The 72089-nt window shown below is 43.2% G+C and overlaps 3 protein-coding genes across 4 annotated transcripts in view; 1 reads left to right on the top strand and 2 right to left on the bottom strand.

Annotated features, from left to right (window-relative positions):
• LOC311148647 (E3 ubiquitin/ISG15 ligase TRIM25-like) overlaps positions 1 to 9426 on the bottom strand; it is a gene marked incomplete at its 3' end in the record, with an annotated part of 10423 nt that extends 997 nt beyond the window's left edge. The window contains exons 1-2 of the mRNA XM_084185633.1: positions 8779 to 9426; positions 8265 to 8360 (exon numbers count right to left, since the gene is read on the bottom strand). Of these exons, the coding sequence (XP_084041759.1) occupies positions 8265 to 8360; positions 8779 to 9375 (693 nt within the window). The 5' untranslated portion in view covers positions 9376 to 9426. The remainder of the gene's footprint in view (positions 1 to 8264; positions 8361 to 8778) is intronic.
• Positions 9427 to 22298: 12872 nt separating this feature from the next.
• On the bottom strand, positions 22299 to 35105 carry LOC311148964 (tripartite motif-containing protein 16-like; the record flags this gene model as incomplete). The annotated part of the gene is made up of 6 exons (XM_084186012.1): positions 22299 to 23691; positions 23928 to 23987; positions 24113 to 24272; positions 24363 to 24596; positions 34003 to 34098; positions 34509 to 35105. The coding sequence occupies 6 exons, from the start codon at positions 35103 to 35105 to the stop codon at positions 23180 to 23182; spliced, it is 1659 nt and encodes a 552-aa protein (XP_084042138.1). The 3' UTR covers positions 22299 to 23179.
• Positions 35106 to 51108: 16003 nt separating this feature from the next.
• On the top strand, positions 51109 to 66922 carry LOC311148970 (stomatin-like protein 1). Of its 2 annotated transcripts, XM_084186021.1 has the most exons (7): positions 51109 to 51466; positions 52006 to 52112; positions 52967 to 53116; positions 54207 to 54410; positions 62834 to 63065; positions 65707 to 65934; positions 66348 to 66922. In XM_084186021.1, the coding sequence occupies exons 1-7, from the start codon at positions 51283 to 51285 to the stop codon at positions 66548 to 66550; spliced, it is 1308 nt and encodes a 435-aa protein (XP_084042147.1). In that variant the 5' UTR covers positions 51109 to 51282; the 3' UTR covers positions 66551 to 66922. The 2 variants fall into 2 exon arrangements, with proteins under 2 accessions (XP_084042147.1, XP_084042148.1); XM_084186022.1 differs by lacking the exon at positions 65707 to 65934 and having other exon boundaries at positions 51120 to 51466.
• The last annotated feature ends 5167 nt before the right edge of the window (positions 66923 to 72089 follow it).

The following is a 72089-nucleotide window of genomic DNA, read 5'->3' as shown; positions in this document are numbered from 1 at the left end:
AACCACCAGCCCTCCTCAACAGAGCACATGCTGGTTCCCTCCAGCCCACCTCCGTACGGTACAGTAGCCTCTGTGCTGCTGAGTCAGAACGCTGCCACCCTGACCAGAAAAAATTCACTAATTTGCGCTGCAGGTCCACAAGCAGACCACCGGGGGCGTTGAGAATGGCCAATTTAAGCCATAGAGAGGATGCCACCAAGTTGTTGATGATCAGCACCGCCCCTCTGTATGCCACTTGGGAGATGAGCCACCTCCACTTCGTCAGCCTCGACACCACCGCTTGTGACACTCCTTCCCAGTTCTTCCTATCCCAACCCTCCGAGCCCAGATACACCCCAAGCATCTTGAGCCACTCACAGCCCCACTGCAACCCCCCTGGAAGCTGCGGAGGTGCCCTGTCCCTCCATGCCCCACATAACAGAGCCTCACTCTTGCCCCAGTTTACCTAAGCAGAAGACGCCCCCTCGTACACCCTCAAACTATTCTCCAGGGCCTGTAGGTTCTGCTCATCCCTAACAAACACAGACGTCATCAGCGTATGCTGACCCTGCTATGCCTGTCCCCAACCCTATGCCTGGCTCCCACACTCCCTGTAGCCTCCTGCGTAGCAGGCCCAGAAAGGGCTCAATAACAAGAGTGTATAGCTGCCCTGACAGAGGGCATCCCTGGTGAATGCCCCTCCCTACCCAGACTGGCCTACTGAGCCCTCCCCACACCTTGACCATACATGAAGCCCCAGCATACGACCGCGACATTACGTGGTCCTCTGTAGCTCAGCTGGTAGAGCACGGCGCTTGTAACGCCAGGGTAGTGGGTTCGATCCCCGGGACCACACATACACAAAAAATGTATGCACGCATGACTGTATGTCGCTTTGGATAAAAGCGTCTGCTAAATGGCATATTATTTATATTTATTTATTTAACATTTGATCACAGGCCACAAAATTCTCCCCACAACCAAAACAACACATTGAACAGATATTCATGGTCCACCCTATCAAAGGCTTTCTCCTGATTATGAACAGATTGTCTGTGTTTGAGCGTCCTGGTACACAGTACGTTTGGTCCTTGTGTACAATAGAGTCCAGGTGGGACTTCAGTCTGTTAGCGAGGACCTTGGTAAAGTCCTTATAGTCCAAACAGAGCAATGCCACAGGCCTCCAGTTCTTTAAGTCGCTCAAATCCCTATTTTGGGCAGGAGAGTCAAAGCCTCCCGTCTACAGCTTAGCGACAGCTCCCCCACCCCGACGCACTCACACAACACACGTCCTGTCCAATAATTCCCCAGAGCTTTTTATAAAAATCCACAGGCAGACCGTCTGAGAGACAGCAGCTGAGAGTTTGTGAAAGGCCAGGGAAAGGTCTATTTGATTTCTCTGTGACAGAGAGAGTTTGGAAAGGTCTGTGAGCAGAACCTGAGAACACCCAGGATAATAATAATAATAATAATATGCCATTTAGCAGACGCTTTTATCCAAAGCGACTTACAGTCATGTGCATACATTTTTACATATGGGTGGTCCCGGGGATCGAACCCACTACCCTGGCATTACAAGGGCCATGCTCTACCAATTGAGCTACAGAGGACCACAGAGTTCTGCCCTCTATAAATCAGAGTACAACTCCACAGCCTCATCTCCCCACAACAGAAGTTACCCACCCATCAGGCTCCCTCATCTCCTCAAAACAGAAGTTACCCACCCATCAGGCTCCCTCATCTCCCCACAACAGAAGTTACCCACCCATCAGGCTCCCTCATCTCCCCCACAACAGAAGTTACCCACCCATCAGGCTCCCTCATCTCCCCACAACAGAAGTTACCCACCCATCAGGCTCCCTCATCTCCCCACAACAGAAGTTACCCGCCCATCAGGCTCCCTCATCTCCCCACAACAGAAGTTACCCACCCATCAGGCTCCCTCATCTCCCCACAACAGAAGTTACCCACCCATCAGGCTCCCTCATCTCCCCACAACAGAAGTTACCCACCCATCAGGCTCCCTCATCTCCCCACAACAGAAGTTACCCACCCATCAGACTCCCTCATCTCCCCACAACAGAAGTTACCCACCCATCAGGCTCCCTCATCTCCCCACAACAGAAGTTACCCGCCCATCAGACAAACGTAAAACAAGGGATTTTCTTGGTTTCCCCACTCTGTTTTTCCAACCCCTCTGGTGAAACAGAGAACTGAGCCCTGTACTATAATATAATATAATGTGCCATTTTGCAGACGCTTTTATCCAAAGCGACTTACAGTCATGCGTGCATATATATATATATATTTTTTTGTGTATGGGTGGTCCCGGGGATCGAACCCACTACCCTGGCGTTACAAGCGCCGTGCTCTACCAGCTGAGCTACAGAGGACCAGGTGCAGACACATTTATGAAAGCAAAGACAAGGTCATTATTTGGGCTCTAAACACTAACAACCTACCCTTACACACCTCTTTTGCTACCCCTGCACTAAGATTTCTGCCATGGCATTTAAATGTTTTTGTTTGACATATTCCCCCATTCTTTGCCGGCGTTCATGTTAAGGAAGTCTAACCGTGAAATCTCCATAAGAGGTGGGAGGGAAATCACCACAATCAGAAACCAGTAGAGAAGCCCATAAAGCCGCCATGCCAGAAAAAAACATCAATTTAAGCAGATTCTGAAGACATGCCCTTAAGAACCCATGACCCATTTTCTCAGCCTATACCGCTTCCTGGGTGAGAGGACACTAAACCCCTCATTCTTCATCAGGTGTTGTACTGACCTTACAAACCTTCCAGGATCAATCAAATAAGACTCCAGCAGAACCTTCTTTTTCCCCTTTAGTCTCCATCAGGAACCTAGAAAGTTCTCTCACCATATATACTGGGCCCTCAGCCTGACTGGCTGTCAGCTCTGGATCCAATGAGCCGTCTGAAAAGGAGACGCCTTGTCCTCCGCTCCCGCAGACTCACCTCCCCCCTCTTCCTCCTCCTCCATTGGCACGGTACCGTCCTCCTCCTCCCCAGTCTCTGCCCCCCTGCACTTCCCCCCTGATCAGAGCCTCTTCCCCAATGACAGGCAATATTTCCTGGGATGAGCCCACCAAGCCTTCGCCTACCGGAGTCTCTGTTACTACAGAAACCTGCCTCAGCTCATGTAGCCCAGCTGCAACCCTCCCCACCACCGCTTTCTCCACGGCCTGCGCACCACCACTTGGCCATGCACTACTACCGTGTAGCTCAGTTGGTAGAGCATGGCGCTTGCAACGCCAGGGTTGTGGGTTCGTTTCCCATGGGGGGGACAGTATGAAAATGTATGCACTCACTAACTGTAAGTCGCTCTGGATAAGAGCATCTGCTAAATGACTAAAATGTAAAAAATGTATTCTCCTCCCTCCTGGTACCCCTGCCATTTATTTGCAATTCTGAGTAATCACTATTTTAGTACGGATTAGTAAGGAAAAACACTTTATTCAGTACTACTGCAGTTGCTTAATAATTGCCGGCCATTCCCTCCCCTACCCTGGACGACGCTGGGCCAATTGTGCGCCGCCCATGAGTCTCCCGGTCACGGCCGGCTGCGACAGAGCCTGGATTCGAACCAGGATCTAGTGGCACAGTTAGCACTGCGATGCAGTGCCTTAGACCACTGCGCCACTCAGGAGTTCTCTCCCTGGATACACCACCACTCCACCTCACAGGGAAAACTCCTCCTGCCTGAGCTTTTTACTGTCCCTTTCCACACTGCTAACGCAAGAGGAAGGACTGAAAACACATTACTGTGAAGTACTATAATGATGAGTCATGTTTATTATTACCTGTTTTTATGGTCATGTTTTGAAATTATACTTCATTACTATAATGATTATCAATACGCCTAAACATTAATTCAGTCACCTCTGGTCGACAAAAACGTATTTTCCTAGTACATTAATTGTCAAATTCATCAACCAGCATCGAGCACTCTGCCTTCTCAGGCAAGCGAGGGGCATGTTGAGGTAAATATGCTAACCGCCAAGGTTGCATTATGTCATTTATTGGTGGGCTGGAAGATGCAGTGTTTTTTCTTTTCTATTCAGAGGCTATTTACTCCCAATATGAGATCATTTTATGTAGAAGGTTTTTATAATGCATGTTTACTAGGGTTGAGGTTAGCGCATCTGAGTAGGGATGATTTGGGTTCAATACCTGTCCTACCTATCAATCATATTGCTGCTTGTAGCCTATAACTGATGATCCCCACACTAGAAACACCCAAAACTATCTGTGCTAGCAAACCCTGTGTTCCACCCCTCCCCTGTGTAACCTTGAAGTTTGTTAAGAAACAAACACTTGTCTATGAAAAGAGACATGTTTAACGGATTCCGCTTGGCACCCAGCCGAGAGCACACGGAAACCACTTGCAAATTTACCAAAACTAACCAACTACTTGGGGTCTGTTCGGAAGCAATAAACGGAGGCAGATTAGCCACCACAACTCTTATCGAAAGAGGCGACATCTGCACCAACACACCCCTCACAACAAGACAAACCTTTTTCATTAACACAACCACCGCCTTGTTCATTCTGGATGCAGAATGCAGATGTTCCGCTCCAACCTGTTCGCCGACCATGAGCAAAACTTCCTCCACACCTTTCTCCGGAACGGACCCGAAGCGACAGCGTTTCTTCTCCACTCGGTTGAGGCCATCACGCCGCCCTAACAAACTACCCCTACTCCCCCCTCAACTCTAAACGATAAACAGTGGAAACCAATAAACAAACCCTCCACCATGAGAAAATAAATCCAGAAAATACACAAGAACCAAAAGAAAAAAGAATAGTAGCCCTCCTCAAGAAACACAAATCTCTTCTATGATATAATGGCGGTCCACAAACCAACGTTAAAGGTGCATGCCGCCACCTACTGTGCTGGAGTGTGTGGTCAATCACGGTTTCCAACATTTCTAAATCCTCCTACCTAACTCAGTACTTCTGAGAAAATAAAGAAGAGCCCTACTAACTTCTAATAGACCCTCCCCCATCCCCAAAATCCCTTCCAACCCCCCCAACCCCATCCAACCTCAATGACCCTACACATCTTTCCCTCTCTTCAACATACTTACAACAATATAACAACACATGCTCCACCGTTTTATCGACGTACCCTCCAGACACAAACCATTCACATGCTTGCCAACCAGATGTAATGACGAGTTCAATGTACAATGTTCTAAGCACAATCGAGTAAACACCACCTCTTCCTTCCTAATCTGACCTTTGAATCTTGGTCCATCTACCTTTCTGTAAAACTGTAATCTATTCATATAAATGCCGGCCCTTGTGCTCAGAGTACCATCTCTTCTGCCACACATCTATCAAAATGGCTCTGATCTTACATTTGGCCTCACCTCTACCCAGTGGAACATTAATATCAATTATATCTAGTTTCAAAGCTCTTTTAGCTAACTGGTCTACAATTTCATTCCCTTCCACACCCGAATGTGCTGGTACCCAGCAGAATCTCAATACTACACCCATTCTCTCAATTCTCCATAATAACATTAATACCTCCAATAGCAGGTCACTCCTATTAGATTTACCAGATGATAAACTATTCAATACAGACAGAGAATCTGACCATACTATAATTCTAACAGGTTGTACGTCCTCCACCCACTGGAGGGCAACTATTATCGCCAACAGTTCAACTGAGTATACTGACAGTTCATCTGTTAGTCTTCTACATATCTGCACATCAAATTCAGGAACGTAAACGCCTGCTCCTGTGAGCCCACTATCTGGGTCCTTGGATCCATCTGTAAAAAGCATAAAAACTTTTACCAATGTAATTGTCAACCAGTTTCACTATATCACTGACTTCTGACCAATCTTTCCTTTTCTCTACCAAGGTTAGATCAACAACAGGGTCTGGGAGTAACCATGGAGGAACATCCCCTATCACCACAGAAGGGCCAACCTCCAACTCCCTCAAACCACTCTCATCAGCAAGCTTTCCAACTGTCCAACCAAAACCACTGCCTTGTCTACTAGTATATTCCCAACAGTCATCTAGAACAGTAGCAGTGGGATGCTCAACCTCACAGCCTTTCAACCCAATAAGATAATGACCATTTTTTATGCCGTACATACAAAGGCATCTCACCTGCCTCCACCAGTAAGGCACATACAGATGTTGATTTAAATGCACCAATACATATCCTTAAAGCTATATACTGGATTCTGTCCAGAATCTGAAGCCAAGTTTTGCCTTGTTCGATAAACTGTACACCAGTAATCAATTGTCGTCCTGATCAGAGCTCTATAAATATCCATCAACAATTGTCTGTCAGCACCCTATTCATAACCAGAGACCCACACAACCAACTACCATGAAAGTTAATGAATGAGAGAGATATGAACATCGTTACAATACTGTACATAGACATAATGTAACGGTTCTTCTTCTTTGGAGTTTAACGGCGGTTGGCATCCAATATGTTGCATTACCGCCCCCAACTGGACTATAATATAAATCCATTATACTTTGTTATACAAAATGGGAAAAGGGGAAACTATAATAATACAAAAAACACCCTTCCAACTAACCCTACACTCATTAAATACCCACTACCCCATTCCACTACTTTGACCCTATCTGCTCCTGCACCATTCCTACGGCCTGGGAGGACGGGACACCACCACTCAACACACCCTGGAACTCTTCTGAAGTCTAATCTTGTATGCCCAAATACTTCTCTGCAGCTGCCACCACAACATCTATTTTCTGTGATTTACATTCAATTTCATTCAATTTCTGCTGTACAGTTGATAACCATTGCTATGAACTCTAAGAAGCTAACTTTACTGAAGCATATATCACTCGTTGGCCTATCCCTCTGTGCTGGCACAGATCTACTACTCACAGGGATCCTCTCAGGATCTCTCACCCTTGACCCATCCTCCTCTACTTCCTTCACTGCCTCAGCATACGACACCTTCTGCACTACTCTGACTCTAGCCACCTCAACCTGCCTCTCTCGCACCGGACACTTCCAATCCCCAGCAACATGGGCATCCCAACAGTTGACACACACAACTTTATCCACCGAAACTACACAATCCTCTATCCCATGCCCTCCTGCACACTTCCCACATCTTGGATCTCCCTCCTACAAACTGCTGACCATAAACGTTGCACCTGAAACAAAGCAGTGGATTCGCCACAAAAGCTCTAACAGGATAACTGATATATCCTACCATGACTTTATTGGGTAAAGACTCAAAACTCAAAAGGACTGACAGTGACTCCTCTGTTTCACCACGCTCACCACCGGGTCTGTGTTGCACCAAACGGCGGGAATCACAAACACCAGCAGTCTTCAACCTTAATTGCTCCACTTCTACACTTAACGCTACCCCAGAAATCACTCCTTTCAATGGTGCCCTGTTCCTAAGAGCAAAGCAAGAAACAGATCTTGACCCAAGTTGCGTGACACGGAGCGCCCACTCCCTCTGGTCAGAAGAAACACAAACAAATATCCCAAGTCCACTACAGGTTACCTTCACTGATTCAACTGCACCCAACTCTTTTCCCACCCACCCTGAAACCACAAATGGATCTACCAAAAGGTATGGATCCACTTTCTCCAACAATGTGTCTCCTACTGCACCAGATTCTTCTTTATCATGTCCATTGATGCCAGGCTCTGGTTCCGAGCTCTTCACCACACCTTCTACCTCACTTAACTCTCCCTCATTCATTTCCATTTCACCTCCAGAACTCAGTCTGGCGAATGGCTCACTCTGTTTGCACTTGAGTTATAACATTTGATTTTGATTTTTATTTATTTTTATGTCTCTATTCCTTTTAAACTTTTTTGAGTGTAACGTTTACTGTTCATTTCTGATTTGTTTATTATTTATTTAACCTGCTTTGGTAATGTAACATATGTTTCCAATGCCAATAAAGCCAATTTAATTGAATCGAGAGAGAGAGCTCCCTGTTAATGTATAGCAGACATGAGTCGCTCATGGTTACTCATGGTTATGTGAAGAGGTAGAGCCGCTTGCGACTTTAAATCAGTCAGAACAATAGGGAATGTCCTTTTGGTCAAGATGATGGTTTCTCTGGCAGTAGACCCGGGTTCATAACCAGTCAGTTACATTAAGCAGTCTATTCTCTGACAGGGGTCCAGACAGCCTGTTCCCAACAGTGGGATTGGATAGGGGCCCCTCTCTCTCTCTCTCTGACTGGAGGAGATAAGTGAAATGGTGTGTCTCCTCTGGTCAACAATACTCACCTTGAGAGACTCCACAGCCTGTTGGAGCTCCTTCAGGTCCTTCTCTCTCTCCTGGAATCTCTGCTGGACCTTCTGCTGACTCATCCCCAGCTGCCTCTGTGGAGAATCACTCTTCAATGAGCTATCAAGCTTTATTTGTCCAGTAGATCAATAGTATAGTAACGTGACATAGGGCCCATAGAGTTGAAGGTCTAAAATCCAGTCCCTTTACCATATGACATTTTCTATGTTGCTATGTTAATGATTATAGTGTTTATGGTAGGTGTACATGTATCAAGGGGTTGTTACTGAACTTTGAACTCTTAAAAGGGCATTCGGAATGATAATAGTGTTTGACTTCAGAAAATTGTGATACATTTGGATCAAACTCAATATACTCAAGGTTTGTGTTCATATTTGTTCTGCTGAGGATCAATTTCATTTGAATGATCTCATATTCAAACAGCCTTAGTTCCTACTGTATCTTTAATTATTTGTTTATCAGACAGTCACCAACAAGTAGTTCTGGTCTTACCTGTTTCTCAGTCCTCTCTGCTGCAGCTGACACTGTATCATGGCCTTTATGTTCATCCATCACACACAGCAGACAGATACACTGCTGATCGGTACGACAGAAAACCTCCAGCAGTTTGTCATGATGAGAGCAGATCTTCTCCTGTAGTTGTGCGGTGGCTTTGACCAGCTTGTGCTTCTTGAAAGCAGGATATTCATAGTGAGGTTGGAGGTGAGTCTCACAGTAAGAGGCCAGACACACGAGACAGGACATGAGGGCTTTCTGCTTTCTGGTCCCAGTGCAGAAATCACACGCCACATCTCCAGGTCCAGCATAGCACAGAGCAGGAGGGGGAGCAGCCTGGAGTCCTGTCTTCTTCAGTTTCTCCACCACTTCAGCCAACATGTTATTTTTCCTCAGATTAGGCCTTGGAGTGAAGGTCTCTCTGCACTGAGGACAGCTACAGACCCCTTTCAGAACATCCTGATCCCAGCAGTCCTCAATACAGCTTCTACAGTAACTGTGTCCACAGGGGATGGTGACCGGCTCCTTCAGTAGATCCAGACAGACAGAACAACAGAACTGGTCCTGGTCCAGCAGATCTCCGTGCTGAGCCATTTGGACGGTTGTTCACTCTCACACAGACAGACGACACAGAGACTCAGATCAGTTTCGTTTCCTCAGAAGAGAGTTTGTGGCAGGGGGATGGACTTCCTGGTTCTGCCAGAGGGGTGGGGTTAGAGGGAGGGAGGGGTTAGAGGGAGAGAGAGAGAGAGAGAGAGAGAGAGAGAGAGAGAGAGATAGAGAGAGAGAGAGAGAGAGAGAGAGAGAGAGAGAGAGAGAGAGAGAGAGAGAACTGTACGCAATGTTAATAGAGACAAAGATTTGTGTTCCTAGGTTAGGGCCCTTAATATGGAATAAATTAAATAGAGTGGTTAGAATATGTAAAGGGTAACAGTTTCTATGAAGTACATATGTATAATGCTTTTTATGAATTGTGTAATGCCTTAAACTCATGTGCTATGACACTAACTATAAGAAATGAATACTGTATGTATTGACTGATCATAGAGAATGATGTAACACTTTACATTACAGTGTGTTTATTGGTGTGTAATTATTCCTGTTAGTCCAGTGGTGTAAAAGTACTGTGATGCCTCATTCTTCCACTGTACTAGCAGCAGTAACCCTAGACAGTAATAAGGCTACTGGAATGGAAAGTGGTACAGGAAATATAAAGGAAGGATTTATACATGTCATCTATGATATACTGTATGTAATGATATGTCTATGTCTTCTATATGGTGTTCTATACTGTATGTAATGATATGTCTATGTCTTCTATATGGTGTTCTATACTGTGTGTAATGATATGTCTATGTCTTCTATATGGTGTTCTATACTGTATGTAACGATATGTCTATGTCTTCTAGATGGTGTTCTATACTGTATGTAATGATATGTCTATGTCTTCTATATGGTGTTCTATACTGTATGTAACGATATGTCTATGTCTTCTAGATGGTGTTCTATACTGTATGTAATGATATGTCTATGTCTTCTAGATGGTGTTCTGTACTGTATGTAATGATATGTCTATGTCTTCTAGATGGTGTTCTATACTGTATGTAATGATATGTCTATGTCTTCTAGATGGTGTTCTATACTGTATGTAATGATATGTCTATGTCTTCTATATGGTGTTCTATACTGTATGTAATGATATGTCTATGTCTTCTAGATGGTGTTCTATACTGTATGTAATGATATGTCTATGTCTTCTATATGGTGTTCTATACTGTATGTAATGATATGTCTATGTCTTCCATATGGTGTTCTATACTGTATGTAATGATATGTCTATGTCTTCTATATGGTGTTCTATACTGTATGTAATGATATGTCTATGTCTTCTATATGGTGTTCTATACTGTATGTAATGATATGTCTATGTCTTCTAGATGGTGTTCTATACTGTATGTAATGATATGTCTATGTCTTCTATATGGTGTTCTATACTGTATGTAATGATATGTCTATGTCTTCTATATGGTGTTCTATACTCTATGTAATGATATGTCTATGTCTTCTATATGGTGTTCTATACTGTATGTAATGATATGTCTATGTCTTCTATATGGTGTTCTATACTGTATGTAATGATATGTCTATGTCTTCTAGATGGTGTTCTATACTGTATGTAATGATATGTCTATGTCTTCTAGATGGTGTTCTATACTGTATGTAATGATATGTCTATGTCTTCTATATGGTGTTCTATACTGTATGTAATGATATGTCTATGTCTTCTATATGGTGTTCTATACTGTATGTAATGATATGTCTATGTCTTCTATATGGTGTTCTATACTGTATGTAATGATATGTCTATGTCTTCTATATGGTGTTCTATACTGTATGTAATGATATGTCTATGTCTTCTATATGGTGTTCTATACTCTATGTAATGATATGTCTATGTCTTCTATATGGTGTTCTATACTGTATGTAATGATATGTCTATGTCTTCTATATGGTGTTTTATACTGTATGTAATGATATGTCTATGTCTTCTAGATGGTGTTCTATACTGTATGTAATGATATGTCTATGTCTTCTATATGGTGTTCTATACTGTATGTAATGATATGTCTATGTCTTCTAGATGGTGTTCTATACTGTATGTAATGATATGTCTATGTCTTCTAGATGGTGTTCTATACTGTATGTAATGATATGTCTATGTCTTCTATATGGTGTTCTATACTCTATGTAATGATATGTCTATGTCTTCTATATGGTGTTCTATACTGTATGTAATGATATGTCTATGTCTTCTATATGGTGTTCTATACTGTATGTAATGATATGTCTATGTCTTCTAGATGGTGTTCTATACTGTATGTAATGATATGTCTATGTCTTCTAGATGGTGTTCTATACTGTATGTAATGATATGTATATGTCTTCTATATGGTGTTCTATACTGTATGTAATGATATGTCTATGTCTTCTAGATGGTGTTCTATACTGTATGTAATGATATGTCTATGTCTTCTATATGGCGTTCTATACTGTATGTAATGATATGTCTATGTCTTCTATATGGCGTTCTATACTGTATGTAATGATATGTCTATGTCTTCTATATGGTGTTCTATACTGTATGTAATGATATGTCTATGTCTTCTAGATGGTGTTCTATACTGTATGTAATGATATGTCTATGTCTTCTAGATGGTGTTCTATACTGTATGTAATGATATGTCTATGTCTTCTATATGGTGTTCTATACTGTATGTAATGATATGTCTATGTCTTCTATATGGTGTTCTTTACTGTATGTAATGATATGTCTATGTCTTCTATATGGTGTTCTATACTGTATGTAATGATATGTCTATGTCTTCTATATGGTGTTCTATACTGTATGTAATGATATGTCTATGTCTTCTATATGGTGTTCTATACTGTATGTAATGATATGTCTATGTCTTCTAGATGGTGTTCTATACTGTATGTAATGATATGTCTATGTCTTCTAGATGGTGTTCTATACTGTATGTAATGATATGTCTATGTCTTCTAGATGGTGTTCTATACTGTATGTAATGATATGTCTATGTCTTCTAGATGGTGTTCTATACTGTATGTAATGATATGTCTATGTCTTCTAGATCTTCTCCACCATCTCAGCCAACATGGTATTTTTCCTCAGATTAGGCCTTGGAGTGAAGGTCTCTCTGCACTGAGGACAGCTATAGACCCCTTTCAGAACATCCTGATCCCAGCAGCCCTCAATACAGCTTCTACAGTAACTGTGTCCACAGGCAGTAGTGACCGGCTCCTTCAGTAGATCCAGACAGACAGAACAACAGAACTGGTCCTGGTCCAGCAGAACTCCCTGCTGAGCCATTTGGATGGTTGTTCACTCTCACACAGACAGACGACACAGAGACTCAGATCAGTTTCGTTTCCACAGAAGTGAGTTTTTGGGAGGGCGAGGACTTTCTGGATCTGCCAGATAGGTGAGGTTAGAGGGAGGGAGGGAGGGATAGAGAGAGAACTGCGTTCAACGTGGAGAGGGAGACAAATATTTTAGTTTCTAGGTTAGGGCCCTTCATTTGGAATAAATCTAACAAATATGAGTTGTTAGAATATATAAAGGGTAACAGTTCCTATGAAGTACATATTATAATTATTATAATAAGCTTCATAATGCCTTATAATACACTTATGTGTTATAACACTGATTATAAGTGTCTATAATAATTAATAAGTGGTTGTAATGGGGGGGTTTGATATTGATAGAATATACTGTAGTTTAAATGAATACTGTATGTATTGACTGATCATTGAGAATGAGGTAATACTTTACATTACAGTGTGGGTATTACTGTTAGGCCTAGGGTCAGGGTTAGAGTTACTACATTCAGCAGTAACCCTAACCCTAGCCATATCTAGGACTAAAAAGAGAAGACGTTTTACAATCAGAGTTCTTTGTATCTCTTCTTAGTCAGACAGAAACCCCCCACATCTTATAGGTGGACGGGGTTATGAACATATCCAATGAATTGTTTTCTGCAACCAGATGAAATGAAACTGCCTTTCAGCAGGAAAAGCTTCTCTAATAATCCTAACCATTGCTGGGTGTCTTCAGAGACTGAGGTATAGAGACACACTGTCAATTCAAAACATCTGGCTGTGCTTTCATGTCAAAACATTTATTATTTTCTATTCATAAAATTATATTGTATTATATTCTTTGATAATATATTATATCCATAGGCTCCACTCTGTATAGTGTTAATGATGACTGTTTGTTCTGTACATTGATTGAATGGTTAGGACTATCTCACTGTATTCACTGTTTAAATCCCAAGAGACCAGGAGACCTAAAGGAAGCCTTCAACACTGTATCCCTTCATCCAGTCATAGTAAACAACCTCTGTCTGTCTGTCTGTACGTCTGTCTGTCTGTAAACACAGCCAACTTTTCTGCGGTGGTTGTTGTTGCTATCAGTGCTGCACAGCTATTTTCAGGTCTCTCCAGAGATGGTCGATCGGGTTCAACTCCAGGATCTGGCTGGACCACTCAAGGACATTCAGAGACTTGTCCCGAAGCCACTCCTGCGTCTTGGCTGTGTGCTTAGGGTTGTTGTCTTGTTGGAAGTTGAACCTTCGCCCCAGTCTGAGATCCTGAGCGCTCTGAAGCAGGTTTTCATCAAGGATCTCTCTGTACTTTGCTCTGTTAATTTTTCCCTCGATCCTGGCTATTCTCCCAGTCCGTGCCTCTGAAAAACATCCCCACAGCCTGATGCTGCCACCACCATGCTTCACCATAGGGATGGTGCCATGTTTTCTACAGACGTGACGCTTGGCATTCAGGCCAAAGAGTTCAATCTTGGTTTCATCAGACCAGAGAATCTTGTTTCTCATGGTCTGAGAGTACTTTAGGATCCTTTTGGCAAACTCCAAGCGGGCTGTCATGTGTCTTTTACTGAGGAGTGGCTTCCGTCTGGCCACTCTACCATAAAGGCCTAATTGGTGGAGTGCTGCTGAGGTGGTTGTCCTTCTGGAAGGTTCTCCCATCTCCACAGAGGAACTCTGGAGCTCTGTCAGAGTTACCATCGGGTTCTTGGTCACTTCCCTGACCAAGGCCCTTCTCCCCCGATGCTCAGTTTGGCCAGGTGGCCAGCTCTAGGAAGAGTCTTGGTGGTTACAAACTTCTTCCATTTAAGAATGATGGAGGCCATTGTGATCTTGGGGACCTTCAATGTTGCAGAAATGTTTTGGGACCCTTCCCCAGATCTGTGCCTCAACACAATCCTGTCTCAGGGCTCTACGGACAATTCCTTCACCCTCATGGCTTGGTTTTTGCTCTGACATGCACTGTCAACTGTGGGACCTTATATAGACAGCTGTGTGCCTTTACAAATCATGTCCAATCAATTGAATTTACTACAGGTGGACTCCAATCAAGTTGTAGAAACATCTCAAGGATGATCAATGGAAACAGGATGCACCTGAGCTCAATTTTGAGTCTCATAGCAAAGGGTCTGAATACTTATGTAAATAAGGTATTTCTGTCTTGTATTTTCAATAAGTGTGTAAAAATAAAAACCTGTTTTCGCTTTGTCATTATGTGGTATTGTGGGTAGAGTGATGAGGAAAATGTTTTATTTAATCAATTTTAGAATAAGGCTGTAACGTAATAAAATGTTGAAAAAGTCAAAGGGTCTGAATACTTTCCGAATGCACTGTATGGCAGCTAGAAATCAAAACTTGTCAGAACGCTGAGTGTGGATGTGGTGCAGGGAATCAAGCGCAGGCACAAAGGTGTTCGTCAACAGTCTTTAGTAGTCAAAAACAACTCCAAACAGGAGAAATAGCCAACCCAACCGGGAGGCAAGAGCGACAAAACGCACACACACAACAGTGCGTAAAATAAGAAAAGGCGCACGCAGTGCGAACTCGCAAAAACACACTAGGAGCGAAAACCCCATCAACAAGAACACAGCTGACAATAAACAATCACACATAACACCTGACCCAATTACGAAACTTAAATAGGGAACACAATCAAACACTAACAAGGGACAGGTGTACAAACAGACAAAACCAAACAAACATGAAACATCGAACGGTGGCAGCTAGTACTCCGGGGACGACGACCGCCGAAGCCTGCCCGAACAAGGAGGAGGGGCAGCCTCGGCCGAAACCGTGACAAAACTGGATGGTCTTCAGAGATAGATGGGAGGGGCTTCGGGTAGCTGAAGGCGGGGACTAAAAACAAACAAAAGATAACTAATGTAAAATTTAGTGTCTGGGAAATGTATGTAGTATGTACATTTATAAGCTGGAAGTGGAAGCCTAAGTATTGTTTGTCCATTAGTTTAGGAGGGGTGGTAGGGTTAGGGGGAAATAATAAAGAATTAAAATATATTTAAAATAATATTTACAAAACATATATATGGGGGATTGGAAATGATGCAGACAATTCCACAGATAGAAGCCCCAATATATCTGCAATGTTAAAGCTGGTCCTATAGCTGTACGGTGGCTTTGACCAGCTGGTGCTTCTTCAAAGCAGGAGATTCATAGTGAGGTTGGAGGTGAGTCTCACAGTAAGAGGCCAGACACACCAGACAGGACATGAGGGCTTTCTGCTTTCTGGTCCCAGTGCAGAAATCACACGCCACATCTCCAGGTCCAGCATAGCACAGAGCAGGAGGGGGAGCAGCCTGGAGTCCTGTCTTCTTCAGTTTCTCCACCACTTAGGCGAGCACAGCACTCCTGTTCAGAATAGGTCTTGGGGTGAAGGTATGTCTGCACTGCACTCAATCTGGTTTATTTAGTACCCCAGCGCAGGTTAAGTAGTGGAAAGAACATGTTGGGTTATTTTGACCCAGACAGTTTGGTTGCGTGAATAACCCAATATGTTGGGTTGTTAGTATTAACAGAACACGGGTTAATTTAACCATCAGTTTTTACTCTCATGCTTGGTTGACCTAGCAACTGGGTCTGTTTTAATGTCATGCTTGGTTGACCTAGCAACTGGGTCTGTTCTAATGTCATGCTCGGTTGACCTAGTAACTGGGTCTGTTTTAATGTCATGCTTGGTTGACCTAGCAACTGGGTCTGTTTTAATGTCATGCTTGGTTGACCTAGCAACTGGGTCTGTTTTAATGTCATGCTTGGTTGACCTAGCAACTGGGTCTGTTTTAATGTCATGCTTGGTTGACCTAGCAACTGGGTCTGTTTTAATGTCATGCTTGGTTGACCTAGCAACTGGGTCTGTTTTAATGTCATGCTTGGTTGACCTAGCAACTGGGTCTGTTTTAATGTCATGCTTGGTTGACCTAGTAACTGGGTCTGTTTTAATGTCATGCTTGGTTGACCTAGTAACTGGGTCTGTTTTAATGTCATGCTAGGTTGACCTAGCAACTGGGTCTGTTTTAATGTCATGCTTGGTTGACCTAGCAACTGGGTCTGTTTTAATGTCATGCTTGGTTGACCTAGCAACTGGGTCTGTTTTAATGTCATGCTTGGTTGACCTAGCAACTGGGTCTGTTTTAATGTCATGCTTGGTTGCCCTAGCAACTGGGTCTGTTTTAATGTCATCCTTACTGTAGGTTATTTTAAGGCGTTTACATACTGTAAACTAAATTTTTCCTTATTAAATTCTTCTATAATATGTAGAGTATTTATTACATATTATAATAAGGTATACCACTGTATTATAGCCCAACAATGAGACATACATGGACTTTTAGGAAACTCTATAAGCATCATTGAAGCTACAAAAATGTCAATGTTCAACCTTAACATGTGCTAACTACGCAACACACCAGATGAACAGGAATTATATTTACTCTCATGGGTGGCTAAAAATAACTATCTGAAAGCCACACCCCTACTAAACTATGCCTACAGTCTTCTGATCTGACCTGATGGGTCATATCTCAATAACCAAGCAACAATAACCCAACACCCAGCATCCATAACCCAGCAGTTTTTAAAGAAAACAACCCAACTAAGTGACCCAACGCCTGCAACCCAACATTTGGGTCAACCAAACAACCCAGTATTGTTTAGAGTGTGGGGACAGGTGTAGACCCCTTTCAGATCATCCTGATCCCAGCTTTCTTTAATATAGCCCATACAGTAGCTGTGTCCACAGGCAGTAGTCACCGGATCCTTCAGTGGATCCAGACAGACGGAGCAACAGAACAGTTCTAGATTGTCAGCCATTTTAGTGCTTTCACCTGAAGGTTGAGCAACAGGGTGTCAAAAATGACTTTCTGTTTCATGGAACTCTACACCAGAGGACAGGGAGTGGCTTCCTCTTGACTGTGTACTCTCTATCTACAGGTTTTTGGGGGATGGAAGTCAAGCTAAGAAGATGACGTTGCATACAGCTGTGTCCACAGGGAATAGTAACTGGATCCTTTGGTAGATCCAGACAGCAGAGTGGATATTTTAAAAGGGCCTCTGCAATGTCCATACAACAAACTGCACAGCAGAGTATCAGAGATAACTTTAATTTCTTTGAAAGTCTGAGTGGTGGGGGAGGCCTTTTAGATCTGTTTGGAGACGTTAGTCCTGGATGGATGCACTGAGGTATATAGGGATGGAAGCCATAGTGACGTGTAACCAAATATAAGGTTGTGGTAAAACATTACAACGTTTTAAAGGTTCCATAAATGTACAGTGACCTATTTAGAAGCCACAGTGGTGAATGATGAATATGTCAAATCAAAAGTTTTCTTTCATTTTCAGTCATGTAAAATGATCATAAATTGTAAAGAAACATGTGGATGCAGTGGGGTGCAAATACCTCTGTAGAATTAATCAAGCGAGAAATGGCGGTGGAAACGGCTTTATGCACAAATATTGATATAATAACCATCATATTGAAGTAAACTTGGAGTCACACGATGATATGTGGTGTGGTCCTCCCACTACGACTCGGGAAACCATGCAGTTTAATAAGCTACAGATGAAATAAGTTACGCTGAACTTCACAGGGTGGTGAAAGTGCACGGTGATGAGCTTGATGCTCCTTTCCAATAAATATCGAGGGTCTTTTTGTCCATAATAATGTCATCATGTAGGTAGCCTGTCCAGAGTGGGCACGTTCGCTATATAATGCCCCCAAAACATCTGACAAAACCATCGGTAGAGTTGAAAATGTGATGGAAACCCATTTAACAGAACGTTTTTAACCGGTACATGGGAATTTAACTGCAAAAATATATTAGTATTTTCTAAAATATATATTTGTATGTGCATTACGTCATCACGCACAGCCATTTATCTTCAACACGTCAATTTGATGGAAACATCTCTGCTGGTAAAATGACCATGTTTTTATGAAGATTTTACAATGTTCACATGAAAATCTGTCGCCAGTCGAATGGAAACAGATTTTCATGCGAATATTCAAAAATCTGCATAAAAACAAAATCCCAATAGAATTGAATGGTAAATTACATATCGAGTCATTTTGGAGTCACTTGTATTGTAAATAAGAACATAATATGTTTAAGTGACTCCAAAATGACACAATACATTATTTACCATTCAATTCTATTGGGCACAACATCATCTGAAACACAACCGAAACACACTGCAAATGCATCCAACAAGAGTCCCAAGCTTGATGTAGTCATAGCCTGCTAGGAATATGGGACCAAATACTAAACTTTTGAAAAAGTGTAATACACTATAAGTGAATTTGTCCAAATACTTATGAAACTTACATATGGAGGGCCTAGATAAATACAGTATATTCATTTCTAAACAGTAAAACAGACATTAATGAAAATACCCTCAAATAAAAGGTGACATTCTGTACTGTCGCCTCATATAAAACATTTAATATCAAATCTAAAATGCTGGAGTATAGAGCCAAATTCATAGTTGAATAAATTCAAAAACCAAGGGTGGGTCAAAATTATTCAATAAAACAACTTGGCCATGAAGAAGTTTCAGTAGATTAGGAACTGCTTCCTATAAAAGCTATGTGGTGTGTAATGTAGCTGGACATTGTAAAGTCTGCTTCCTATAAAGCTATGTGGAGTATAATGTAGCTGGACATTGTCAAGTCTGCTTCCTATAAAGCTATGTGGTGTATAATGTAGCTGGACATTGTAAAGTCTGCTTCCTATAAAGCTATGTGTAGTATAATGTAGCTGGACATTGTAAAGTCTGCTTCCTATAAAGCTATGTGGAGTATAATGTAGCTGGACATTGTAAAGTCTGCTTCCTATAAAGCTATGTGGAGTATAATGTAGCTGGACATTGTCAAGTCTGCTTCCTATAAAGCTATGTGGTGTATAATGTAGCTGGACATTGTAAAGTCTGCTTCCTATAAAGCTATGTGTAGTATAATGTAGCTGGACATTGTAAAGTCTGCTTCCTATAAAGTTATGTGTAGTATAATGTAGCTGGACATTGGAAAGTCTGCTTCCTATAAAGCTATGTGGAGTATAATGTAGCTGGACATTGTAAAGTCTGCTTCCTATAAAGCTATGTGGAGTATAATGTAGCTGGACATGGTAAAGTCTGCTTCCTATAAAGCTATGTGGTGTATAATGTAGCTGGACATTGTAAAGTCTGCTTCCTATAAAGCTATGTGGAGTATAATGTAGCTGGACATTGTAAAGTCTGCTTCCTATAAAGCTATGTGTAGTATAATGTGGCTGGACATTGTAAAGTATGCTTCCTATAAAGCTATGTGGAGTATAATGTAGCTGGACATTGTAAAGTCTGCTTCCTATAAAGCTATGTGGAGTATAATGTAGCTGGACATTGTAAAGTCTGCTTCCTATAAAGCTATGTGTAGTATAATGTGGCTGGACATTGTAAAGTCTGCTTCCTATAAAGCTATGTGGAGTATAATGTAGCTGGACATTGTCAAGTCTGCTTCCTATAAAGCTATGTGGTGTATAATGTAGCTGGACATTGTAAAGTCTGCTTCCTATAAAGTTATGTGGAGTATAATGTAGCTGGACATTGTAAAGTCATACACACAATTATATTACTTCTTATTGACATTCAACCTGGGAATGGAAATGTAAGAAATTAATGTACAAACATGTCTAAAACAAATCCTGCAACAAAGGACCAGGTGTGAATGTTCTGGGGGGTCTAAGTCTACCCCTAACCAGTTTGAATACACTGTTTGATTTCACCCCCAGACCCCAAAACACACCCCATTCAAAACAGTTTCAACAGCCCCCCACCCGATGCAACTCAATATTAAGAAGGCATACAGTCAGTGTACAGACCAATGCACTACCCCCAGGATCACAACAAGCCCCTCACACATTGGACCACACACACACAATGTGAATGGAAATATATTATTATATTTTTTATATATTACAATCACAAGAAAGGGTGTTGGTTATTTTAGTTTCTTGGACATGTCCTAACTTTAAAAAGAAGCATTACATTTTTTGTCATTTAGCAGACGCTCTTATCCAGAGCGACTTACAGTTAGTGAATACATTTATTTTTTTTATACTGGCCCCCCGTGGGAATCAAACCCACAACCCTGGCGTTGCAAACGCCATGCTCTATCAACTGAGCTACATCCCTGCCGGCCATTCCCTCCCCTACCCTAGACGACGCTGGGCCAATTGTGCGCCGCCCCATGGGTCTCCGGGTCGCGGCCGGCTACGACAGAGCCTGGATTCGAACCAGGATCTCTAGTGGCAGAGTTAGCACTGCGATGCAGTGCCTTAGACCACTGCGCCACTCAGGAGACAATGCATGTTTGGTCTTGTTTGAATCAGCCCAATTCTCTGGTTATAAATAAAATAACCATGATTGGCAGAATGTTTAATTCACATCTCTGGCTATTAATAGATTGTGGAACTCTGAAAAATAGGGAATAATGTTCCCAACACACCCACCTCACAGTTCCTACACAGACCCTGAGGCACCATGCAGGTCTGACACCAGAGGAGGCTGGTGGGAGGAGCTATAGGAGGACGGGCTCATTGTAATGGCTGGAATGGAATCAATGGAACGTATCAAACACAAACACATGAAACCACATGTTTGACTGAGTTCCATTTATTCCATTCCAGACATCACAATGAGCCTGTCCTGCTATAGCTCCTCCCACCAGACTCCACTGCCTGACAACCATTCTATTGTCTTGAGGACTTTACAACCATTTGGTCTGATCAAAGAGCAGGACACCCTTTCAAATAGATACATCCTCTCAGCCTTGATGACTAAACTAATCAAAGACTAACACACACACACACACACACACCACAGTAATCAGATCATGGTGACTCCACAGTAATAACATTTATAACTCATAAGTCACCAGGTGTGATTGACATTTTGACAGATGAAACCCTACATCAACTACTAATGACTTATGGGAGGAAGTGTGCATTTCACATATTAAGATATAATACAAGGATACTTCCTTTGTGTGTTGTACTTAGTCAATTGAAAATGTGCTTAAAGTTTTGAAAAAACAGCCTTTTTGATGATCTGTTTTGAGTTTTGTATTAAGAGTTGTGAAATTTTACCACACAGGGAGTCTCTCTTTTACCACTAAAGTCATTACCATATTGTCATTTTCTAGAAGACTACTTTAGATCTGGTCAGAAGTAGCCTAGTGCACTACGTAGGGAACAGGGTGTCATTTGGGCCAGAGCCAGTAACTCCCCTGGGTATGAATTCTCTCTCTATCTTATCTGTCTTCTATATTATGTTCTCCTCTCCTCCTCTCTTCTCTCCTCTATTCACTCTATTCTATCATCCACACCACATGCCAGCTTCAACACAATCCATTTACAAGTTAAAGACACACCTTGGAATAAATAGCAAAGGAAAACTACTACTAGATGGATTTTTTATTTCCCATCACCATGAATCATATTTAATAACTGAACAGTAGCAGACCTAACTTCATCTGTTCCTGACTCTGGGTAGTGGATTAAAAAGACCATCAATCTCCAATGATATTAAAGTACAATTCTGAACATTACTGATATACTGAGTGACAAGTCAAGATATCTGCTGGGTTTTTATTGTTTGGTTAATAGCACCACCTGCTGGACAGGTTTAATGTTGCTTGACTGAGCAGTACGGGAGAATAAAAGATGCCAAACTTAGGGCCGGTTTCCCGGACATCTCCATTGAACATGCTTTTTAGTCTAGGACTAGGCTTCATCTGTGTCCGGGAAACCGGCCCATATTGTTCAATTAGCAAGTAAGTAACACTACCTGTTCCATGATACTGAGGAAAATTACATTGAGACAGAGAACCAATTGAGAAAACATTTCAATGGTTCTGAATGACAACCAACATACATTAACAGCATACATCATGATTAATGTGAATATATAAGATTAAAACATTGCACTTTAAAATAATATGAATGCATTGAATTGTAATTCATAACATCTTCTGAAGATCAAATCAATCAAATCATTGTACATAAAAACAGAGCAGAATGAATCATCACATCTGGGGACCATCACCCCCAGCATGACTAGTATCTATGTGGACCCTACTACAGTTTAACCAGCTCAGCTATAGACTACACCAGCATGACTAGTATCTATGTGGACCCTACTACAGTTTAACCAGCTCAGCTATAGACTACACCAGCATGACTAGTATCTATGTGGACCCTACTACAGTTTAACCAGCTCAGCTATAGACTACACCAGCATGACTAGTATCTATGTGGACCCTACTACAGTTTAACCAGCTCAGCTATAGACTACACCAGCATGACTAGTATCTATGTGAACCCTACTACAGTTTAACCAGCTCAGCTATAGACTACACCAGCATGACTAGTATCTATGTGGACCCTACTACAGTTTAACCAGCTCAGCTATAGACTACACCAGCATGACTAGTATCTATGTGGACCCTACTACAGTTTAACCAGCTCAGCAGTACCATAGAGATAAAACCCAGGATAGAGGGGCTGAGTGAATGTGGTCTGGACTCTGTGGAGGAGGGTCATTGTGTCAGAGACACTGTAGAAGGACAGAGTACCTGCCTTGTGATCCAGGTACACTCCTACTCTGGAGGACTGAGGGCCTGATACTTTAGTCACAACATTATTGTGTATGAAACAATAACCACCACTATAGTACTGTAAACTCCAGGACTTGTTATTGTATCCAAATTCACCACCTGTCCCTGTTCTGCTGATGTCTTTATATGAGACTGCTGTATCAACACGCCCCCCACTCCACTCCACCTCCCAGTAACAGCGTCCAGACAGACCCTCTCTACACAGAACCATACTGTAGTTTGTTAATCTGTCTGGATGAACAGGATATGGTTGGACTTTGCCTGTATAGGTCACCTTTCTGTTCCCTTCAGACAGAGAGAGGTGTGTGCCTGCTGTGTTTGGGTCCAGTGTGAGCTGACAGGAATCTGGGAGAAGAGCAGAGCAGAGACCAATGAGGGGAGTTAGAACAATAAGTGAAGTCAGATACTGTATCTACCCTGTCTTTGATTAGAGCACAGCAGAGATCAAATCAGAGAAATATGAGGAGTCAGATCGATACCCAGTCTTTGATTAGATCTACTATTGCTATATATTTCTAGAGGGATTGTTAGGAGTGTCAGTAAAAAGAGACTGTTAGTTACTTCAGAATAAAGAGACTCACATTGTAATAACTGTTCTCTGGTCTTGGGCTCTGGAGGCAGTACAACATCCACTATATTCACTACAGACACACAAACACATTCACAGAGAGAGGGAATGTTATCATCATACCATATTCCACATGTATATGACTACTAGGGAACTTTCAATGGTCTAAAGTTGATGTTCTTATTATTTTCAACACACCTGTAGTGGAGATCTTGGTCCATTCTTCTTTAAGGACGTCTTCTAGTTTCTCTCTCAGTTCAGACACAGTCTTACTCACATCTCCAAAGTACTGAAGAGGACGGACAACGATGCTGGGTAAGTCTGAAGATACACTGGTACCGGGGAGAGACTGATAACTCTGGGGGGAGAGAGAGAGAGAGGGAGAGAACAGAACCAAATGATTGAGAGTTTTAGTTTCATATCACATGTATCAAGGCAGTTTAGTTACCTGGAGGAAATGGATGTGATCCTCTGTGTGTGAGAGCTGCTCCAGCTCAGTGCTTCTCTTCCTCAGCTCAGCTATCTCCTGCTCCAGTTGCTCCAGGAGTCCTTCAGCTTGACTCACTTGAGCCTTCTCTTGGGCTCTGATCAGCTCCTTCACCTCAGAGCGCCTTCTCTCAATGGAGCGGATCAGCTCAGTAAAGATCTTATCACTGTCCTCCACTGCTGCCTGTGCAGAGCGCTGTTAAGAGAGAGAGAGAGAGAGAGAGAGAGAGAGAGAGACTTGTCTTACTTTAATGAGCCATCCTCATTACACTAACACCCCCACCCCCACCCCTAAAAGCACATTGCGTGACGCCACAACCTCCACACAATCACATTATCCAGTACCCAACACCACAGTACAATACACCATCCAGCACCACATTCCAACCGTCCATCCAACCCCTCCTCTCCGGCCGTACAGACAGCCCCCCTGAGCCCCCATACCTCCTGAAACATCTCCACACTGTTGATCATTTTGTACAACTCAAACTCAACCCTAAGGCGTCAACAGTAATGGCATTACCCTGGCAACACAGAAAAAACATGATGAACAGTCTGTCATTGCAGAAAACGGACACCCCTCCCCAACTCCCAGGTCAACCCGAGCCAACCAGCTATTGGTGTCCAGGGCTCCATGTAATACCCTCCACTGGACGACCCCTGACCTTTCCAGCACTGGGAGCTTATAGAGCCCCTCCACCTATACCCTGCCATGCTCTCAGCCCCCACAACCCCCTGCCACTGATGCCCCTTCACTCCCACTAAGCTCAGAGTGTTAAAAGTCAGTAAGTCCTCCGGACTCTCCTGCCAGTCCCCAGTCTCTGCTGTCACTTGCAGTGGTGGAAACGGTGGTGGCCCCTCCTCAGGCTGCTCCAGCCCTCAGTACTGCAGCATAGAAATCAGAGACCCCTGCTGTATTGAGTCTCTCCTGCCGCATGATGAAGAGCTGCTGATCCAGCCCCAAACCACCAGCCCTCCTCAACAGAGCACATGCTGGTTCCCTCCAGCCCACCTCCGTACGGTACAGTAGCCTCTGTGCTGCTGAGTCAGAACGCTGCCACCCTGACCAGAAAAAATTCACTAACTTGCGCTGCAGGTCCACAAGCAGACCACCGGGGGCGTTGAGAATGGCCAATTTAAGCCATAGAGAGGATGCCACCAAGTTGTTGATGATCAGCACCGCCCCTCTGTATGCCACTTGGGAGATGAGCCACCTCCACTTCGTCAGCCTCGACACCACCGCTTGTGACACTCCTTCCCAGTTCTTCCTATCCCAACCCTCCGAGCCCAGATACACCCCAAGCATCTTGAGCCACTCACAGCCCCACTGCAACCCCCCTGGAAGCTGCGGAGGTGCCCTGTCCCTCCATGCCCAACATAACAGAGCCTCACTCTTGCCCCAGTTTACCTAAGCAGAAGACGCCCCCTCGTACACCCTCAAACTATTCTCCAGGGCCTGTAGGTTCTGCTCATCCCTAACCAACACAGACGTCATCAGCGTATGCTGCCACTGCTATGCCTGTCCCCAACCCTATGCCTGGCTCCCACACTCCCTGTATCCTCCTGCGTAGCAGGCCCAGAAAGGGCTCAATAACAAGAGTGTATAGCTGCCCTGACAGAGGGCATCCCTGGTGAATGCCCCTCCCTACCCAGACTGGCCTACTGAGCCCTCCCCACACCTTGACCATACATGAAGCCCCAGCATACTACCGCGACATTACGTGGTCCTCTGTAGCTCAGCTGGTAGAGCACGGCGCTTGTAACGCCAGGGTAGTGGGTTCGATCCCCGGGACCACCCATACACAAAAATGTATGCACGCATGACTGTAAGTCGCTTTGGATAAAAGCGTCTGCTAAATGGCATATTATGTATATTTATTTATTTAACATTTGAACACAGGCCACAAAATTCTCCCCACAACCAAAACAACACATTGAACAGATATTCATGGTCCACCCTATCAAAGGCTTTCTCCTGATTATGAACAGATTGTTTGTGATTGAGCGTCCTGGTACACAGTACGTTTGAGTCTGTTAACGAGGACCTTGGCAAAGACCTTATATTCCACACAGAGCAATGCCACAGGCCTCCAGTTCTTTATGTCGCTCAAATCCTTATTTTGGGCAGGAGAGTCAAAGCCTCCCGTCTACAGCTTAGCGACAGCTCCCCCACCCCGACGCACTCACACAACACACGTCCTGTAAAATAATTCCCCAGAACTTTTTATAAAGATCCACAGGCAGACCGTCTGAGAGACAGCAGCTGAGAGTTTGTGAAAGGCCAGGGAAATATCTATTTGATTTATCTGTGACAGAGAGAGTTTGGAAAGGTCTGTGAGCAGAACCTGAGAACACCCAGGATAATAATAATAATAATATGCCATTTAGCAGACGCTTTTATCCAAAGCGACTTACAGTCATGTGCATACATTTTTACATATGGGTGGTCCCGGGGATCGAACCCACTACCCTGGCATTACAAGGACCATGCTCTACAGAGGACCACAGAGTTCTGCCCTCTATAAATCAGAGTACAACTCCACAGCCTCATCTCCTCACAACAGAAGTTACCCACCCATCAGGCTCCCTCCTCTCCCCACAACAGAAGTTACCCACCCATCAGGCTCCCTCATCTCCCCCACAACAGAAGTTACCCACCCATCAGGCTCCCTCATCTCCCCCACAACAGAAGTTACCCACCCATCAGGCTCCCTCATCTCCCCACAACAGAAGTTACCCACCCATCAGGCTCCCTCATCTCCCCCACAACAGAAGTTACCCACCCATCAGGCTCCCTCATCTCCCCCACAACAGAAGTTACCCACCCATCAGGCTCCCTCATCTCCCCCACAACAGAAGTTACCCACCCATCAGGCTCCCTCATCTCCCCCACAACAGAAGTTACCCACCCATCAGGCTCCCTCTTCTCCCCACAACAGAAGTTACCCACCCATCAGGCTCCCTCATCTCCCCCACAACAGAAGTTACCCACCCATTAGGCTCCCTCATCTCCCCCACAACAGAAGTTACCCACCAAAGTTACCCACCCATCAGGCTCCCTCATCTCCCCCACAACAGAAGTTACCCACCCATCAGGCTCCCTCATCTCCCCACAACAAAAGTTACCCACCCATCAGGCTCCCTCATCTCCCCACAACAGAAGTTACCCACCCATCAGGCTCCCTCATCTCCCCCACAACAGAAGTTACCCACCCATCAGGCTCCCTCATCTCCCCACAACAGAAGTTACCCACCCATCAGGCTCCCTCATCTCCCCCACAACAGAAGTTACCCACCCATCAGGCTCCCTCATCTCCCCACAACAGAAGTTACCCACCCATCAGGCTCCCTCATCTCCCCACAACAGAAGTTACCCATCCATCAGGCTCCCTCATCTCCCCCTTAACAGAAGTTACCCACCCATCAGGCTCCCTCATCTCCCCCTTAACAGAAGTTACCCACCCATCAGGCTCCCTCATCTCCCCACAACAGAAGTTACCCACCCATCAGGCTCCCTCATCTCCCCACAACAGAAGTTACCCACCCATCAGGCTCCCTCATCTCCCCACAACAGAAGTTACCCACCCATCAGGCTCCCTCATCTCCCCACAACAGAAGTTACCCACCCATCAGGCTCCCTCATCTCCCCACAACAGAAGTTACCCACCCATCAGGCTCCCTCATCTCCCCCACAACAGAAGTTACCCACCCATCAGGCTCCCTCCTCTCCCCACAACAGAAGTTACCCGCCTATCAGACAAACGTAAAACAAGGGATTTTCTTGGTTTCCCCACTCTGTTTTTCCAACCCCTCTGGTGAAACAGAGAACTGAGCCCTGTACTATAATATAATATAATGTGCCATTTTGCAGACGCTTTTATCCAAAGCGACTTACAGTCATGCGTGCATATATATATATATATATTTTTTTTTTTTGTGTATGGGTGGTCCCGGGGATCGAACCCACTACCCTGGCGTTACAAGCGCCGTGCTCTACCAGCTGAGCTACAGAGGACCAGGTGCAGACACATTTATGAAAGCAAAGACAAGGTCATTATTTGGGCTCTAAACACTAACAACCTACCCTTACACACCTCTTTTGCTACCCCTGCACTAAGATTTCTGCCATGGCATTTAAATGTTTTTGTTTGACATATTCCCCCATTCTTTGCCGGCGTTCATGTTAAGGAAGTCTAACCGTGAAATCTCCATAAGAGGTGGGAGGGAAATCACCACAATCAGAAACCAGTAGAGAAGCCCATAAAGCCGCCATGCCAGAAAAAAACATCAATTTAAGCAGATTCTGAAGACATGCCCTTAAGAACCCATGACCCATTTTCTCAGCCTATACCGCTTCCTGGGTGAGAGGACACTAAACCCCTCATTCTTCATCACGTGTTGTACTGACCTTACAAACCTTCCAGGATCAATAAAATAAGACTCCAGCAGAACCTTCTTTTTCCCCTTTAGTCTCCATCAGGAACCTAGAAAGAACTCTCACCTTATATACTGGGCCCTCAGCCTGACTGTCTGTCAGCTCTGGATCCAATGAGCCGTCTGAAAACGAGACGCCTTGTCCTCCGCTCCCGCAGACTCACCTCCCCCCTCTTCCTCCTCCTCCATTGGCACGGTACCGTCCTCCTCCTCCCCAGTCTCTGCCCCCCTGCACTTCCCCCCTGATCAGAGCCTCTTCCCCAATGACAGGCAATATTTCCTGGGATGAGCCCACCAAGCCTTCGCCTACCGGAGTCTCCGTTACTACAGAAACCTGCCTCAGCTCATGTAGCCCAGCTGCAACCCTCCCCACCACCGCTTTCTCCACGGCCTGCGCACCACCACTTGGCCATGCACTACTACCGTGTAGCTCAGTTGGTAGAGCATGGCGCTTGCAACGCCAGGGTTGTGGGTTCGTTTCCCATGGGGGGGACAGTATGAAAATGTATGCACTCACTAACTGTAAGTCGCTCTGGATAAGAGCATCTGCTAAATGACTAAAATGTAAAAAATGTATTCTCCTCCCTCCTGGTACCGCTGCCATTTATTTGCAATTCTGAGTAATCACTATTTTAGTACGGATTAGTAAGGAAAAACACTTTATTCAGTACTACTGCAGTTGCTTAATAATTGCCGGCCATTCCCTCCCCTACCCTGGACGACGCTGGGCCAATTGTGCGCCGCCCATGAGTCTCCCGGTCACGGCCGGCTGCGACAGAGCCTGGATTCGAACCAGGATCTAGTGGCACAGTTTGCACTGCGATGCAGTGCCTTAGACCACTGCGCCACTCAGGAGTTCTCTCCCTGGATACACCACCACTCCACCTCACAGGGAAAACTCCTCCTGCCTGAGCTTTTTACTGTCCCTTTCCACACTGCTAACGCAAGAGGAAGGACTGAAAACACATTACTGTGAAGTAATATAATGATGAGTCATGTTTATTATTACCTGTTTTTATGGTCATGTTTTGAAATTATACTTCATTACTATAATGATTATCAATACACCTAAACATTAATTCAGTCAGCTCTGGTCGACAAAAACGTATTTTCCTAGTACATTAATTGTCAAATTCATCAACCAGCATCGAGCACTCTGCCTTCTCACGCAAGCGAGGGGCATGTTGAGGTAAATATGCTAACCGCCAAGGTTGCATTATGTCATTTATTGGTGGGCTGGAAGATGCAGTGTTTTTTCTTTTCTATTCAGAGGCTATTTACTCCCTATATGAGATAATTTTATGTAGAAGGTTTTTATAATGCATGTTTACTAGGGTTGAGGTTAGCGCATCTGAGTAGGGATTATTTGGGTTCAATACCTGTCCTACCTATCAATCATATTGCTGCTTGTAGCCTATAACTGATGATCCCCACACTAGAAACACCCAAAACTATCTGTGCTAGCAAACCCTGTGTTCCACCCCTCCCCTGTGTAACCTTGAAGTTTGTTAAGAAACAAACACTTGTCTACGAAAAGAGACATGTTTAACGGATTCCGGTTGGCACCCAGCCGAGAGCACACGGAAACCACTTGCAAATTTACCAAAACTAACCAACTACTTCCGGTCTGTTCGGAAGCAATAAACGGAGGCAGATTAGCCACCACAACTCTTATCGAAAGAGGCGACATCTGCACCAACACACCCCTCACAACAAGACAAACCTTTTTCATTAACACAACCACCGCCTTGTTCATTCTGGATGCAGAGTGCAGATGTTCCGCTCCAACCTGTTCGCCGACCATGAGCAAAACTTCCTCCACACCTTTCTCCGGAACGCACCCGAAGCGACAGCGTTTCTTCTCCACTCGGTTGAGGCCATCACGCCGCCCTAACAAACTACCCCTACTCCCCCCTCAACTCTAAACGATAAACAGTGGAAACTAATAAACAAACCCTCCACCATGAGAAAATACATTCATAAAATACGCAAGAACCAAAAGAAAAAAGAATAGTAGCCCTCCTCACGAACCACAAATCTCTCACAGCAACAACTTCTTCTTCTATGATATAATGGCGGTCCACAAACCAACGTTAAAGGTGCATGCCGCCACCTACTGTGCTGGAGTGTGTGGTCAATCACGGTTTCCAACATTTCTAAATCCTCCTACCTAACTCAGTACTTCTGAGAAAATAAAGAAGAGCCCTACTAACTTCTAATAGACCCTCCCCCATCCCCAAAATCCCTTCCAAACCCCCCCAACCCCCTCCAACCCAGCAGAATCTCACCACTAAACCCATTCTCTCAATTCTCCATAATAACATTAATACCTCCAATAGCAGGTCACTCCTATTAGATTTACCAGATGATAAACTATTCAATACAGACAGAGAATCCGACCATACTATAATTCTAACAGGTTGTACGTCCTCCACCCACTGGAGGGCAACTATTATCACCAACAGTTCAACTGAGTATACTGACAGTTCATCTGTTAGTCTTCTACATATCTGCACATCAAATTCAGGAACGTAAACGCCTGCTCCTGTGAGCCCACTATCTGGGTCCTTGCATCCGTCTGTGAAAAGCATTAAAAAAGCATGAAAACTTTTACCAATGTAATTGTCAACCAGTTTCACTATATCACTGACTTCTGACCAATCTTTCCTTTTCTCTACCAAGGTTAGATCAACAACAGGGTCTGGGAGTAACCATGGAGGAACATCCCCTATCACCACAGAAGGGCCAACCTCCAACTCCCTCAAACCACTCTCATCAGCAAGCTTTCCAACTGTCCAACCAAAACCACTGCCTTGTCTACTAGTATATTCCCAACAGTCATCTAGAACAGTAGCAGTGGGATGCTCAACCTCACAGCCTTTCAACCCAATAAGATAATAACCATTTTTTACGCTGTATATCCAAAGGCATCTCTCCTGCCTCCACCAGAAAGGCACATACAGATGTTGATTTAAATGCACCAGTACATATCCTTAAAGCTATATACTGGATTCTGTCCAGCTTCTGAAGCCAAGTCTTTACCTCTGTTCCATAAACTGTACACCAGTAATCAATTGTCGTCCTGATCAGAGCTCTATAAATATCCATCAACGATTGGTTATAAATGGGGTGCTGACAGACAGAGACCCACACAACCAACTACTGCAAAAGTGATGGAATGAGAGAGGTAGAGACACTGTACATTGCCATAATGTAACGTTTCTTCTTCTTTGGAGTTTAACGGCGGTTGGCATCCAATATGTTGCATGACCGCCCCCAACTGGAATATAATATAACTCTATTTTACTTTGTGATACAAAATGGGAAAAGGGGAAAGGAACATTTAATTAAAAACCTTCCAACTAACCCTACACTCATTAAATACCCACTACCCCATTCCACTACTTTGACCCTATCTGCTCCTGCACCATGCCAACGGCCTGGGAGGACGGGACACCACCACTCAACACACCCTGTAACTCTTCTGAAGTCTAATCTTGTATGCCCAAATACTTCTCTGCAGCTGCCATCACAATATCCATTTTCTGTGATTGACAATCCATTTCTGCGGTGCAGTTGATAACCATTGCTATGAACTCTAAGAAGCTAACTTTACTGAAGCATATATCACTCGTTGGCCTATCCCTCTGTGCTGGCACAGATCTACTACTCACAGGGATCCTCTCAGGATCTCTCACCCTTGACCCATCCTCCTCTACTTTCTTCACTGTCTCAGCATACGACACCTTCTGCACTACTCTGACTCTAGCCACCTCAACCTGCCTCTCTCGCACCGGACACTTCCGATCCCCAGCAACATGGGCATCCCAACAGTTGACACACACAACATTATCCACCGAAACTACACAATCCTCTATCCCCTCCTGCACACTTCCCACATCTTGGATCTCCCTCCTACAAACTGCTGACCATAAACGTTGCACCTGAAACAAAGCAGTGGATTCGCCACAAAAGCTCTAACAGGATAACTGATATATCCTACCATGACTTTGTTGGGTAAAGACTCAAAACTCAAAAGGACTGACAGTGACTCCTCTGTTTCACCACGCTCACCACCAGGTCTGTGTTGCACCAAACGGCGGGCATCACAAACACCAGGAAGCTTAAACTTGAATTGCTCCACTTCTACACTTAACGCTACCCCAGAAATCACTCCTTTCAATGGTGCCCTGTTCCTAAGAGCAAAGCAAGAAACAGATCTTGACCCAAGTTGCGTGACACGGAGCGCCCACTCCCTCTGGTCAGAAGAAACACAAACAAATATCACAAGTCCACTACAGGTTACCTTCACTGATTCAACTGCACCCAACTCCTTTCCCACCCACCCTGAAACCACAAATGGATCTGCCAAAAGGTATGGATCCACGTTCTCCTACAATGTAACTCCTACTGCACCATATTGTTCTTTATCATGTCCATTGATGCCAGGCTCTGGTTCTGAGCTCTTCACCACACCTTCTACCTCACTTAACTCTCCCTCATTCATTTCCATTTCACCTCCAGAACTCAGTCTGGCGAATGGCTCACTCTGTTTGCACTTGAGTTATAACATGTGAAATGTCTCTATTCCTTTGAACATTTTGTGAGTGCAATGTTTACTGTTCATTTCTGATTATTTATTTCACTTTTGTTTATTATCCTTTTCACTTGCTGTGGCAATGTAAACATATGTTTCCCATGCCAATAAAGCCCTTTGAATTCAATTGAATTGAGAGATATAGAGAGAGAGAGAGAGAGAGAGAGAGAGAGAGAGAGAGAGAGAGAGAGAGAGAGAGAGAGAGAGAGAGAGAGAGAGAGAGAGAGAGAGAGAGAGAGAGAGAGAGAGATCCATGTTAATGTATAGGGGACATGAGTCGGTCATGGTTACTCATGGTTATGTGATGAAGTAGCCCCGCCTTCGACTTCAAAATCAGTGTCGGCCCTCAGCCCAATAGGGAATGACCTCTTGGTGTAACGGTCAAGATGTTGGTTTCTCCCTCAGTAGACCAGGGTTCATATCCCGCCGGTTACATTAAGCAGTCTATTCTCTGACAGGGGTCCAGACAGCCTGTTCCCAACAGTGGGATTGGATAGGGGCCCCTCTCTCTCTCTCTCTGACTGGAGGAGAGATGTGAAATGGTGTGTCTCCTCTGGTCAACAATACTCACCCTGAGAGACTCCACAGCCTGTTGGAGCTCCTTCAGGTCCTTCTCTCTCTCCTGGAATCTCTGCTGGACCTTCTGCTGACTCATCCCCAGCTGCCTCTGTGGAGAATCACTCTTCAATGAGCTATCAAGCTTTATTTGTGCAGTAGATCAATAGTATAGTAATGTGACATAGGGCCCATAGAAGATAGGGATTAAAATGTTGAGGAAGTGTCTGTGTGAAATTATATTATTATATTGTTATGTGAATGATTATAGTTTTAACAGTGCACAAAACAGGGGAGCTGATTGGGTGTTTAACAAATTACAATGGTGTTTGACTTTAGAAAATGGTGATACATTTGGAGAATCTGGGTTAACACATCTATATAATCAAGGTTTGTGTTCATATATGTTCTGCTGAGGATTGATTTCATTTGAATGATCTCATATTCAAACAGCCTTAGTTCCTACTGTATCTTTAATTATTTGTTTATCAGACAGTCACCAACAAGTAGTTCTGGTCTTACCTGTTTCTCAGTCCTCTCTGCTGCAGCTGACACTGTATCATGGCCTTTATGTTCATCCATCACACACTGATAACAGATACACTGCTGATCGGTACGACAGAAAACCTCCAGCAGTTTGTCATGATGAGAGCAGATCTTCTCCTGTAGTTGTGCGGTGGCTTTGACCAGCTTGTGCTTCTTCAAAGCAGGAGATTCATAGTGAGGTTGGAGGTGAGTCTCACAGTAAGAGGCCAGACACGCCAGACAGGACATGAGGGCTTTCTGCTTTCTGGTCCCAGTGCAGACATCACACGCCACATCTCCAGGTCCAGCATAGCACAGACCAGGAGGGGGAGCAGCCTGGAGTCCTGTCTTCTTCAGTTTCTCCACCACCTCAGCCAACATGTTATTTTTTCTCAGAGTAGGCCTTGGAGTGAAGGTCTGTCTACACTGAGGACAGCTATAGACCCCTTTCAGAACATCTTGATCCCAGCAGCCCTCAATACAGCTTCTACAGTAACTGTGTCCACAGGGAAGAGCCACTGGCTCCTTCAGTAGATCCAGACAGACAGAACAACAGAACTGCTCCTGGTCCAGCAAAACTCCCTGCTGAGCCATTTGGACGGTTGTTCACTCTCACACAGACAGACGACACAGAGAATCAGATAAGTTTCGTTTCCACAGAAGAGAGTTTGTGGAGGGGAGGGACTTCCTGGTTCTGCCAGAGGGGTGGGGTTAGAGGGAGAGAGAGGGAGAGAGAGAGAGAGAGAGAGAGAGAGAGAGAGAGAGAGAGAGAGAGAGAGAGAGAGAGAGAGAGAGAGAGAGAGAGAGAGAGAGATAGAGAGAGAAAACTGTACACAATGTTAATAGAGACAAAGATTTGTGTTCCTATGTTAGGGCCCTTAATATGGAATACATTAAATAGAGTGGTTAGAATATATAAAAGGTAACAGTTTCTATGAAGTACATTTGTATAATGCTTTTAATTAATGTTGTAATGCCTTAAACTTAGGTGCTATGACACTAACTATAAGAAATTAATACTGTATGTATTGACTGATCATTGAGAATGATGTAACACTTTACATTACAGTGTGTTTATTGGTGTGTAATTATTCCTGTTAGTACAGTGGTGTAAAAGTACTGTGATGCCTCATTCTTACACTGTACTAGCAGCAGTAACCCTAGCCAGTAATAAGGCTACTGGAATGGAAAGTGTTACAGGAAATATAAAGGAAGGATTTATATATGGCATCTATGATATACTGTATGTAATGATATGTCTATGTCTTCTATATGGTGTTCTATACTGTATGTAATGATATGTCTATGTCTTCTATATGGTGTTCTATACTGTATGTAATGATATGTCTATGTCTTCTATATGGTGTTCTATACTGTATGTAATGATATGTCTATGTCTTCTAGATGGTGTTCTATACTGTATGTAATGATATGTCTATGTCTTCTATATGGTGTTCTATACTGTATGTAATGATATGTCTATGTCTTCTATATGGTGTTCTATACTGTATGTAATGATATGTCTATGTCTTCTAGATGTGTTCTATACTGTATGTAATGATATGTCTATGTCTTCTATATGGTGTTCTATACTGTATGTAATGATATGTCTATGTCTTCTATATGGTGTTCTATACTGTATGTAATGATATGTCTATGTCTTCTATATGGTGTTCTATACTGTATGTAATGATATGTCTATGTCTTCTATATGGTGTTCTATTTTTATTTTATATTTTTTTATTTCACCTTTATTTAACCAGGTAAGCCAGTTGAGAACAGGTTCTCATTTACAACTGCGACCTGGCCAAGATAAAGCAAAGCAGTGCAATAAAAACAACAACACAGAGTTACATATGGGGTAAAAAACATAAAGTCAAAAATACAACAGAAAATATATATACAGTGTGTGCAAATGTAGCAAGTTATGGAGGTAAGGCAATAAATAGGCTATAGTGCAAAATAATTACAATAGTATTAACACTGGAATGCTAGATGTGCAAGAGATGATGTGCAAATAGAGATACTGGGGTGCAAAAGAGCAAAATAAATAACAATATAGGGATGAGGTAGTTGGGTGGGCTAATTTCAGATGGGCTGTGTACAGGTGCAGTGATCGGTAAGGTGTTCTGACAACTGATCCTTAAAGTTAGTGAGGGAGATAAGAGTCTCCAGCTTCAGAGATTTTTGCAATTCGTTCCAGTCATTGGCAGCAGAGAACTGGAAGGAATGGCGGCCAAAGGAGGTGTTGGCTTTGGGAATGACCAGTGAGATATACCTGCTGGAGCGCAGACTACGGGTGGGTGCTGCTATGGTGACCAATGAGCTAAGATAAGGCGGGGATTTGCCTAGCAGTGATTTATAGATGGCCTGGAGCCAGTGGGTTTGACGACGAACATGTAGTGAGGACCAGCCAACAAGAGCGTACAGGTCACAGTGGTGGGTAGTGTATGGGGCTTTGGAGACAAAACGGATGGCACTGTGATAGACTACATCCAATTTGCTGAGTAGAGTGTTGGAGGCTATTTTGTAAATGACATCGCCGAAGTCAAGGATCGGTAGGATAGTCAGTTTTACGAGGGCATGTTTGGCAGCATGAGTGAAGGAGGCTTTGTTGCGAAATAGGAAGCCGATTCTAGATTTAACTTTGGATTGGAGATTCTTTATGTGAGTCTGGAAGTTGAGTTTACAGTCTAACCAGACACCTAGGTATTTGTAGTTGTAGTTGTCCACATACTCTAGGTCAGACCCGTCGAGAGTGGTGATTCTAGTCGGGTGGGCGGGTGCCAGCAGCGTTCGATTGAAAAGCATGCATTTAGTTTTACTAGTGTTTAAGAGCAGTTGGAGGCTACTGAAGGAGTGTTGTATGGCATTGAAGCTCGTTTGGAGGTTTGTTAACCTTTAAACGTTTGTTTATTATCTGCTAAGCCATTACAATTACAGTGGGGGAAAAAAGTATTTAGTCAGCCACCAATTGTGCAAGTTCTCCCACTTAAAAAGATGAGAGAGGCCTGTAATTTTCATCATAGGTACACGTCAACTATGACAGACAAATTGAGGAAAAAAAATCCAGAAAATCACATTGTAGGATTTTCTATGAATTTATTTGCAAATTATGGTGGAAAATAAGTATTTGGTCACCTACAAACAAGCAAGATTTCTGGCTCTCACAGACCTGTAACTTCTTCTTTAAGAGGCTCCTCTGTCCTCCACTCGTTACCTGTATTAATGGCACCTGTTTGAACTTGTTATCAGTATAAAAGACACCTGTCCACAACCTCAAACAGTCACACTCCAAATTCCACTATGGCCAAGACCAAAGAGCTGTCAAAGGACACCAGAAACAAAATTGTAGACCTGCACCAGGCTGGGAAGACTGAATCTGCAATAGGTAAGCAGCTTGGTTTGAAGAAATCAACTGTGGGAGCAATTATTAGGAAATGGAAGACATACAAGACCACTGATAATCTCCCTCGATCTGGGGCTCCACGCAAGATCTCACCCCGTGGGGTCAAAATGATCACAAGAACGGTGAGCAAAAATCCCAGAACCACATGGGGGGAACTAGTGAATGACCTGCAGAGAGCTGGAACCAAAGTAACAAAGCCTACCATCAGTAACACACTACACCGCCAGGGACTCAAATCCTGCAGTGCCAGACGTGTCCCCCTGCTTAAGCCAGTACATGTCCAGGCCCGTCTGAAGTTTGCTAGAGTGCATTTGGATGATCCAGAAGAGGATTGGGAGAATGTCATATGGTCAGATGAAACCAAAATAGAACTTTTTGATAAAAACTCAACTCGTCGTGTTTGGAGGACAAAGAATGCTGAGTTGCATCCAAAGAACACCATACCTACTGTGAAGCATGGGGGTGGAAACATCATGCTTTGGGGCTGTTTTTCTGCAAAGGGACCAGGACGACTGATCCGTGTAAAGGAAATAATGAATGGGGCCATGTATCGTGAGATTTTGAGTGAAAACCTCCTTCCATCAGCAAGGGCATTGAAGATGAAACGTGGCTGGGTCTTTCAGCATGACAATGATCCCAAACACACCGCCCGGGCAACGAAGGAGTGGCTTCGTAAGAAGCATTTCAAGGTCTTGGAGTGGTCTAGCCTGTCTCCAGATCTCAACCCCATAGAAAATCTTTGGAGGGAGTTGAAAGTCTGTGTTGCCCAGCGACAGCCCCAAAACATCACTGCTCTAGAGGAGATCTGCATGGAGGAATGGGCCAAAATACCAGCAACAGTGTGTGAAAACCTTGTGAAGACTTACAGAAAACGTTTGACCTGTGTCATTGCCAACAAAGGGTATATAACAAAGTATTGAGAAACTTTTGTTATTGACCAAATACTTATTTTCCACCATAATTTGCAAATAAATTCATAAAAAATCCTACAATGTGATTTTCTGGAAAAAAAATTCTCATTTTGTCTGTCATAGTTGACGTGTACCTATGATGAAAATTACAGGCCTCTCTCATCTTTTTAAGTGGGAGAACTTGCACAATTGGTGGCTGACTAAATACTTTTTTTCCCCACTGTATAACTGGCTATACTTATTTCACCACTTACCATAATGAGATACAATCTATTTATCATAATATTTGTTTGTAAATTTACCAATAAAAAATACCACAGTGATTGAGTGTCCCAGCTCTCTTCAGGTCATTGACCAGGTCCTGCCGTGTAGTTCTGGGCTGATCCCTCACCTTCCTCATTATCATTGATGCCCCACGAGGTGAGATCTTGCATGGAGCCCCAGACCGAGGGTGATTGACCGTCATCTTGAACTTCTTCCATTTTCTAATAATTGCGCCAACAGTTGTTGCCTTCTCACCAAGCTGCTTGCCTATTATCCTGTAGCCCATCCCAGCCTTGTGCAGGTCTACAATTGTATCCCTGATGTCCTTACACAGCTCTCTGGTCTTGGCCATTGTGGAGAGGTTGGAGTCTGTTTGATTGAGTGTGTGGACAGGTGTCTTTTATACAGGTAACGAGTTCAAACAGGTGCAGTTAATACAGGTAATGAGTGGAGAACAGGAGGGCTTCTTAAAGAAAAACTAACAGGTCTGTGAGAGCCGGAATTCTTACTGGTTGGTAGGTGATCAAATACTTATGTCATGCAAATTAATTACTTAAAAATCATACAATGTGATTTTCTGGATTTTTGTTTTAGATTCCGTCTCTCACAGTTGAAGTGTACCTATGATAAAAAATTACAGACCTCTACATGCTTTGTAAGTAGGAAAACATGCAAAATCAGCAGTGTATCAAATACTTGTTCTCCCCACTGTATATACAGTGAGGGAAAAAAGTATTTGATCCCCTGCCGATTTTGTATGTTTGCCCACTGACAAAGACATGATCAGTCTATAATTTTAATGGTAGGTTTATTTGAACAGTGAGAGACAGAATAACAACAAAAAAATCCAGAAAAACGCATGTAAAAAATGTTATAAATTGATTTGCATTTTAATGAGGGAAATAAGTATTTGACCCCTCTGCAAAACACGATTTAGTACTTGGTGGCAAAACCCTTGTTGGCAATCACAGAGGTCAGACGTTTCTTGTAGTTGGCCACCAGGTTTGTACACATCTCAGGAGGGATTTTGTCCCACTCCTCTTTGCAGATCTTCTCCAAGTCATTAAGGTTTCGAGGCTGACGTTTGGCAACTCGAACCTTCAGCTCCCTCCAAAGATTTTCTATGGGATTAAGGTCTGGAGACTGGCTAGGCCACTCCAGGACCTTAATGTGCTTCTTCTTGAGCCACTCCTTTGTTACCTTGGCCGTGTGTTTTGGGTCATTGTCATGCTGGAAGCCCATCCACGACCCATTTTCAATGACCTGGCTGAGGGAAGGAGGCTTTCACCCAAGATTTGACGGTACATGGCCCCGTCCATCCTCCCTTTGATGTGGTGAAGTTGTCTTGTCCCCTTAGCAGAAAAACACCCCCAAAGCATAATGTTTCCATCTCCATGTTTGACGTGGGGATGGTGTTCTTGGGGTCATCGTCAGCATTCCTCCTCCTCCAAACACGGCGAGTTGAGTTGATGCCAAAGAGCTTGATTTTGGTTTCATCTGACCACAAAACATTCACCCAGTTCTCCTCTGAATCATTCAGATGTTCATTGACAAACTTCAGACGGGCCTGTATATGTGCTTTCTTGAGCAGGGGGACCTTGCGGGCGCTGCATGATTTCAGTCCTTCACGGCGTAGTGTGTTACCAATTGTTTTCTTGGTGACTATGGTCCCAGCTGCCTTGAGATCATTGACAAGATCCTCCCGTGTAGTTCTGGGCTGATTCCTCACCGTTCTCATGATCATTGAAACTTCACGAGGTGAGATCTTGCATGCAGCCCCAGGCCGAGGGAGATTGACAGTTCTTTTGTGTTTCTTCCATTTGCGAATAATCACACCAACTGTTGTCACCTTCTCACCAAACTGCTTGGCGATAGTCTTGTAGCCCATTCCAGCCTTGTGTAGGTCTACAATCTTGTCCCTGACATCCTTGGAGAGCTCTTTGGTCTTGGCCATGGTGGAGAGTTTGGAATCTGATTGATTGATTGCTTCTGTGGACAGGTCTCTTTTATACAGGTAACAAACTGAGATTAGGAGCACTCCCTTTAAGAGTGTGCTCCTAATCTCAGCTCGTTACCTGTATAAAAGACACCTGGGAGCCAGAAATCTTTCTGATTGAGAGGGGGTCAAATACTTATTTCCCTCATTAAAATGCAAATAAATGTATAACATTTTTGACATGCGTTTTTCTGGATTTTTTTGTTGTTATTCTGTCTCTCACTGTTCAAATAAACCTACCATTAAAATTATAGACTGATCATTTGTTTGTCAGTGGGCAAACGTACAAAATCAGCAGGGGATTAAATAATGTTTTAACTCCACCAGTCCTACCTATGATATAATTTATACCTTTATCCCTTGTTTTTATTTTAATTTAAAAAAATGTTTTTTTTTATCAATTAGTATATTTGAGTTTAACCACAATATTTGTTGCAGTATTTGTTCTTGTATGACTGAAGCTTTTAGTGAGAGGTCTAATGCTTTAATATTTAATCATTTCTGTCCTCCGAATTCATATTCATTATATAAATAGGCCTGTTTAAGTCTGTCTGGCTTGCCGTTCCAAATCAAATGGAATATTTTTTTCTCATAGAATTTTAAAAACTGTTCGCTAGGCATAGGCAAGACCACAAGCAAATAGGTAAACTGGGATAATACTAAAGAGTTAATCAGGGTGATTTTTCCACAAATTGACAGGTATTTACCTTTCCATGGTAGCAAGATCTTATCTATTTTTGCTAACTTTCTATTTAAATGTTTTGGAGTGAGATCATTTATTTCATTTGGGATATGTATTCCGAGTATATCCACATCACCATCAGACCATTTTATTGGTAAACTACATGGTAATGTAAAAATTGTAGATCTGATTTTAATAGCTAACATCTCGATGGCCACAATAAATAGATATGCCGATTGTGGACAACCTTGTTTCACTCCTCTTGACAGTTTAAAACTTTAGGAGAAATAGCCATTATTTACTATTTTACACCTAGGGTTACTATACATGATTTTAACCCATTTTATAAGAGATTCTCCTAAATTGAAATGCTCCAGGCATAAACTCCAGTCGTACTTTATCAAATGCCTTTTCAAAGTCTGCTATGAATAGCAGGCCTGGTTTCGCAGATTTTTCATAGTGTTCTATTGTTTCCAATACTTGCCTTATATTATCTCCAATGTATCGTCCATGTAAAAAACCTGTCTGATTAGAATGAATAATGTCCGACAATACCTTTTTAATTCTATGCGCTATACATTTTGCTTTACAACACTGAAGTGTAAGGGGCCTTCAATTTTTTAAATGGACTGGATCTTTATATTTTCCACTTGTATCCTGTTTCAGTAATAATGAAATCAGACCTTCTTGAGTGTCTGATAATCTACCATTTACATAGGAGTGGTTAAAACATGCTAATAACAGTCCTCTGAGTATATCAAAAAAGGTTTGGTATACCTCGACTGGTATGCCATCCAACCCTGGAGTTTTCCCAGACTTAAAGTCTTTAATTGCATCCAGAAGTTCCTCCTCTGTAATTTCACCTTCACATGAGTCTTTCTGTGTGGCTGTTAATTTTACATTATCAATAGAAAAAAAAAATCCTACAATTAGCTTCAGTTAGAGGAGATGGAGGCGACTGAAACGAAAACATATGCTTAAAGTACTTCCTCCTTCAAAATATAATTTGGTGAATCATGGGTGACTCCGTCATTTGTAACCAGTTTCAGTCAATTATTTTTGGTAGCATTTCTATGTTGAAGGTAACAACTGCTTGTAGAACTATTTTTGTTCCTTTAAAAAATCCTTCACCTGTGATAGAGAGACACCACTGTCCTCAACGGTTCTCCCACCGGCTTTGGTCTTTGTCATGGTCGCAACGTAGGTTACGCTGTTACTCCTCTCAGTTCCAGACAGGACAGGTCTCTCAGTTCCAGACAGGACAGGTCTCTCAGTTCCAGACAGGACAGGTCTCTCAGTTCCAGACAGGACAGGTCTCTCAGTTCCAGACAGGGCAGGTCTCTCAGTTCCAGACAGGACAGGTCTCTCAGTTCCAGACAGGGCAGGTCTCTCAGTTCCAGACAGGACAGGTCTCTCAGTTCCAGACAGGACAGGTCTCTCAGTTCCAGACAGGACAGGTCTCTCAGTTCCAGACAGGACAGGTTTCTCAGTTCCAGACAGGACAGGTCTCTCAGTTCCAGACAGGACAGGTCTCTCAGTTCCAGACAGAGCAGGTCTCTCAGTTCCAGACAGGGCAGGTCTCTCAGTTCCAGACAGGACAGGTCTCTCAGTTCCAGACAGGACAGGTCTCTCAGTTCCAGACAGGGCAGGTCTCTCAGTTCCAGACAGGACAGGTCTCTCAGTTCCAGACAGGACAGGTCTCTCAGTTCCAGACAGAGCAGGTCTCTCAGTTCCAGACAGGACAGGTCTCTCAGTTCCAGACAGGACAGGTCTCTCAGTTCCAGACAGGACAGGTCTCTCAGTTCCAGACAGAGCAGGTCTCTCAGTTCCAGACAGGGCAGGTCTCTCAGTTCCAGACAGGACAGGTCTCTCAGTTCCAGACAGGGCAAGTCTCTCAGTTCCAGACAGGACAGGTCTCTCAGTTCCAGACAGGACAGGTCTCTCAGTTCCAGACAGGGCAGGTCTCTCAGTTCCAGACAGAGCAGGTCTCTCAGTTCCAGACAGGACAGGTCTCTCAGTTCCAGACAGGGCAGGTCTCTCAGTTCCAGACAGGACAGGTCTCTCAGTTCCAGACAGGACAGGTCTCTCAGTTCCAGACAGGACAGGTCTCTCAGTTCCAGACAGGACAGGTCTCTAAGTTCCAGACAGGACAGGTCTCTCAGTTCCAGACAGGACAGGTCTCTCAGTTCCAGACAGAGCAGGTCTCTCAGTTCCAGACAGGACAGGTCTCTCAGTTCCAGACAGGACAGGTCTCTCAGTTCCAGACAGGACAGGTCTCTCAGTTCCAGACAGGACAGGTCACAGGGAAGACTGAAGACAACAACAACAAACAGCAGGGATCTAGACAGCCACAAGCCCGGGACAATCCTCTGTCCCAGCCACAAGGGCTAACCGCGTCGCGGGCTGCGTTCAAGCCCTCAAGAAACCTCCGCTAGCTTGATAGGCAGCTAGCTAGCAGCCAGGCTAGCTACTACGCCAAGCAGCTCCTCAGACCCGGCCTTGGTCAGCAGGATCCCTGGACAGATAGTAGTGGTCCCAGTAACTGATACCAACAGCTCCTCAGACCCGGCCTTGGTCAGCAGGATCCCTGGACAGATAGTAGTGGTCCCAGTAACTGATACCAACAGCTCCTCAGACCCGGCCTTGGTCAGCAGGATCACTGGACAGATAGTAGTGGTCCCAGTAACTGATACCAACAGCTCCTCAGACCCAGCCTTGGTCAGCAGGATCACTGGACAGATAGTAGTGGTCCCAGTAACTGATACCAACAGCTCCTCAGACCCGGCCTTGGTCAGCAGGATCACTGGACAGATAGTAGCGGTCCCAGTAACTGATACCAACAGCTCCTCAGACCCGGCCTTGGTCAGCAGGATCCCTGGACAGAGAGTAGCGGTCCCAGTAACTGATACCAACAGCTCCTCAGACCCGGCCTTGGTCAGCAGGATCCCTGGACAGAGAGTAGCGGTCCCAGTAACTGATACCAACAGCTCCTCAGACCCGGCCTTGGTCAGCAGGATCCCTGGACAGATAGTAGCGGTCCCAGTAACTGATACCAACAGCTCCTCAGACCCGGCCTTGGTCAGCAGGATCCCTGGACAGAGAGTAGCGGTCCCAGTAACTGATACCAACAGCTCCTCAGACCCGGCCTTGGTCAGCAGGATCCCTGGACAGATAGTAGCGGTCCCAGTAACTGATACCAACCACAGGATCCAAACTCAAAAGGTAGCTAGCTAGTAACTTTTTCAATAGACTCAAAACTTTCCAAAACAACACATTTTCCAAAACAACAAACCGAGCTCTCCCTCGTTCCGCGTACAACAGGAAGTAACGTGTTGTTGTCCTCTCTAGGTTATTAACCTAATAGAACCAGTTTAATGTTGTCTCTCTAGGTTATTAAGCTAATACAACCAGGTTACTGTCGTCTCTCTTGGTTATTAAGCTAATACAACCAGGATACAGAAGATAGCCCTATTTGGTAAAAGACCAAGTCCATATTAAGGCAAGAACAGCTCAAATAAGCAAAGAGAAACAACAGTCCATCATTACTTTAAGACATGAAGGTCAGTCAATACGGAACATTTCAAGAACTTTGAAAGTTTCTTCAAGTGCAGTCGCAAAAACCATCAAGCGTTATGATGAAACTGGCTCTCATGAGGACCGCCACAGGAATGGAAGACCCAGAGTTACCTCTGCTGCAGAGGATAAGTTAATTAGAGTTACCAGCCTCAGAAATTGCAGCCCAAATAAATGCAAATAAATAAGAGCGTCTGCTAAATGAGGTAAATGTAAATGTAAATGTAATGTAGCTCAGTTGGTAGAGCATGGTGTTTGCAACGCCAGGGTTGTGGGTTTGAAAAATAAAAAAATAATGTATGCACTCACTAACTGTAAGTCGCTCTGGATAAGAGCGTCTGCTAAATGACTAAAATGTCAAATATCTGGATGACGTCACACTGACCGCTGGAGAAGAGCTGGACGCCCAGGAGGATATCTGGATGACGTCACACTGACCGCTGGAGAAGAGCTGGACGCCCAGGAGGATATCTGGATGACGTCACACTGACCGCTGGAGAAGAGCTGGACGCCCAGGAGGATATCTGGATGACGTCACACTGACCGCTGGAGAAGAGCTGGACGCCCGGGAGGATATCTGGATGACGTCACACTGACCGCTGGAGAAGAAGAGCTGGACGCCCGGGAGGATATCTGGATGACGTCACACTTGACGACACACTTCTCCAATAGCTGTAGACCACACTATTTACCAAGAGAGTTTTCATCTATATTTTTCATAGCTGTCTATTTACCACCACAAACCAATGCTGGCATTAAGATTGCACTGAATGAGTTGTACAAGGCCATTAATCAACAGGAAAACGCTCATCCAGATGCAGCGCTCCTAGTGGCCGGGGACTTTAATGCAGGGAAACTTAAATCCGTTCTACCTAATTTCTACCAGCATGTTAAATGTGCAACCAGAGGGGAAAAACTCTAGACCACCTTTACTCCACACACAGAGACGCATACAAAGCTCTCCCTCGCCCTCCATTTGGTAAATCTGACCATAACTCTATCCTCCTGATTCCTGCTTATAAGCAAAAACTGAAGCAGGAAGCACCAGTGATTCGGTTAATAAAAAAGTGGTCAGATGACGCAGATGCTAAGCTACAGGACTGTTTTGCTAGCACAGACTGGAACATGTTCCGGGAATCTTCAGACAGCATTGAGGAGTACACCACATCAGTCACTGGCTTCATCAATAAGTGCATCGATGATGTCGTCCCCACAGTGACCGTACGTACATACCCCAACCAGAAGCCATGGATTACAGGAAACATCCGCACTGAGCTAAAGGGTAGAGCTGCCGCTTTCAAGGAACGGGACTCTAACCCGGACGCTTATAAGAAATCCCGCTATGACCTCCGATGAACCATCAAACAGGCAAAGAGTCAATACAGGTCTAAGATTGAATCATACTACACTGGCTCTGACGCTCGTCGGATGTGGCAGGGCTTGAAAACTATTACAGACTACAAAGGGAAGCACAGCCGCGAGCTGCCCAGTGACACAAGCCTACCAGACGAGCTAAACCACTTCTATGCTCGCTTCGAGGCAAGCAACACTGAAGCATGCATGAGAGCACCAGCTGTTCCGGATGACGATGTGATCACGCTCTCCGTAGCCGATGTGAGTAAGACTTTTAAGCAGGTCAACATTCACAAGGCCGCAGGGCCAGACGGATTACCAGGACGTGTACTCCGAGCATGTGCTGACCAACTGGCAAGTGTCTTCACTGACATTTTCAACATGTCCCTGACTGAGTCTGTAATACCAACATGTTTCAAGCAGACCACCATAGTCCCCGTGCCCAAGAACTCTAAGATAACCTGCCTAAATGACTACCGACCCGTAGCACTGACGTCTGTAGCCATGAAGTGCTTCGAAAGACTGGTCATGGCTCACATCAACAGCATAATCCCAGAAACCCTAGACCCACTCCAATTTGCATACCGCCCCAACAGATCCACAGATGATGCAATCTCTATCGCACTCCACACTGCCCTTTCCCACCTGGACAAGAGGAACACCTACGTGAGAATGCTATTCATTGACTACAGCTCAGCATTCAACACCATAGTGCCCTCTAAACTCATCACTAAGCTAAGGATCCTGGGACTAAACACCTCCCTCTGCAACTGGATCCTGGACTTCCTGACGGGCCGCCCCCAGGTGGTAAGGGTAGGTAACAACACATCTGCCACACTGATCCTCAACACGGGGGCCCCTCTGGGGTGCGTGCTCAGTCCCCTCCTGTACTCTCTGTTCACCCATGACTGCATGGCCAGGCACGACTCCAACACCATCATTAAGTTTGCCGACGACACAACAGTGGTAGGCCTGATCACCGACAACGATGAGACAGCCTATAGGGAGGAGGTCAGAGATCTGGCCGTGTGGTGCCAGGACAACAACCTCTCCCTCAACGTGACCAAGACAAAGGAGATGATTGTGGACTACAGGAAAAAAAAGAGGACTGAGCACGCCCCCATTCTCATCGACGGGGCTGTAGTGGAACAGGTTGAGAGCTTCAAGTTCCTTGGTGTCCACATCACCAACGAACTATCATGGTCCAAACACACCAAGACAGTCGTGAAGAGGGCACGACAAAGCCTATTCCCCCTCAGGAGACTAAAAAGATTTGGCATGGGTCCTCAGATCCTCAAAAAATTCTACAGCTGCACCATCGAGAGCATCCTGACCGGTTGCATCACCGCCTGGTATGGCAACTGCTTGGCCTCTGACCGCAAGGCACTACAGAGGGTAGTGCGTACGGCCCAGTACATCACTGGGGCAAAGCTTCCTGCCATCCAGGACCTCTATACCAGGCGGTGTCAGAGGAAGGCCCTCAAAATTGTCAAAGACTCCAGCCACCCTAGTCATAGACTGTTCTCTCTGCTACCGCACGGCAAGCGGTACCGGAGTGCCAAGTCTAGGTCCAAAAGACTTCTCAACAGCTTCTACCCCCAAGCCATAAGACGCCTGAACAGCTAATCATGGCTACCCGGACTATTTGCACTGCCCCCCCACCCCATCCTTTTTACGCTGCTGCTACTCTGTTAAGTATTTATGCATAGTCACTTTAACTCTACCCACATGTACATATTACCTCAACTACCTCAACTAGCCGGTGCCCCCGCACATTGACTCTGCAACGGTACCCCCTGTATATATAGCCTCCCTACTGTCACTTTATTTTACTTCTGCTCTTTTTTTCTCAACACTTTTTTTGTTGTTGTTTTATCCTTACTTTTTTTGTTTAAAATAAATGCACTGTTGGTTAAGGGCTGTAAGTAAGCATTTCACTGTAATGTCTGCACCTGTTGTATTCGGCGCATGTGACCAATAAAATTTGATTTGATTTGATTTGATTTGATTTGACAGTTGGAGAAGAGCTGGACGCCCAGGAGGATATCTGGATGACGTCACACTGACCGCTGGAGAAGAGCTGGACGCCCAGGAGGATATCTGGATGACGTCACACTGACCGCTGGAGAAGAGCTGGACGCCCAGGAGGATATCTGGATGACGTCACACTGACCGCTGGAGAAGAGCTGGACGCCCGGGAGGATATCTGGATGACGTCACACTGACCGCTGGAGAAGAGCTGGACGCCCGGGAGGATATCTGGATGACGTCACACTGACCGCTGGAGAAGAGCTGGACGCCCAGGAGGATATCTGGGTGTATAACATACTAACAGACGGAGACAGGTCCACAGTCCCCTCCCCGATTTCATCGTGGTGGACAATATAGGGAAGGGGTAGAGAGGAATGGATGAGCAGAGGGGGAGTAAAATCCAATCCAAATCAAATGTTATTTGTCACATGCTTCGTAATCAACAGTGAAAGGATTCTTGCGGGTCCTTTAACAACAGAGTTAAAGAGAAAAATAAGTACAGGAGAAATTAAAGGAGGGGGCGGGCCGGGGGGTATCAGTGAAGCAGGGGCGGTGTGTTCATTAGGGCGATATGGGCGACGCACTGCCAAACGGGAAAATGAAGGGATTTTTTTTCTAATCAATTATATCACGGCAACAGTAGTTATCAGTGTTCTAATCTAGACGTCTGATCTGCCACTAAATGTCCAATCAGGCTAAAGTCGTGCTTCAAATGTCCCCGCCCGTTTTGGGGCGATTTCAGTCAGGTTGAAAATCGCCCAGAAGTCTCTCATAGCCTCTAATGTAAAATCCTTTTTTTTCAAATATCAGAGCTTTCAATACAATCTCTATGGGATTCTGAGGGCTTGCACTTACGCGCTTTCGTCATACGTAACATAACCATGAACGTAACTAAGAAAAGAGCGGGTAGCCTCGTCAATCAATTCATTACTACTGTCAACATGGCTAGCCTTCAGTGCAACTCGATTGTCTCTTTGAAAGAAGTTCCTTTTTGTCGGCGAACAAATCAAGATAAATTGGCAACGAAACAATTAGGACCTCCCAGACCAAATTTAATAATTCAACAGGTTTCTACTAAAGGGGGAAAGTCCTACACCCGAGGATTTTCCAAAAATTGGTATGAACGAGAAATCTGGCTAGCAGGCTGCGATGTAGCTAATGCAGTTTTCTGCTACCCCTGCTTACTCTTTCACCCTGAAGGCGGCACGGCAGACAGCACGGCTTGGACTGCGACTGGTGTAACCGACATGCACCATCTTTCAGAAAAGATTAAGAAACATGAGCTGTCAAAGACCCACATGGATAGCTGTTTGAGATTGTCTGCTTTGGGGAGAGTGAACATTGTCACTCAACTGGATGAGGGATACAGGCTAGCTGTCCGCCGCCACAACGATGAGGTTAGCAAGAACCGCCACATCCTCAGCCGGCTAATCCAGTGTGTGAAGTTTTGCGGAGTGTTTGAGTTAGCTTTGCGAGGCAAAGATGAAACGGAGGGCTCCACCAACCCTGGTATTTTTCTTGGACTTGTCAACTTTGTGGCACAATTAGATGAGGTGTTTGATGACCATCTTAAAAATGCTAAAGTTTTCAAGGGCACAGAAGAAGGACATCGATGCTGTCTTCATCAAACGTGCCCTCGACAGCTTCACAAGCAGTGTGCAGGCCATAAGGTAAGATTAAACAATATCATTCGATCTTTCTCAAAGCAGAGCTTTATTTGAAAATGTATGCATGAAAGGAGACATCATCATATTTACAAATCTATACAATTGGCCAGAATATGGTTGTTCATTTTTACAAAGCCATACAGATAGCTGTGTTTACCTTTTCTAGAAATTATTTTCAAATTCTGTTTTCAGGCAAAATGTCTATCACTGTTCATTTTCACAAATCTATACAAGAGGGCAGAATATGGAGGTCTATAAAAATGTCTTATTACCAATAACTTGCATCAATGTTTTCAGTAGCCTCTATCAAAAGCTCCTGCTTGCTTGTTGTGAATTATGCTCAGGTGCACATATTTCCAATTCAACCATGAGGCCTTTTTGAAGCAAGTAATGTGTATATCAGTATTGACTTATATGCTGCCCCTGTCTTCATGTTGTTGCTGGACATATCTTTTTTTTTAATGTGTGTAGGTCACCTAAATCATCAGAAAAATTGCCCCCCCTGAGAATTTTTTCAGGAGCCGCCACTGCAGTGAAGGCTTTATTGATTTTGTCCTGAAAAATAAGTTACGGAAATTAAGTTATGTAAGTGCAGCGCCATTTTTGGTTGCCAGAGCACAGAGTACAAAAAGTGGAACGTCAGACCGGCACCCAGACTAGCCGTCCGCTAGATGGCAGTGTACTCCCAGCTCTTTCCTTAAGCTACACTTTGCCCTGCAGCCGAGCGACAGGTAAACACGGAAGTAACGCAACTGGCTGCGAACAAACGAATTTTTTTTTTGATCATTTGACCGTTAAAACAAATATTCAATGCCATGATTTTGTCCAGAAATACACAAATATTTAACTTATTTAGTGAGGTCGTTATTGAGCGTTGAAGTTTACATGACAATGTGTAGTAAAACGTCTGGATATGGATATCGGTCTCTTCCGCAACGAGATTCGATCAATGCCAAACCTGGGTTGTTCGTGGCGACAGAAAGCTTTGTCCAATCTCCATTCTACCACCATAAAGGACAAGGACATTCGTTTGACTACATCCCCAACGTTGGAGACAACGACTACAGTGGTAAGTATTGGCTAAATTAGATAGCTACTAGCTAGTAGTCTGAACACATCGGCGCATACGCAACTCACTAGCTCCATACATACAACGTAGCTACGTAACAGACTGTTGCTCAGTTTTTCAGCCATTTCTTCTTGCAACAACAGCTGTCATATACTAGCTAGGTATGCAAGGACAGTATTGTAGTGATCCTCGCTATATGAGCCGCGTTACAATTCCCACGTGATGCATAGGGCGTTTGCCTTTCACACCCGAGACCAAGGTTCGCTTCCAGCTCCCTCCGTTTGCTACATTGGTGTCGGAAGTGGGATGGCTGGAGGCCATCGGAACGCATGGGCGGACATGTGAAAGGGCTTGAAAGAAAGTTGAAGCACGGCAGTGTAGCGATATTGGTGCAATGCGTTCACGCCGAAGACCCGGGTTCGCTTCCCGCTCCATCTGTTCGCAACAGTATCTATAAGTATCATTAGGTAGACTGATGGACTGTAATCAAATCAATCGGAGTAATAGCTCCATATTCACGTCTCTTCTCTATTCTCCAGACTCCACTCAGGGATGGCTGTCCTGGATCTGCAATGTGATAGTCTGCTTCATGGTGTATATCTGCACCTTCCTAACCTTCCCCATATCAGGCTGGTTCGTACTGAAGGTAACACACACACCTTCATGACCTTCCCCATATCAGGCTGGTTCGTACTGAAGGTAACACACACACTTTCATTACCTTCCCCATATCAGGCTGGTTCGTACTGAAGGTAACACACACACTTTCATTACCTTCCCCATATCAGGCTGGTTCGTACTGAAGGTATCACACACACTTTCATTACCTTCCCCATATCAGGCTGGTTCGTACTGAAGGTAACACACACACTTTCATTACCTTCCCCATATCAGGCTGGTTCGTACTGAAGGTAACACACACACTTTCATTACCTTCCCCATATCAGGCTGGTTCGTACTGAAGGTAACACACACACTTTCATTACCTTCCCCATATCAGGCTGGTTCGTACTGAAGGTATCACACACACTTTCATTACCTTCCCCATATCAGGCTGGTTCGTACTGAAGGTAACACACACACTTTCATTACCTTCCCCATATCAGGCTGGTTCGTACTGAAGGTAACACACACCTTCATGACCTTCCCCATATCAGGCTGGTTCGTACTGAAGGTATCACACACACTTTCATTACCTTCCCCATATCAGGCTGGTTCGTACTGAAGGTAACACACACACCTTCATGACCTTCCCCATATCAGGCTGGTTCGTACTGAAGGTAACACACACACTTTCATGACCTTCCCCATATCAGGCTGGTTCGTACTGAAGGTATCACACACACTTTCATTACCTTCCCCATATCAGGCTGGTTCGTACTGAAGGTATCACACACACTTTCATTACCTTCCCCATATCAGGCTGGTTCGTACTGAAGGTATCACACACACTATCTCTCTCTCTCTGTTGCGTTATTAACAGTAATATCTGCCCTACAGGTTGTCCCTAACTACCAGCGTATCGTAGTGTTTCGTCTGGGCAGAGTGCGTCCTCCTAAAGGTCCAGGAGTGGTGTTGGTTCTGCCTCTTATTGACCAGTGGCAGAGAGTTGACCTACGTACCCGGGCCTTCAACATCCCACCATGCCAGGTACACACACACACACACACACACACACACACACACACACACACACACACACACACACACACACACACACACACACACACACACACACACACACACTTGAATAACTTAGCTCAAAGGTTAATGATGTGCTGTGCAGGGTACAAATCAAACTGCTGTTTCAATTCTGACTGTAAGTCGCTGTGGATAAGAGCGTCTGCTAAACGACTAAAGTGTAAATTCTAGTGCCCTAAGTAACCACTACTCCCCACTACTACTGCCAGGGACGGCGGTGTAGGGTCTGTAGGGTCTGTAGGGTCAGCCCTCTTTATAACCCTCTCTATAACACAGTTATAACCCTCTCTATAACAGTTATAACCCTCTCTAACAGTTATAACCCTCTCTATAACAGTTATAACCCTCTCTATAACACATCTGAAACACAGTTATAACCCTCTATAACCCTCTCTATAACAGTTATAACCCTCTCTATAACACATCTGAAACACAGTTATAACCCTCTCTATAACACATCGGTAACACAGTTAAAACCCTCTCTATGACCCTCTCTATAACAGTTATAACCCTCTCTATAACCCTCTCTATAACAGTTATAACCCTCTCTATAACCCTCTCTATAACACAGTTATAACCCTCTCTATAACCCTCTCTATAACAGTTATAACCCTCTCTATAACCCTCTCTATAACCCTCTCTATAACAGTTATAACCCTCTCTAACAGTTATAACCCTCTCTATAACACATCTGAAACACAGTTATAACCCTCTCTATAACACATCGGTAACACAGTTAAAACCCTCTCTATGACCCTCTCTATAACAGTTATAACCCTCTCTATAACACAGTTATAACCCTCTCTATAACAGTTATAACCCTCTCTATAACAGTTATAACCCTCTCTATAACCCTCTCTATAACAGCTATAACCCTCTCTATAACAGCTATAACCCTCTCTATAACCCTCTCTATAACAGTTATAACCCTCTCTATAACACAGTTATAACCCTCTCTATAACCCTCTCTATAACAGTTATAACCCTCTCTATAACCCTCTCTATAACAGTTATAACCCTCTCTGCTGTGGTATAACAGGTTACTACCAAGGATGGAGGTATGGTGTCTGTAGGAGCAGATATCCAGTTCCGCATCTGGAGCCCGGTGATGTCAGTGGTGTCGGTTCAGGATCTTAATGCCTCCACGCGCCTCACTGCCCACAACGCCATGACAACCAGCCTGGGCAGGAAGAGCGTCAGGGAGATTCAGACTGAGAGAATCAAACTGGGAGAACACCTTGGGGTGAGGCAGCAGTACACAAATATACTGAACAAAAACAAACGCAACGTGCAACAATTTCAAAGATTCTACTGAGCTACAGTTCAAATATATTAATTAATTAATTAGGCCCTAATCTATGGATTCCACATGACTGGGAATACAGATATGCATCTGTTGGTCACAGATACATTTAAAAAAGGTAGGGGGATGGATAAGAAAACCAATCAGTATCTGGTGTCACCACCATTTGCCTCATGCAGCGCAACACATCTCCTTCGCATAGAGTTGCTCAGGCTGTAGATTGTGGCCTGTAGAATGTTGTCCCACTCCTCTTCAATGGCTGTGCGAAGTTGCTGGATATTGGTGGGAACTGGAACACGCTGTTGTACACGTCGATCCAGAGCATCCCAAACATGCTCAATGGGTGACATGTCTGGTGAGTATGCAGGCCATGGAAGAACTGGGACATGTTCAGCTTCCAGGAACTGTGTACAGATCCTTGCGACATGGGGCCGTGCATTATCATGTTGAAATATGAAGTGATGGCTGCGGAGGAATGGCACGACAATGGGCCTCAGGATCTCATCACGGTGTCTCTGTGCATTCAAATTGCCATCGATAAAATGCAATTGTGTTCGTTTTCCGTAGCTTATGCCTGCCCATACCATAACCCCACCGCCACCATGGGGCACTCTGTTCACAACGTTAACATTACATTCTCTGGCAACAGCTCTGGTGGACATTCCTGCAGTCAGCATGCCAATTGCACGCTCCCTCAAAACTTGAGACATCTGTGGTATTGTGTTGTGTGACAAAACTGCACATTTTAGAGTGGCCTTTTATTGTCCCCAGCACAAGGTGCACCTGTGTAATGATCATGCTGTTTAATCAGCTTCTTCATATGCCAGACCTGTCATGTGGATGGATTATCTTGGCAAAGGAGAAATGCTCATTAACAGGGATGTAAACACATTTGGGGCCAACAGTTTAGAGAAATAAGCTTTTTGTGCGTATAGAACGTTTCTGGGATCTTTTATTTCAGCTCATGAAACACGGGACCAACACTTTACACGTTGCGTTAAATAGATCACTTAATATGTATTAGGGCTGAGCGACATTGTGAAAATATCATTTCACAATATTTTTCAAATATGACAGTATTTTATGTTTTTGGAATATTACACATTTTTAATTTTGCTTTACGAGTAGTGCATGACCCCAGGGTGGCAACACATAACATTCTAAGTGATTTCAACGGGCCTTTTTACATTCTGGTTGTTTAATAGCAGCGATGGGCAACTTTGATGGGGGCCACAGAAAAAACGGAAGTCATCATGCGGGGCAGCAGTGGCTCGTGGGATAGATGGATAGCTATAGATATGATAGATTAATAAACCAGTTACCCATCCCTGTTTTATACTGTTCAATTCAACTTCAACCCCAAAAAGATTTCAGCATTTTCATCCATTTCTGTATTTCCTGCACCTCATTTTGAGATCATTTCCACACTGCTACGTAGGCTGCACGATATGGGCAACTAATCTGTTTTATTTTTATCCTAATATTGCAAATGCGATTTAGATCAAAACTTGGGTGAACTGTTGGCATCATGAAAATAGAATGGTTATTAATTCTATAGTTGGAATATATTAGTGGGCACTTTGAATACAGTGTTGTTTGACATGACAACAAATGAAAGTTATTGTGACCGGGTAGGAACCAAAGTGTTGGTCAGCGTTTTCTAGGGGACCCTATAATCTTTGGCTACATTTAAATGTTTTCTCTTAGCTACTTCATGTAGTCAGAGAGGAAGAGGAAGAGGAGGAGAGAGGCCTCCCTCCGGCAGGTGGCATGTTTGCGTTGTTTCGTCCACCAAGAAAGGAGTTTTTGTATGAAGGTCAATGAGTTACAAATTTGGTCAACGTGAGGTTTATTTTATCGAATAGAAGGTTAGTAATGCCTAAGTTGTTACTGATAGAAGTAGGACACGACATCCCGCCAACTTTGAGAAAAAAACACTTTATATCGAAGTTTGTCTCGAGATGGCTATGCTTATTCATGGCATTAGCTAGTAGCATAGCATCTCTCTCCACTGAATACAGACGGTTGACGTCAACAACCCTCATCAAAAAAATAAAATAAGGAATACTATAGTGAGATGTATCCACCAATCCAAAGAAAGGATAGAGGGAGCTAGACAGCCCTCCGTGCCGCTTTGTGGCCAATGACTCCCATTGTTAAGGCGGAGACACATGTATCTTGTCAATATATCCATCATCTTTGATGTAGCTAACGTTCATGCTTCGCCTATACCTCTTTGATTTAGAAGATACTGTTGCACAAACAACATGCTGATCAAGGCATACAACTGCATTAGCTACGTTTGCTCTGACTCAGTACATTTATTAGATAACTAGCTAGCCAGCTAACTAGCGATTAGCATTAGCGGCTAACACGATTTAGCCACAACTTGCTAAGAAAAGACAAACTAGCTGTTTGCAGACAGTAAGAAACCAAACTAATAGTGTAATTATAGAACGCTTGTGGATTTATATAAAAAAAAGCAGAGTGGAAACAGCATCGTTGCCATCACCATCCATGTGCTGCCGTGCGGACTGAACGCAAGTGGTCTCGTGGTCGCTCCTTGAGTGACGGGGCGGGGCTAGGTCTGTGTGGAAAGCGGCATGGATAGACCGAGAGAGGTCACACCCACAAAGAATTTGAAAACAAATCAAACATTGATAAACTCCCATATCTGTTAGGTGAAATACAACAGTGTGCAATCACAGCAGCAAGCTTTGTGACCTGTTGCCATGAGAAAAGGGCAACCAGTGGAGCACAAACAACATTGTAAATACCACCCATATTTATCTGTTTATTTATCCTCCCTCACTATTCATACTACAACTTTTTGCATTGTTAAAACACAATGTGCAATAATATAGCTGATAATGTAACACTTATTTATTATTAACACTTCAAATGTCTATCTTTTTCGTTTACCATTTTGTGTGCAATATTCACTGTTATATTCTAATAGTTTTTTGTTGTTTCTGTGTTTTCTCACTTGTTTATTTCACTTGCTTTGGCAATGTTAACATACGTTTCCCATGGCAATAAAGCCCTTTGAATTGAACTGAGAGAGACTCATCAAGTAGCGGAGTAAACTATAAAAAAAAACGTTACACACGGCGGAGTAGAGTATCAGTTTTAACAAACCAAACATTGAAATACCGTTATAGAAGGTAAAGTGAAAACCCAAATTGGTATATAGTAAAAGACGGTATACCGCCCAGCCCTAATATGCATCTCTTAGGTCACAGTTATCATCTAATCTAATCTGTCAGGGTTACAGTTATCATCTAATCTAATCTGTCAGGTCACAGTTATCATCTAATCTAATCTGTTAGGGTCACAGTTATCATCTAATCTAATCTGTTAGTGTCACAGTTATCATCTAATCTAATCTGTTAGGGTTACAGTTATCATCTAATCTAATCTGTTAGGTCACAGTTATCATCTAATCTAATCTGTTAGGTCACAGTTATCATCTAATCTAATCTGTTAGGGTTACAGTTATCATCTAATCTAATCTGTCAGGGTTACAGTTATCATCTAATCTAATCTGTTAGGGTTACAGTTATCATCTAATCTAATCTGTTAGGTCACAGTTATCATCTAATCTAATCTGTTAGGTCACAGTTATCATCTAATCTAATCTGTTAGGTCACAGTTATCATCTAATCTAATCTGTTAGGGTCACAGTTATCATCTAATATGTCAGGTCACAGTTATCATCTAATCTAATCTGTTAGGGTTACAGTTATCATCTAATCTAATCTGTTAGGGTTACAGTTATCATCTAATCTAATATGTTAGGGTTACAGTTATCATCTAATCTAATCTGTTAGGTCACAGTTATCATCTAATCTAATCTGTTAGGGTTACCGTTATCATCTAATCTAATCTGTTAGGGTTACAGTTATCATCTAATCTAATCTGTTAGGTCACAGTTATCATCTAATCTAATCTGTTAGGGTTACAGTTATCATCTAATCTAATCTGTTAGGGTTACAGTTATCATCTAATCTAATCTGTTAGGGTTACAGTTATCATCTAATCTAATCTGTTAGGGTTACAGTTATCATCTAATATAATATGTTAGGGTTACAGTTATCATCTAATCTAATCTGTTAGGGTTACAGTTATCATCTAATCTAATCTAATCTGTTAGGGTTACAGTTATCATCTAATCTAATCTAATCTGTTAGGGTTACAGTTATCATCTAATATAATCTGTTAGGGTTACAGTTATCATCTAATCTAATCTGTTAGGGCTACAGTTATCATCTAATCTAATCTGTTAGGGTTACAGTTATCATCTAATCTAATCTGTTAGGTCACAGTTATCATCTAATCTAATCTGTTAGGTCACAGTTATCATCTAATCTAATCTGTTAGGGTCACAGTTATCATCTAATCTGTCAGGTCACAGTTATCATCTAATCTAATCTGTTAGGGTTACAGTTATCATCTAATCTAATCTGTTAGGGTCACAGTTATCATCTAATCTAATCTGTTAGGGTCACAGTTGTCATCTAATCTAATCTGTTAGGATCACAGTTATCATCTAATCTAATATGTTAGGGTCACAGTTAACATCGAATATGTTAGGGTCACAGTTATCATCTAATCTAATCTGTTAGGGTCACAGTTATCATCTAATCTAATCTGTTAGGTCACAGTTATCATCTAATCTAATCTGTTAGGGTCACAGTTATCATCTAATCTAATCTGTTAGGGTCACAGTTATCATCTAATCTAATCTGTTAGGGTCACAGTTATCATCTAATCTAATCTGTTAGGGTCACAGTTATCATCTAATCTAATCTGTTAGGGTCACAGTTATCATCTAATCTAATCTGTTAGGATCACAGTTATCATCTAATCTAATATGTTAGGGTCACAGTTATCATCGAATATGTTAGGGTCACAGTTATCATCTAATCTAATCTGTTAGGGTCACAGTTATCATCTAATCTAATCTGTTAGGTCACAGTTATCATCTAATCTAATCTGTTAGGGTCACAGTTATCATCTAATCTAATCTGTTAGGGTAACAGTTATCATCTAATCTAATCTGTTAGGTCACAGTTATTCTCTAATCTAATCTGTTAGGGTCACAGTTATCATCTAATCTAATATGTTAGGGTCACAGTTATCATCTAATCTGTTAGGGTCACAGTTATCATCTAATCTAATATGTTAGGTCACAGTTATCATCTAATCTGTTAGGGTCACTGTTATCATCTAATCTAATATGTTAGGGTAAAAGTTATCATCTAATCTAATCTGTTAGGGTCACTGTTATCATCTAATCTGTTAGGGTCACTGTTATCATCTAATCTAATCTGTTAGGGTCACAGTTATCATCTAATCTAATATGTTAGGGTCACAGTTATCATCTAATCTAATATGTTAGGTCACAGTTATCATCTAATCTAATATGTTAGGGTCACAGTTATCATCTAATCTGTTGTGGTCACAGTTATCATCTAATCTAATCTGTTAGGGTCACAGTTATCATCTAATCTGTTAGGGTCACAGTTATCATCTAATCTAATATGTTAAGGTCACAGTTATCATCTAATCTAATATGTTAGGGTCACAGTTATCATCTAATCTAATATGTTAGGTCACAGTTATCATCTAATCTAATATGTTAGGGTCACAGTTATCATCTAATCTAATCTGTTAGGGTCACAATTATCATCTAATCTAATCTGTTAGGGTCACAGTTATCATCTAATCTAATATGTTAGGGTCACAGTTATCATCTAATCGTATATGTTAGGTCACAGTTATCATCTAATCTAATATGTTAGGTCGCAGTTATCATCTGATCTGTTAGGGTCACTGTTATCATCTAATCTAATCTGTCAGGGTAAAAGTTATCATCTAATCTAATCTGTTAGGGTCACTGTTATCATCTAATCTAATCTGTTATGGTCACAGTTATCATCTAATCTAATCTGTTAGGGTCACAGTTATCATCTAATCTAATCTGTTAGGGTCACAGTTATCATCTAATCTAATCTGTTAGGGTCACAGTTATCATCTAATCTAATCTGTTAGGGTCACAGTTATCATCTAATCTTATATGTTAGGTCACAGTTATCATCTAATCTAATATGTTAGGTCACAGTTATCATCTGATCTGTTAGGGTCACTGTTATCATCTAATATAATATGTCAGGGTAAAAGTTATCATCTAATCTAATCTGTTAGGGTCACTGTTATCATCTAATCTAATCTGTTATGGTCACAGTTATCATCTAATCTAATCTGTTAGGGTCACAGTTATCATCTAATCTAATCTAATCTGTTAGGTCACAGTTATCATCTAATCTAATCTGTTATGGTCACAGTTATCATCTAATCTAATCTGTTAGGGTCACAGTTATCATCAAATCTAATATGTTAGGGTCACAGTTATCATCTAATCTAATATATTAGGTCACAGTTATCATCTAATCTAATATGTTAGGGTCACAGTTATCATCTAATCTAATATGTTAGGGTCACAGTTATCATCTAATCTAATCTGTTAGGGTCACAGTTATCATCTAATCTAATCTGTTAGGGTCACAGTTATCATCTAATCTAATCTGTTAGGGTCACAGTTATCATCTAATCTAATCTGTTAGGGTCACAGTTATCATCTAATCTAATCTGTTAGGGTCACAGTTATCATCTAATCTAATCTGTTAGGGTGACAGTTATCATCTAATCTAATCTGTTAGGGTCACAGTTATCATCTAATCTAATATGTTAGGGTCACAGTTAACATTTAATCTAATCTGTTAGGTCACAGTTATCATCTAATCTGTTAGGGTCACAGTTATCATCTAATCTAATCTGTTAGGGTCACAGTTATCATCTAATCTAATCTGTTAGGGTCACAGTTATCATCTAATCTGTTAGGGTCACAGTTATCATCTAATCTAATCTGTTAGGGTGACAGTTATCATCTAATCTAATCTGTTAGGGTCACAGTTATCATCTAATCTAATATGTTAGGGTCACAGTTAACATCTAATCTAATCTGTTAGGTCACAGTTATCATCTAATCTAATCTGTTAGGGTCACAGTTATCATCTAATCTAATCTGTTAGGGTCACAGTTATCATCTAATCTAATCTGTTAGGGTCACAGTTATCATCTAATCTAATCTGTTAGGTCACAGTTATCATCTAATCTAATATGTTAGGGTCACAGTTATCATCTAATCTAATCTGTTAGGGTCACAGTTATCATCTAATCTAATATGTTAGGTCACAGTTATCATCTAATCTGTTAGGGTCACAGTTATCATCTAATCTAATCTGTTAGGGTAAAAGTTATCATCTAATCTAATCTGTTAGGTCACAGTTATCATCTAATCTGTTATGGTCACAGTTATCATCTAATCTAATCTGTTAGGGTCACAGTTATCATCTAATCTAATCTGTTAGGGTCACAGTTATCATCTAATCTAATCTGTTAGGTCACAGTTATCATCTAATCTAATATGTTAGGGTCACAGTTATCATCTAATCTAATCTGTTAGGGTCACAGTTATCATCTAATCTAATATGTTAGGTCACAGTTATCATCTAATCTAATATGTTAGGGTCACAGTTATCATCTAATCTGTTAGGGTCACAGTTATCATCTAATCTAATATGTTATGGTCACAGTTATCATCTAATCTGTTAGGGTCACAGTTATCATCTAATCTGTTAGGGTCACTGTTATCATCTAATCTAATCTGTTAGGATCACAGTTATCATCTAATCTAATATGTTAGGGTCACAGTTATCATCTAATCTAATATGTTAGGGTCACAGTTATCATCTAATCTAATATGTTAGGGTCACTGTTATCATCTAATCTAATCTGTTAGGATCACAGTTATCATCTAATCTAATATGTTAGGGTCACAGTTATCATCTAATCTAATCTGTTAGGGTCACAGTTGTCATCTAATCTAATATGTTAGGGTCACAGTTATCATCTAATCTAATATGTTAGGGTCACTGTTATCATCTAATCTAATCTGTTAGGATCACAGTTATCATCTAATCTAATATGTTAGGGTCACAGTTATCATCTAATCTAATCTGTTAGGGTCACAGTTGTCATCTAATCTAATATGTTAGGGTCACTGTATCTTGGTAAGTAGGTGCCCATAACATCTCTTGCACCGTTGAAGTGGATGTTCTCTCTCTCCATCTTCCCTCAGTTCCTCTCTCCTCGCCTCCTTCTCAAAACACATTGGAGTTCCTCCGTTTAGCCTCTCTCCTACAATGTGTTTGGAGAAGGAGAGAGGATGTGAAGAATCAAAGACAGACTAATTGAGAAATCACCATGGTGTCTTAACAGAACCCTTTTCTCTTTCCCAGATGGACATCAATGAGATGACCAAGCCGTGGGGTCTGGAGGTAGACAGGGTGGAGCTGACTGTAGGTGGTGTCCTGAAGCCCCCAGAGGACTCTCCATCTGGGCTTGGCTCTGTCATCCTACCCCCCTCTATCCCTGGTCTCGAGGGCCTGGCCGGACCCATACAACAGCTGGCTATGCACTTCCTGGGCAACATGGCTGGCAGTAACAATGGAGCTCCCCTGGTTAGGACAGGTACTGTCACATAGTAACAATGAAGCTCCCCTGGTTAGGACAGGTACTGTCACATAGTAACAATGAAGCTCCCCTGGTTAAGGGCACTTCATCACTTCGTAGCAGCGTTGTAGTTCAGGTAGTCCTCCCGGTTTCATTTAGCAGAAGCTCTTATCCAGAGTGACTTACAGTAGTTAGTACATAGTACAGTTAGTGAGTCATTTAGCAGAAGATGGTTCCTCCATTGGGGTGCCAGGACAGAGAAGAGCTTGGACTGGGCTGAGTGGGAGCTGCCCTTCTGTAGGGGTGGGAGGGTCAAGAGACCAGAGGTGGCAGAACGGAGTGCTCTGGTTGGGGTGTAGGGTTGGAGCATAGCCTGAAGGTAGGGACTCAGGTTGGGGTGTAGGGTTGGAGCATAGCCTAAAGGTAGGGACTCATGTTGGGGTGTAGGGTTTGAGCATAGCCTGAAGGTAGCGAAGGGCAGTTCCTCTTGCTGCTCCGTAGGTAAGCACCATGGTCTTGTAGTGGATGTGAGCTTCGACTGGAAGCCAGTGGAGTGTGCAGAGGAGCGGGGTGACGTGGGAGAACTTGGGAAGGTTGAACACCAGGCGGGCTGCACCGTTCTGGATAAGTTGCAGGGGTTTGATGGCACAAGCGGGGAGCCCAGTCAACAGTGAGTTGCAGTAATCCAAACGGGAGATGACAAGTGCCTGGATTAGGACCTGCGCCGCTTCCTGTGTGAGGTAGGGTCGTACCCTGCGGATGTTGTAGAGCATGAACCTGCAGGAGCAAGTCACTGCTTTGATGTTTTCAGAGACTGTCTGGGTGTTGTCCAGGGTCACGCCAAGGTTATTTGCACTCTGGGAGGAGGACACTGTGGAGTTGTCAACCGTGATCCAAGCTGAGATATCTGCCAGGCACGCAGAGATGCATCTCACCACCTGGGTGTCAGAAGGGGGGAAGGAGGAAAGAAGTTGAATGTCATCCACACAGCAATGATAGGAGAGACCATGTGAGGATATGACGGAGCCGAATGACTTGGTCTATAGAGAGAAGAGGAGAGGGCCTAGAACCGAGCCCTGGGGGACCCAGTAGTGAGAGTACGTGGTGCAGACACAGATCCTCTCCACGTCACCTGGTAGGAGCGGCCTGCCAGGTAGAATGCAATCCAACAGTGTGCAGAGCCTGAGACGCCCAGCCCTGAGAGGGTGGAGAGGAGGACCTGATGGTTCACGGTGTCGAAGGCAGCGGATAGATGTAGGAGGATGAGAACAGAGAGAGAGTCAGCTTTGGCAGTGTGGAGAGCCTCCGTGACACAGAGAAGAGCAGTCTTGGTTGAGTGACCCATCTTGAAGCCTGACTGGTTAGGGTCAAGAAGACTGTTCTGAGAGAGATAGCGAGAGAGTTGGTCAGAGAGTGTTTTGGAAAGAAAAGATACCAGTCTATAGTTTTTGACGTCAGAGGAGTCGAGGAATGGGAGGTCTTCAGAGATGGTCTGGAGGAGGGAATGAGGTCGAGGGGGCAGGTTGTCGGGAGGCCAGACTTCACTAGTCGCAGGATGTCATCTGGAGAGAGAGGGGAGAAAGAGGTCAAGGCGTAGGGTAGTTCTGTGGGAGTGGGACCAGTGGACTCAATAGGCTGAGTGAATGAGTAGCGGATGTCGTCAACCTTCTTCTCAAACTGGTCCGCAGAGAGGGAGGGGGAGGGGTGCTGGATTAAGGAGTGAGGAGAAGGTGGAAAAGAGTTTCCTAGGGTTAGAGACAGAAGCTTGACATTTAGAGTGATAGAAAGTGGCTTTAGCAGCGGATACAGAGGAAGAGAAGGTAGAGAGGACGGAGTGGAAGGATGATAGGTCCTCCGGAAGTTTCAAATCAAATTGTATTCGTCACATGCTTAGTAAACAACAGGTGTAGACTAACAGTGAAATGCTTCCTTCCTTCCCAACAATACAGAGAGAAAGAAAATAGAGAAATAACAGAAAAGTAAAACACGTAATAATAAAAGTAATAATTCATTAATTCAGTGAATTATCTTTGGTTTTGTGCCTAATGAACTCCACCCCTCACTGTGTTGTTTACAAAGCTTCTCTGTGTCCTCAGAGGACAGCATCAGCCTTCTCTGTGTCTCTGTGTCCTCAGAGGACAGCATCATCAGCCTTCTCTGTGTCCTCAGAGGACAGCATCAGCCTTCTCTGTGTCCTCAGAGGACAGCATCATCAGCCTTCTCTGTATCTCTGTGTCCTCAGAGGACAGCATCAGCCTTCTCTGTGTCTCTGTGTCCTCAGAGGACAGCATCATCAGCCTTCTCTGTGTCTCTGTGTCCTCAGAGGACAGCATCAGCCTTCTCTGTGTCCTCAGAGGACAGCATCATCAGCCTTCTCTGTATCTCTGTGTCCTCAGAGGACAGCATCAGCCTTCTCTGTGTCTCTGTGTCCTCAGAGGAAAGCATCATCAGCCTTCTCTGTGTCCTCAGAGGACAGCATCAGCCTTCTCTGTGTCCTCAGAGGACAGCATCATCAGCCTTCTCTTTGTCTCTGTGTCCTCAGAGGACAGCATCAGCCTTCTCTGTGTCTCTGTGTCCTCAGAGGACAGCATCAGCCTTCTCTGTGTCTCTGTGTCCTCAGAGGACAGCATCAGCCTTCTCTGTGTCTCTGTGTCCACAGAGGACAGCATCAGCTTCTCAGATGAGGTGAGCAGTACTCCCCGGGCTATAAATTGTACTGAAGCCGGGGACGGAGCTGTAGCTGTAACCAGGCCCACGCCGGTGCTGGAACTGCTGAAGGAGCTTCTCCTCTCAGAGTCTCTGGTCAGTCAGGTGGGGGCCTGCTTCCTGTTCCTCCTCCAATCACCTGACGGACAACAGACAAGCTATTACGTAGACCTCAGCCAAGGTGAGACAAATAACACGCTGTCGTTCTACAGAGTCTTATAGGGCCGGTTTCCCAGACACAAGGCTAGTCCTGGACCAAAAGCATTCTCTGATGATGATTTTTTGCAAACAGTCTTTGGCCCTCCTTCTTTGTCATGTATATTAAAGTACTTGATCTCTGTAGTTATTGTAACAGTCTCTTTTCCTCAGCCCTGTGTTTTTACAAGATTAACCTTTTAAGGGCCGGTTTCCGAGACACATGTTCATCCCTCACTAAAAAGGAATTTTCAATAGATTGAGCATGCTTTCTAGTTCAGGGCTTAGTCTGTATTTAGATTCATTATCCCATCCTCTCTGTCAGATATGTTTTATTTTGTATCCAAGCTGCATTTCAGGGTAACAGAGTAAAAGTGAGTTCCCCTCCTCTGTGTGTAGGCAGTGGTTCAGCCGGACCAGGGCCCCCTCCGGAGGGCCAGGTACCAGACGTCACCCTCAGTATGACGGACCAGGACCTGCTGGCTATGTTCAAGGGAACCCTGCGACCCTTCGCAGCCTACACCACTGGACGACTCAAGGTCCAGGGAGACCTGAAGACTGCCATGAAGCTGGAGGAACTCATTAAACTACTCAGGCCTTAACCAGAGCCGTATATTGATACATGTAAATACATGGTTCAGGCCTTAACCAGAGCCGTATATTGATACATGTAAATACATGGTTCAGGCCTTAACCAGAGCCGTATATTGATACATGTAAATACATGGTTCAGGCCTTAACCAGAGCCATATATTGATACATGTAAATACATGGTTCTGGCCTTAACCAGAGCCATATATTGATACATGTAAATACATGGTTCTGGCCTTAACCACTGTCTTCAGACCTGCCTTTTATACAAATACCAGGTCCTAGATAGGGAGCAAATATGATTTCTGCACTTTTATCTCTATGAGTGATCAAAACTCATGTTGTTTATTCTAATAATAAATAAATAAATAATATGCCATTTAGCAGACGCTTTTATCCAAAGCGACTTACAGTCATGCGTGCATACATTTTTTTTGTGTATGGGTGGTCCCGGGGATCGAACCCACTACCCTGGCGTTACAAGCGCCGTGCTCTACCAGCTGAGCTACAGAGGACCACAATTCTCTTTGATGTTGTGGTTTAATGAATACATACAGTTCACATATACCATCTCTTTGATGTTGTGGTTTAATACCTGCCACTAAGAAGCTTGAGGATTGATCAATACTAGTTTCATTGTAGCTGTTTATGTAGCTTATCAATACCTTACGGAGTCAATATGAGACAAATATGTAAAGACCATCTCAATATCACGTGTTGTGGATAATACTTAAGATATGAATACATTAACATGGGTGACATGGAATTGTGCAGCCAGCCAAAAATAATTCAGGTGTTTTCTTATTTGAAAAAGAATAACGCCAACATCTGTTTTTTACATGAAACTCGCCTATCAGCAATAAAATGCGAAAGGTTTGGGGCGAGCTTGGGATGGGTTGGCATTCTCCTCCACCTAGATCCACTATCAATTCTCATGGATAAAAAAGTCCCATTACAGAAATTACTACAAGACCCAAATGGAGATTTTTTTAATGGTAAAAGGAAACTTTGCACAAGAAAAAAGTTACTTTACTGAATTATTCCCCAAATGAAGACGACCCAAAGTTAATGACCTTTATACTAAAACGATCTCAATGTAAAGACAATATGATATTGGGGGGAGGGGGGTTGGATATGAAGTGTGTGGAATGCATTTCTAAACAAGTCATCAACTAAACTATATCCTCTTCCTGAACCAAAAAAATTAAAATAAATAGACTGTAATTTCCCAAAATGGCCAGGAGATGGAGCACTGCTCTGCCTGTCCAGAAAATCTAGCCTAAATAGCTCTCTAAAATAACGTCAATCTCCATACCACTCCTTCCATGCACTATTAGTAATTAAATACTTTACATAAAATCCCCATCTGTATTAAAATGTCGTTTGCTTATTTCTGCCATTTTGGTGCTAGTATTCAATATGTTACATTGCATTGGCTCCATCTCCTGGCCATTTTGAGTAATTCATCCACAGGACTTATTGTGACAGGGCCTGTATAACACGGTTGAGGCCTTGAACCTCTTCCCGACTAACACTTTATGACGATTATTTCACATCAAAGGCCTCGAACCTATTTTATGAACTTTATGACGATTATTTCACATCAAAGGCCTCAAACCTATTTTATGAACTTTATGACGATTATTTCACATCAAAGTCTTCGAACCTATTCCAAGGATTGTATTTTATAATGTCGTACACTGCATAATCTCGTCATGTTGAGGACTTGAACCTCTGACCTTTCTACGTTCGTCTACCAAGGACGTTTATCGCTGAGGACTTGAACCTCACGTCTTAAAAACGTCTATCCTGTCGTCACGGGACTGACATAACCCATCTACCTTACTTTAGGACACGAATCTAACTTATCATAATAAAAGAGCCTACACCCAATGTTGTTAAAACCCATTCTACTACTTCTGTTTTATGTTTGGGGCCTTTACTCAGACCAAACCCTGTATAGAATAATAGCAGCTTATTATCGTCAAATTTAATTAACTCCTTACATCTCATTACATAACTCAATGCAACTCATCGTCCCCCTTTAAAAATATTGAATTTTAAACGTTCGTTACAGTTCAGCTTTACCCCAGATGAGCAGATTTTGACATAATCAAAAAAATGAAAAGTCTGCTTACCTGTTAGTTGAGCTGTAGACTGCATCCTGTTCGTGAAGACGCCAATCTGTTATGATGAGTTTCTGGTTTTGAGAAGTTCAAGATGCAAGAATTTACTTAGACATTCTGTGGAGATTTTATACCAAGTATTTATTGGATCACGAGCTCGTGGGTTCATCTAACCAACGGACATGGCTTTGCCCTTCGTCAGTTGAACTAACTTGAACAAAAAAGACACTCTACCTTATATACCCTTTATTACCATCTTCCTGGCATACATCTGGCAAGTCTCCATGGGCGCTCCCTGTCTTTGATGTTCATCACTCTTTACCCCAAGTCACTATCCTAAACATCACTCATGCTATCCTAAACATCACTCATGCTATCCTAAACATCACTCATGCTATCCTAAACATCACTCATGCTATCCTAAACATCCCTCATGCTATCCTAAACATCACTCATGCTATCCTAAACATCACTCATGCTATCCTAAACATCACTCATGCTATCCTAAACATCACTCATGCTATCCTAAACATCACTCATGCTATCCTAAACATCACTCATGCTATCCTAAACATCACTCATGCTATCCTAAACATCACTAATCTACCTTGACATAATGGAATGTAGACTTCATGGCCCCAAACCACTTATATTAACTCTACCTCTGTCCTCACAATACTATGACATGACATCATTATACCATAAAAACATCATATCCGTATTCATTAAACCACAACATCAAATCAAATCAAATCAAATTTTATTGGTCACATGCGCCGAATACAACAGGTGCAGACATTACAGTGAAATGCTTACTTACAGCCCTTAACCAACAGTGCATTTATTTTTAACAAAAAAAGTAAAAATAAAACAACAACAAAAAAAGTGTTGAGAAAAAAAGAGCAGAAGTAAAATAAAGTGACATTAGGGAGGCTATATATACTGGGGGGTACCGGTGCAGAGTCAATGTGCGGGGGCACCGGCTAGTTGAGGTAGTTGAGGTAATATGTACATGTGGGTAGAGTTAAAGTGACTATGCATAAATACTTAACAGAGTAGCAGCAGCGTAAAAAGGATGGGGTGGGGGGGCAGTGCAAATAGTCCGGGTAGCCATGATTAGCTGTTCAGGAGTCTTATGGCTTGGGGGTAGAAGCTGTTGAGAAGTCTTTTGGACCTAGACTTGGCGCTCCGGTACCGCTTGCCGTGCGGTAGCAGGGAGAACAGTCTATGACTAGGGTGGCTGGAGTCTTTGACAATTTTGAGGGCCTTTAACGAGATGGTATATGTGAACTGTATTTATTCATTAAACCACAACATCAAAGAGATGGTATATGTGAACTGTATGTATTCATTAAACTGTGGAGACAGAAACATCCAACTGAAAGACAATAATCTTATTACTCCCATGTTCACAGGTCATATTCAATAATTGACTTTTTTATTGTAAACTTATTGTTTTTACAACATAGAACAGAAATATAAATACAACATGTAAAGTGTTGGTCCCGTGTTTCATGAGCTGAAATAAAAGATCCCAGAAATGTTCCATACGCACAAAAAGCTCATTTCTCTAAAATGTTGGGCACAAATTTGTTTACATCCCTGTTAGTGAGCATTTCACCTTTGCCAAGATAATCCATCAACCATGACAGGTGTGGCATATCAAGAAGCTGATTAAACAGCATGATCATTACACAGGTGCACCTTGTGCTGGGAACAATAAAAGGCCTCTCTAAAATGTGCAGTTTTGTCACACAACACAATGCCACAGATGTCTCAAGTTTTGAGGGAGCGTGCAATTGGCATGCTGACTGCAGGAATGTCCACCAAAGCTGTTGCCAGAGAATGTAATGTTAATTTCTCTACCATAAGCCGCCTCCAACATTGTTTTAGAGAATTTGGCATTACGTCCAACCGGCCTCACAACTGCAGACCACGTGTATGGCGTCGTGTGGGTGAGTGATTTGCTGATGTCAACGTTGTGAACAGAGCACCCCATGGTGGCGGTGGGGTTATGGTATGGGCAGGTATAAGCTACGGACAACGAACACAATTGCATTTTATCGATGGCAATTTGAATGCACAGAGATACCGTGACGAGATGCTGAGGCCCATTGTCGTGCCATTCATCCGCCGCCATCACCTCATGTTTCAGCATGATAATGCACGGCTCCATGTCGCAAGGATCTGTACACAGTTCCTGGAAGCTGAAAATGTCCCAGTTCTTCCATGGCCTGCATACTCACCAGAGATGTCACCCTTTGAGCATGTTTGGGATGCTCTGGATTAACGTGTACGACAGTGTGTTCCTGTTCCCACCAATATCCAGCAACTTCACACAGCCATTGAAGAGGAGAGGGACAACATTCCACAGGCCACAATCTAGGCCTGATCAACTCTATGTAAAGGAGATCTGTTGTGCTATATGAGGCAAATGTTCGTCACACCAGATACTGACTGGTTTTTTGATCCACCCCCATACCTTTTTTAAGGTATCTGTGACCAACAGATGCATATCTGTATTCCCATTCATGTGAAATCCATAGATTAGGGCCTAATTAATTTATTTCAATTTGCTGATTTCCTTATATGAACTGTAGCTCAGTAGAATATTTGAAATTGTTGCATGTTGCGTTTGTTTTTGTTCAGTGTAAATTGAAAGTCTTTCAATCTAAATGGAATAACTAAACTCATGTCAGGTCAGGTCGCAGTTGTAAATGAGAACTTGTTCTCAACTGGTTTACCTGGTTAAATAAAGGTGAAATAAATAAAATGTCATTAAATCTAAATGGAAGTATTAAACTCACGTCATTCATTCTAAATTGAAGTATTAAAGTCATGTCAATCTACTGTAGAGATGAGAGAGGCCTGTAATTTTCATCATAGGTACACGTCAACTATGACAGACAAATTGAGAAATTTTTTCTCCAGAAAATCACATTGTAGGATTTTTAATGAATTTATTTGCAAATTATGGTGGAAAATAAGTATTTGGTCACCTACAAACAAGCAAGATTTCTGGCTGTCAAGGCTGAGGTGTATGATGTGTGGAAGTCAGGCGCAGGACACCGAAGCTTAGTCCAACAAAGTTTACTGTGAAAACCACCAGGCAAGGATACAGTAAACGGCCTCAACAAAACAGAGGCGAGCAATACGCAAACTATGCGTATAACCAATAAACAAATAAACAGATACAAAAACACGCAGCACAACGGACAGGCGAAAAGCAACACACAATCTAACCAATGCAAAACAGGGAACTTATAGGACACGTAATCAGACACAAACGGACACAGGTGTAAAAGACAGACCAAAGCAATCACACCAAGAAACATTCAACGGTGGCAGCTAGTACTCCGGGGACGGCGAACGCCGAAGCCTGCCCGAACCAGGAGGAGGAGCAGTCTCGGCAGAATCCGTGACA

This window comes from Coregonus lavaretus, assembly GCF_964263955.1.
Source record: "Coregonus lavaretus genome assembly, chromosome: 21".
NCBI classification, from domain to species: Eukaryota; Metazoa; Chordata; class Actinopteri; order Salmoniformes; family Salmonidae; genus Coregonus; species Coregonus lavaretus.
The sequence above is the reverse complement of the archived record's forward strand: the minus strand, read 5'-3'. Positions and strand labels throughout refer to the sequence as shown.

What these genes read in the sequence shown, in the direction of transcription:
- LOC311148970 (XM_084186021.1), top strand. Translation starts at nt 51,283, where the DNA reads ATGACAATGTGTAGTAAAACGTCTGGATATGGATATCGGTCTCTTCCG. An exon ending in TGGAGACAACGACTACAGTG is followed by an intron (nt 51,467 to 52,005) that starts GTAAGTATTGGC and finishes TCTATTCTCCAG; the next exon opens with ACTCCACTCAGGGATGGCTG. An exon ending in TCAACATCCCACCATGCCAG is followed by an intron (nt 53,117 to 54,206) that starts GTACACACACAC and finishes GTGGTATAACAG; the next exon opens with GTTACTACCAAGGATGGAGG.